The 66194-nt window shown below is 42.5% G+C and overlaps 1 protein-coding gene and 1 pseudogene across 1 annotated transcript; one reads left to right on the top strand and one right to left on the bottom strand.

The window, feature by feature from the left end:
* LOC124045318 overlaps positions 1 to 2386 on the top strand; it is a 20027-nt pseudogene extending 17641 nt beyond the window's left edge.
* Positions 2387 to 5692: 3306 nt separating this feature from the next.
* On the bottom strand, positions 5693 to 18139 carry ccdc175 (coiled-coil domain containing 175). The gene is made up of 19 exons (XM_046367703.1): positions 17998 to 18139; positions 17607 to 17692; positions 17045 to 17156; positions 15974 to 16109; positions 15622 to 15850; positions 15235 to 15357; positions 14369 to 14478; positions 14150 to 14231; positions 11843 to 11979; positions 10734 to 10844; positions 10392 to 10463; positions 10153 to 10288; positions 9925 to 10053; positions 9659 to 9797; positions 7633 to 7712; positions 7367 to 7519; positions 7168 to 7270; positions 7010 to 7053; positions 5693 to 6759 (listed from the first exon to the last, which is right to left on the bottom strand). The coding sequence occupies exons 1-19, from the start codon at positions 18062 to 18064 to the stop codon at positions 6580 to 6582; spliced, it is 2229 nt and encodes a 742-aa protein (XP_046223659.1). The 5' UTR covers positions 18065 to 18139; the 3' UTR covers positions 5693 to 6579.
* Positions 18140 to 66194: the final 48055 nt, after the last annotated feature.

The following is a 66194-nucleotide window of genomic DNA, read 5'->3' as shown; positions in this document are numbered from 1 at the left end:
AAACACAAGATTTTGAATTTAGTTAGTCTACCATCAAGCTACTGCAAAATTGAGTTGAATTACTGGTTGAACTACATGCAGTTCACTACTCCCCAACACTGCTGTAGAGTTTTTTTATGAAAGGAGTTTAACATGGTCCTGTAGTAGCCTACTTGGTAACTCATGTTAATGTTACTGATATTATGTATATCTTTCTGAAGCTCCAGTGCCCTCTTCCAACACATCACAGCCCTGTTTGAGTGCAGCACTGCGGCTATGGTGACTCTGCTGGTCAACGACCCAGTGGGTCTGCTGTCTATCAGGTCTTGCAGAGTCCAGATGCTTTCAGACTGGTACACCATGCTGTACAACCCCAGCCCAGACTACATCACCACTCTACACTGCACACAGGAAGCTTTCTTTCCCCTGTGAGTAGCCGATGGCTCGTCCACGTCATGAATGGGATCTATGCACTTTTAGGGCTTGTTTCTCAGTTAGTCCTGGACTCAAAGCATGCTGAAATAGCTTTTTAGTCCAAGATTAATTTCAGTCTCTATCTGGAAACAGTCTCATCATCAACTGATATGAGCTGAACATATGGAATTGGTTGGCATGTTCAGCTTCAGAGCAGTGTGCGCACCATCAAGCACAGTGTGATGTGAGATGTTTTGTTCATTGAATAACATGACTTATTCTGTATCCGCAGGTACACTATAGTGTTGATCTACTAAGCCTTCTGCCTAGTGTTTATTATGCTGCTTCGGCCATTCCTGGTCAAGAAGATCGCCTGTGGTCTGGGGAAATCTGACCGCTTCAAGAGCATCTATGCTGCTCTCTACTTCTTCCCCATCCTGACAGTCCTGCAAGCTGTGGGAGGCGGCCTGCTCTGTGAGTATGCTTTCAATTAAGGGTCCGGTCTGGTTTGGGCCAGCCCGGGTCAGTTTCCATTTATATAGTATTTATGGTTACATAATTGATTTATGTGAAATGCATTATTTTTAGGCCATAGGTCTTGTTGCCTCGGAAGCCTAGGCATCTCACGTTCTGTTCCAATGCCTGGGGAAGTTCTCCTCAGGAAGACCAAAAATAAAATGTCCACCAGAAGTTGAGGTATGCAATTAGCATGCTGAATGCAGGAATTTCCACCAGAACTATTGCCAGAGATCACACAAGCCACAATATTTGATGGGTTTGATAAGTACAAATGTGTCACTAGTTTCCATGTAGACTCCATGACATTCCTGCAGTCAGCATGCTAATTGCATACCTCAACTTGAGACATCTGTGTTTTACCAAATAGGGCTATCTTCTGTATACCAACCCTACTTTGTCACAACACAACTGATTGGCTCAAATGCATTGAGAAGGAAATAAATGATATAGAATGGGCCAAAATACCAGCAAACATTGTGTGAAAACCTTGTGAAGACTTACAGAAAACGTTTGACCTCTGTCATTGCCAACAAAGGGTATATAACAAAGTATTGAGAAACTTTTGTTATTGACCAAATACTTATTTTTCACCATAATTTGCAAATAAATTCACTAAAAATCCTACAACGTGATTTTTCTGGATTTTTTTTTCTCATTTTGTCTGTCACAGTTGAAGTGTACCTATGATGAAAATTACAGGCCTCATCTTTTTAAGTGGGAGAACTTGCACAATTGGTGGCTGACTAAATACTTTTTAGCCCCACTGTATATATATGCACACCTACTCATTCAAGGGTTTTTATTGACCGCATATATATATTTATAAATCGATACTTGGTGTCAAGGTAGCTATATAATATTGTACTAAATAATAGCATGTTATCTGACTGTATTGTTTCAACCCCCATCACTAGTTAACAGCCACCCTAAAAACTAAATCCAATACTGAAGACTTCCAGTAGTCGATGCAACGAGACAAGATTTGGCCTGGCGAGACTAAAGGTCTTGCCATGTGACTGTGGTATAAGCGTGATGCTTTCTGTTTTTCAGATTATGCTTTTCCATACATTATTTTGGTGTTGTCCCTGGTTACCCTGGCAGTGTACATGTCAGCCTCAGAAATACAGGCAAGATACTGCTTATTTTATATTTTCCTAACCAACATTTTTTAACTTTGATATCAGCTCAGTCAATATAATTGTTTGAGCACATATCCCATTTCCTAAGTGTTTTCTCCCTTTACTCCTACCCATAGTCTTTCAAGAATCTCGCTGCCAAGAAGAAGAGGTTGGTGGTGCTCTTCAGCCATTGGCTACTTCACGCGTATGGCATCATCTCCATCTCCCGATTGGATAAACTTGGAGCAGGACCTACCTCTATTGGCCCTGGTACCTGGACCCGCCCTTTTCTACCTGCTCACTGCCAGGTTCACTGAACCTAGCCGATTCTGTCAGAAGGCGGCAACGGCCACTAGAACTGTTATAGATGGATGTGGTTATTAAAGTTAGACTCAGGGAATTCATGTTGCCACGAGCAGCACCGCGGATATCCACCTGTCTCAATTCAGGAGGTGCTGTCCATGGAGATATATGGACGCTAGCCTTTACTGCCTTCTCTGAGTATGGTAGGAGGATGACTGCTGCATGCAGTGTTGATATTCCTTTCACAGTGAAAAGATTTTAGGATATTCCTAGACCTAAGCTGGGAATACAAACAACGTGTACATACTGTATGTCTATAAACTACAAAGCTGCATATATTTCAAGTGTTAATTATTGAATGGTATCGTTTGTGTCCACATGAATGTTGTCTTTACAACCTAAGGCCTAAGATGTACTGTTCCTCATTGAGGCTGTTTTGAGACATGTTTTGTCATTAGATATTCACTCTGTGTGTAACGTCGTTCGTCTGTTGTAAGAAGAGAGTCAGACCGAAATGCAGCGTGTAGGTTACTCATGACTTTAATGAAGAATATCGCGGTACATGAAATAACTGAATAAAATACAAAAACAACAAACGGAACGTGAAACCTATTACAGCCTATCTGGTGACTACAACACTAAGACAGGAACAAACACCCACAAATTACAACGCGAAAGTCAGGCTGTCTAAATACGGTTCTCAATCAGAGACAACGACAAGCACCTGACTCTGATTGAGAATCGCCCCAGGCAGCCAAGCCTAACTAGACACACCCCTAATCATACACAATCCCAAATACTACAAACCCCAATACGAAACACAACATATAAACCCATGTCACACCTTGGCCTACCCAAACATATGCCAAAAACACAAAATACAATGACCAAGGCGTGACAGAACCCCCCCCCCCCCCAAGGTGCGGACTCCCGGACGCACCTCAAGAGCATAGGGAGGGTCCGGGTGGGTGTCTGTCCATGGTGGCGGTTCTGGCTCGGGACGTGGACCCCACTCCATTAATGTCCTATTTCCTCTCCTTCGCGTCCTGGGATAATCCACTTTCTCCGCCGACCATGGCCTAATAGTCCTCACCCTGATCCCCACATAACCGAGGGGCAGCTCGGGACCGAGGGGCAGCTCGGGACAGAGGGGCAGCTCGGGACAGAGGGGTATCTCGGGACAGAGGGGCAGTTCGGGACAGAGGGGCAGCCCGGGACAGAGGGGCATCTCGGGACAGAGGGGCAGCCTGTGACAGAGGGGCAGCCCGGGACAGAGGGGCAACTCGGGACAGAGGGGCAGCTCGGGACAGAGGGGCATCTCGGGACAGAGGGGCATCTCGGGACAGAGGGGCAGCCCGGGACATAGGGGCAGCCCGGGACATAGGGGCAGCTCGGAAAAGAGGGGCAGCTCGGGACAGAGGGGCATCTCGGGACAGAGGGGCAGCTCGGGACAGAGGGGCAGCCCGGGACAGAGGGGCAGCCCGGGACCGAAACAGCCCGGTACTGAGGGGAAGCCCGGTACTGAGAGGCAGCCCGGTACTGAGAGGAAGCTCAGTACTGAGAGGAAGCTCAGTACTGAGAGGAAGCTCAGTACTGAGAGGAAGCTCAGTACTGAGAGGAAGCTCAGTACTGAGAGGAAGCTCAGTACTGAGAGGAAGCTCCGGTAAATCCTGGCTTGCTGGTGGAACTGGATGATTCAGGTTGTCTGGCCGATCTAGAAGATCTTGGCAGACTGGCACTTCTGGCAGACTGGCACTTCTGGCGGATCCTGGCCGACTGGCGACGCTGGGCCGACTGGCGGCGCTGGGCAGACTGGGAGCACTGGGCAGACTGGGAGCACTGGGCAGACTGGGAGCACTGGCGGCGCTGGACAGACAGGAGACTCCGGCAGCGCAGGAGAAGAGAAAGGCTCTGGCTGCGCTAAACAGGCGGGAGACTCCAACAGCGGAGGAGAGGAGAAAAGCGCTGGCTGCGCTGAACAGGCGAGGCGCACCGGAGGCCTGGTGCGTGGTGCTGGAACTGGTGGTACTGGATCTAGGACACGCACAGGAAGCCTGGTGCGGGGAGCTGCCACCGGAGGACCGGTGTGTGGAGGTGACGCAGGATGGGCTAGACCGTGAAGGCGTACTGGAGATCTTGAGAGCAGTGTAGGCACAGGACGTGCAAGGCTAGGGATGTGCACAGGAGGCCTAGTGCGTGAGGCTGGCACCAACTTCACCAGCTGACTAACACGCACCTCAGGTTGAGTATAGAGCGCTAACTCAGGTGCTATCAAATCCCCGACACGATCCGTCGGACGAATATTATATCTATAGCACCAAGCTAGCAACTCCCTCATTACTCTCCACTCCACTTTCCCCATTAACTCCTTCACAGTCTCTGCTTCGCTCACCTCTAACACTGGCTCTGGTTCTGGTCTCCTCCTTGGCTCCTCACGATGAACAAGGAGAGTTGGCTCAGGTCTATCTCCTGACTCAGCCATACTCTCCCTAAGCCCCCCAATACATTTTTTGGGGTGACTTTCCGGTTTCCAACCGCGTCTCCGTGCTGCCTCCTCATACCTGCGCCTCTCCGCTTTATCTGCTTCTATTTCCTCCTTGGGACGCGATATTCTCCCGGCTAGGCCCAGGGTCCTTTACCGTCTAATTCCTCCTCCCATGTCCAAATCTCCAAATGGTGCAGTCTCTCCCACTGCAACTGCTCTTCACGATTAACAGGGAGAGTAGGCTCAGGTCTGACTCCTGACTCAGCCACTCTCTCTCTGCGCTTTCCCCCGTCACCTTCAGCCTTCGCTCTGTATAGCCGTGCTTTCCTTTTCGACTCCATACGTTTATAGCCCTCTTCGCATTGCTGTAGGGAATCCCAGGCGGGCTCCTGCACTCGCTCTGGGTCGGCCGCCCACCTGTCGATTTCTTCCCAAGTCGTATACTCCATGCTTCTGCTGTCCATAACGTCCTCCTTCAGATCCTGCCAGTTCACACGCTGCTCGGTCTGTGAGTGGTGGGTGTTTCTGTAACGTCGTTCGTCTGTTGTAAGAAGAGAGTCAGACCGAAATGCAGCGTGTAGGTTACTCATGACTTTAATGAAGAATATCGCGGTACATGAAATAACTGAATAAAATACAAAAACAACAAACGGAACGTGAAACCTATTACAGCCTATCTGGTGACTACAACACTAAGACAGGAACAAACACCCACAAATTACAACGCGAAAGTCAGGCTGTCTAAATACGGTTCTTAATCAGAGACAACGACAAGCACCTGACTCTGATTGAGAATCGCCCCAGGCAGCCAAGCCTAACTAGACACACCCCTAATCATACACAATCCCAAATACTACAAACCCCAATACGAAACACAACATATAAACCCATGTCACACCCTGGCCTACCCAAACATATGCCAAAAACACAAAATACAATGACCAAGGCGTGACACCGTGTCATATTATTTTGGGCTCCTGAGTGGCTCAGCGATCTACGTCACTGCATCTCCGTACTAGAGGCATCACTACAGACCCTGGTTCGATCCTGGGCTGTATCACAACCGGCCATGATTGAGAGTCCCATAGGGCGGCACAGCGTCGTTAGGGTTTGGCCGTCATTGTAAATAAGAATTTCTTCTAAACTGACTTAGTTAAATAAACAAATCATATAAGCTCAGATATCCTTGATTGTTGCAGTGAAATCAAAGATGGTCTCTGGATTGTCCAATATTAAGTTGTTAGATGTTCTTAAACTAAATCTAATGTGCCAAAAACTCTGAACACATGCATACATCCAGTGGCAGATAAAATAGTTTATTATAACCTAATATTATGTTACAAGCCAAGTGGGATATAGTTAAATTATTTTGCTTGATCAAAAATGGAATGAAAATTATCCTGCTGTTTCCCCGTAAATTATGTTGGGGAAATACGCTTGTTGGATAGTAAGGAAATTAAATTGTGAATGTATTTTATGCATGCTCATTGAATGCTTGTAAATAGATGTGTTTATTAGAAATATATATTTTTATTGCAATGTAAAACATACAGAACGAGGACTTGACTAGCTACAATTTTGACTTGTAAAATGTATTGTTCAAAAAAACTTGTGAAATGCAGTGTTATAAAGTATGAATTTTCTGAAATAAAAATCAGAAGTGTGAGTACTCATCTACTTTCATCTCATATGACTAATTTGTGCTGAGTTTATTTTATAACAAAACAATTGTGTTGATATAATCCTTCTTGATGTCTCACTTTAGTTGCCCTGTTCTTTAAGTGCAATGTTTGATTTATTACTGGCTAACAGGGAACTCATGCCCTTCAGTTCCTCCTCTAGTCTACTGTTGATATCCCCCAGTTGGAACTTCCTGTCGTGGATCTTGGTCATGAGTCTGTAGATAGCCTCCAGAATCTTGTGGTCTCTCTCTGAAGATTCCTGAAGTGTTGAATGAGTCATGGATGGTTTAGTGTGGTCTCTTCATGACAGTTTACTATATACTTACAAATCACTCAAGTGCTGCACTGTGGATTTGTCAAAATACGTTAACCAGAGAAATCTGGTCATGTACACGGTTGTCTGTCAGCATGTGGTCAGGCTATAAGTTAACATCACAGGTTGTAAAAAATGAAATGGCGTATGTATAGTAAGCTGCTGGACTGACCAGCCATGTTTTAAGAATCCTTACCTCAGTCACCACAGTGTCCTCTGCCCAAGCATCAAGCAGGCTCTCTAGCGGAAGATGCATTTATAAGTTATGATGATATTGAAACCTGATAGACTGAACTAAATGTTATGCACAACGGTTTACAATAGTTGGAGTCATTGAGCTCGGCTGATGCTCACCAAATAGAGAATGAACCTCCTCTTTCAGCCACCCAATCTCCTTTGTGTGTCTTTCCTGGTCTTTCCTGGTGTTCCATATGTCCTCCTTCATTTGTTCAATACGCTGAAAAACAATGTTTACATTGAGTTTTTGCTTGGTAGGTAAGTGAGTGGTGTAGTTCAGTATGGAGGGCCATTGTGAGTGACTCATATCTCTTACCACATGCAGTCTACTGTTCTCCATATTGACCTGCTCCAACATCATCCCGTTGTCATAGATGCTCTTCTCCGTGGCGATGATGTCTGCAGTGTGAGACGTCAGCAGTTCCATGTGTTTCTCACGCAAACCCTCTAGACTCCTCTTCATGTCCTCCTGTCAGTCAGTTACAAGCATACTGTTTCAATGCTATTACACTTCACATCTTTCCTTTTAGAGTGTGTAGTAACCAAGATGTACATACTACGTGTTTTTGTTATGAAACTCACCTTTGGTTTGAGAAGAGTACTAGTGCTCTCTTTCATATCCTGGATGAAGAGCTCTAGATGATTGTTCTTACTCTTTAACTCTGGTGGGGAAAATCATTTAAGTAATTCTAAAATGCTGCACTACATGATTTTTAAAGTTATAGTGAGCACATTCTTTGAGAAATCTGTATATTTGTGTATGTCTACTTGATATTGTCTACTAAATCGAATCAAATTGTATTTGTCAAGTGCGCCGAATACAACAGAGAAATGTTTACTTACAAGCACTTTATCACCAATGCAGTTTTAAGAAAAATAATATTTACAAAATAAACTAAAGTAAAAAATAAAAGCGCAACAATTTAATAACAATAAAGAGGCTACTGTATATACAGGGTATATACAGGGGTTACTGAGTCAATGTGCGGGGGTACAGCTTAGTCGAGGTAATTGAGGTAATATGTACAGCACCAGTCAAACGTTTGGACACACCTACTCATTCAAGGGTTTTTCTTTATTTAAAAAAAATATTGTCTATATTGTAGAATAATAGTGAAGACATCAAAACTATGAAATAACTTATTTGGAATCATGTACTGTAGTAACCAAAAAAGTGTTAAACAAATCAAAATATATTTTATATTTGAGATTCTTCAAAGTAGCCACCCTTTGCCTAGATGACAGCTTTGCACACTCAGGGACTATGGTGGTCTGCTTGAAACATGTAGGTATTACAGACTCAGCCAAAGACAGGTTGAAAATATCAGTGACACTTGCCAGTTGGTCAGCACATGTTCGCAGTACACGTCCTGGTAATCCGTTTAAAGGTCTTACTCACATCAGCTACGGTGATCCAGAACAGCTGGTGCTCTCATGCATGCATCAGTGTTGCTTGCCTCGAAGCGCGCACAGAAGTAATTTAACTTGTCTGATAGGCTTGTGTCACTGGGCAGCTCACGTCTGGACTTCCCTTTGTAGTCCGTAATAGTTTGCAAGCCCTGCCACATCCGACGAGCGTTGGAGCAGGTATAGTATGATTCAATATTAGTCCTGTATTCACTCTTTGCCTGTTTGATGGTTTCTCTGAGGGCATAGAGGGATTTCTTATAAGCGTCCGGGTTATAGTCCTGCTCCTTGAAAGCAGCAGCTCTACCCTTTAGCTCAGTGTGGATGTTGCCTGTAATCCATGGCTTCTGGTTGGTGCACATACGATCACTGTGGGGACAACGTCATCTATGCACTTATTGATGAAGCCGGTGACTGATGTGGTATACTCCTCAATGCCATCCGATGAGTTACGGAACATATTCCAGTCTAAACAGGTCAACATTCACAACAACCACCCGAGCCACTGCCTGTTCACCCAGCTACCATCTAGAAGCCGAAGTCAGTACAGGGGCATCAAAGCTTGGACCGAGATACTGAAAAACAGCTTCTATCTCAATACCATCAGACTGTTAAACAACCATCACTAACACAGGGAGGCTGCTGCCTACAATACAGACTTGAAATCATTGGCCACTTTAATAAATGGATCACTAGTCACTTTAATAATGGCACTTTAATAATGTTTACATATCTTGCATTACTCATCTCATATGTATATAATGTATTTTATACCATCTATTGCATCTTGCCTATGCTGCTCGGTCATCGCGCATCCATATATTTACATGTATATTCTTATTCCATTCCTTTACTTAGATTTGTGTGTATTAGGTAGCTGCACTGTCGGAACTAGAAGCACAAGCATTTCACTACAGTACACTCGCAATAACATCTGCATGTGTATGTGACCAATACAATTTGATTTGATCTGTGCTAGCAAAACAGTCCTGTAGCTTAGCATCTGTGTCATCTGACCACTTCCGTATTGAGCGAGTCACTGTTAATTCCTGCTTTAGTTTTTGATTGTAAGAAGGAATCAGGAGGATAGAATTATGGTCAGATTTGCCAAATGGAGGGCGAGGGAGAGCTTTGTACGCGTGCATCTCTGTGTTATTATAGTTGTTATTATAGATATATTAGCAGATTATTGGGTCAGTACCTGAAGTATAGTTTTTTAGTTTTTGGTGCCTGGACTGGTCAATATCAAACTGGGCCTCCGCCTCCTCCAAGATAGACTCTTTACCCTTCAGGTCCTCCTCCTTCTCCAGTCGGCTCTGTATCACTGACTCCGCTTCAGTCTAATTTCACAGAAGAAGAAGAAATTAAATACATACATGTTTTCTCAACAGCTTGTATTCGTGATGAGTCTTACTAATGTCCGCTAACTGAGTTAGTTGTAAAATGTAAATATATATATATACTTACGATGAACTGTTGGATCTCGGCATTGTAGTAAATGGTCATCTGTTCATTCCCCTCCTCTGCCTTAACAATCTTGTTACTGAGACGTTCAATCAACGCGCCCATGAATACATGCTCTCTGAGTTTCTTCTCCTGATTTAAATGTTTATGAAATATAAATGAATAAAACAAATATAAAGTGCATGTGCTATGCCAATAGATTCCTGAAGAATTAAGGAAAAATAAGCAAACCTCTTCAAGCAGTTCCTCATATCTCCTCCTGGTTAAACTGATATTAGAGTGGACCTCTTTCACATGCTGTACTTGATCTTTTTTTAGATTCTCCAGAGACTGGCACAGTACTTCTTTTTCAACTTCAAAGATTGCTCTGAAAAGAAAAGGTAAAAACCGTAGGCCGCATCAAATCACCCAATTTATGAAGAGAAAGTCAAAGTCTATAATGAAATGAAGAGATACTATTTGTTGCTTACATGTTCTTCTTTTCTTTATTGAGCTGTCCATGCAGTTCATCCACATTTCTTTCAAACAGGTCTGCATTAACTCTATGAGAAACAAAATGCTAACTAGGTAAGCAACTATTCTGACAATTCTGCATGACAATTACTTTATTTTTTGTGCATAACTAAACAAGGAGATAAAAGCTCTATAGTTTGCAAGATAATTATTTAGAATTTTTATACATTATATTTCAAACTTGGTCAGATGGTTAATGCTGTCCTTAGTGAAATAGGTTACTTTGATACTACACAAAAGTGTCAAAACTCGTAGGGGAGATTATAGACTAATATTATAAAATGGACCATATTACTTACATATTGGTTTCATGGAGTTGTTTGATCTCTTCATCCATTTCTCTGATCTCAATTTTATGTTTAGCGATCGATGCAATGCGCTCCTCAAGTCTAAGTCTGGACTTTTCTAAGCTGAAAATCAATCAATCAATCAATCAAACAAACAAACAAACAGATGATAAAATGCAGTGATGTAAAGTACTTAAGTGAACAAGTAGTTTTTTGGGGTATCTGTACTTTACTATTTATATTTTTGACTACTTTTACTTTTACTTCACTACATTCCTTAAGAAAATATTGTACTTTTTACTCCATACATTTTCCTTGACATCCAAAAGTACTCGTTACATTTTGAATGCTTAGCAGGACAGGAAAAAAGTCAACTTCACCCACTTATCAACCGAACATCCCTGATCATCCCTACTGCCTCTGATCTGGTGGACTCACTAAACCAACATGCTTTGTTTGTAAATGATGTCTCAGTGTTGGAGTGTGCCCCTGGCTGTTTGTAAATGATGTCTCAGTGTTGGAGTGTGCCCCTGGCTGTTTGTAAATGATGTCTCAGTGTTGGGAGTGTGCCCCTGGCTGTTTGTAAATGATGTCTGAGTGTTGGAGTGTGCCCCTGGCTGTTTGTAAATGATATCTGAGTGTTGGAGTGTGCCCCTGGCTGTTTGTAAATGATGTCTGAGTGTTGGAGTGTGCCCCTGGCTGTTTGTAAATTATGTCTGAGTGTTGGAGTGTGCCCCTGGCTGTTTGGAAATGATGTCTGAGTGTTGGAGTGTGCCCCTGGCCTTCCATAAATAAATAAAAAACAAGAAAATGGTGTCATCTGGTTTGCTTAAAATAAAGAATTTGAAGTTATTTATACTTTTACTTTTGATCCTTAAGTATATTTTAAACCAAATCGTTTTTGACATTTACTCAAGTAGAAATTTACTGGGTGACTTTTACTTGAGTCATTTTCTATTCAATTATCTTTACTTTTACTCAAGTATGACAGTTGGGTACTTTTTACACCACTGATAAAATGTAAGTAAAAATGACTGACAGCCAAAGTAAAGGGAATTCAGTGTTGCAGGTTGACTTGATCCTTCGTAGGTGCAGGATGCAAAGAGGTATAGATGGAATACCGTCTTGAGACATTGAGGTGTTCAGCCATGACGTCGTCCTCCTCTTTCCTTTGAGCTTTAAATCTGTCAGACATCTTAGCAATAGACTCCAGGCGGATGGCATTCACTATCTGGCCCTCCTCCATCTCACCATCCACCTGCACACATAACAGAACAGAGCCCATCTACACAGCGCCGATCTATAATGCATGAGAATCCTCTACAACAGAGATCATCAACTAGGGGGCCGGAGCATAATTACAAATCATTTGTAGACTGCAAATTGACCGCAAGTAGCCCAAACAGATATATTTGACTAAAACACAACTTTGAACCTTGCTTACATTTGTATACAATCACATATATCTCTCTATTATGTGTAGGAATAGTTTCAAACCAATTTACAAAATGAAAATCCCTTGGAGCTGATTTGCTGGTGATTTTTACAGTCTTTTATGTTCAACAATAAAAATATTTTTTTGTTGTGTTTTTTTGTTTTGTTGCTCAGAACACTTGCTGCTCTACAATCACCCAATACTGCCTCCCCCAGACCACACGAGCCCCGCATATCATCCCAGGGGGGTGTTCAGTAGCGAGTAAACATTTTGAAATGGGGAGGTACTACCTGAAGTCAAAGCCAACCTTCAGCATCATAAATTTGTTTCACATACACTACATGGCCAAAAGTATGTGGACACCTGATCGTCCAACATATCATTCCAAAATCATGCTCATTAATATGGAGTTGGTCCCCCCTTTGCTACTATAACAGCCTCCACTCCTCTGGGAAGGCTTTCCACTCAATATTAGAACATTGCTGCGGGGACTTGCTTCCATATATAGCCACAAGCATTAGTGAGGTTGGCGTTTCAATTCATCCCAAAGGTGTTCAATGGGGTTGAGATCAGGGCTCTGTGCAGGCCAGTCATGTTCTTCCACACCGATCTCGAAAAAAAAAACATTTGTGTATGGACCTCAATTGCGCACGAGGGCACTGTCATGCTGAAACAGGAAAGGGCTTTCCCAAACTGTTACCACAAAGTTGGAAGCACAGAATCGTCTAGAATGTCATTGTATACTGTAAAGTTAAGATTTCCCTTCACTGGAACTAAGGGGCCTAGCCCGAACCATGAAAAACAGCCCTAGACCATTATTCCTCCTCCACCAAACTTTACAGTTGGCACTATGAATAGGGGACGGTAGTGTTCTCCTGGCATCCGCTAAACCCAGATTGGTCCGTCGGACTGCCAGATGGTGACGTGTGATTCATCACTACAGAGAACGCATTTCCACATTTCCACTACAGTCCAATGGTGGCAAGCTTTACACCACTCCAGCCGACGCTTGGCACTGCGCATGGTGATCTTAGGCTTATGTGCAGCTGCTTGGCCATGGGCAGCGTACAAACAGTTATTGTACTGACATTGCTTCCAGAGGCAGTTTGAAACTAGGTAGTGAGTGTTACAACCGAGGAAAGATGATTTTTTACGTGCTACGCACTTCAGCACTTGTCGTCCCATTCTGTGAGCTTGCATGGCCTACCACTTCGTCGCTGAGCCGTTGTTGCTCTTAGACGTTTCCACTTCACAATAACAGCACTTACAGTTGATCGGGGCACCTCTAGCAGGGCATAAATTTGACAAACTGACTTGTTGGCAAGGCGGCATTTAATGACGGTACCACGTTGAAAGTCACTGAGCTCTTCAGTAAGGCCATTCTATTGCCAATGTTTGTTTATGGAGATTGCATGACTGTGTGTTCGATTTTGTTCACCTGTTAGAAACGGGTGTGGCTGAAATAGCCGAATCCACTCATTTGAAGGAATGTCCACATACTTTTGTATATATAGTGTATGATTCTGACTTTTGCCAGACACATACAAACATCCCAACTCCTCTACAAGGGGATACCAGGAGAGTAATTCTATTCAAAGGGCATTTTCTTCACGTTCAGTCAGCCTGTCATCGGATCATATGGCCACACACAGCTGCTATGCCCTTTGATGGACTGTGTGAACTCTAGCACATCAGAGGACACTCCAGTGAACTGTCTCTCTTAAAGGTCAGACTTAGCACAAAGTGCCTTTGAAGGAATACTTTCTAAAAATATCAATTTGACTACAGAACAGTAAGGCTGAGGCCTCTGGCAATGGCAGGAAATCGATGTCTCACATCTGACATCATGCAGGTGTTTATAATCCATTCCACCATAGCAACACCAACAGAGAGAAGAAAAGAGTGAGAGGGAAGAGGAGAATGAAGCATCATGTTGCCCTGGAGCTGTACTGTAGCAGTAGTATCGCTTTGGAAGAATCTAACCATCTCTTACCTCTACAATCTTTTCCTGTAGTGCCTGAACTTTCAGTTCAAATACAATTCTCACTTCAGCCAACTCCTTTACATGAAATTCCCTGTGGAAACAATGGTTAATGAGTCGAAAAATATGGAATGATGGAAGCAGACATGATGTAACATACAGTATCCCTTGCATTCCATGTATGCTCCATGCTTACGCAACATACAGTACCTGGATGAATGTAAATCTTACTTCTGAAGAACAAGTTCCTCAAATGTGTTGATCTCGTCTGCCAGCTGCTCTTTGTATTGGATTTCAGACGCTGTCAGTTTGGCTATACTTTGCTCCAACTGGACAATGTGCTGCAACGAAGGAAGAGTGTTGGGTGAAATAACACAATTTATAAATATGTATTTAAATCCAGTGGTGGAGATAGTACCAATTGTCAAGATACCTTAATATAAAATGACTGAAGAAAAAGTGAAAGTAACCCAGTAAAGTACTACTTGAGTAAAATTCTTAAACTATTTGGTTTTAAATATACTTAAGTATCAAAAGTAAATGTAAATAATTACTCAAATATACTTAAGAATCAAAAGTAAAAGTAAATGCTATAAATAATTTCAAATTCCTTATATTAAGCAAACAAGACAGTATGATTTTCTTGTTTTTTTCTATTAACGGAGAGCCAGGGACACACTCCAACACTTAGATATCATTTAAAAACGAAGCATTTGTGTTTAGTGAGTGCCAGATCAGAGGCAGTAGGGATGACCACGTGTCCTCTTGATAATGGCATGAATTGGACCATTTTCCTGTCCTGCTAAGCATTCAAAATGTCACAAGTACTTTTGGGTGCCAGGGAAAATTTATGGGAGTGAAAAGTACACATTTTCTTTAGTTATGTAGTGGAGTAAAAGTAGTCAAAAATATATATCGTTAAGTAAAGTACAGATTCACCAAAAACTACTTAAGTAGTACAATTTTTACTTAGTTACTTTACACCACTGTTTATATCATACTATAAATGAATAAAAAAGGCAGTTATAGCAAGTGAAGAGCATTAGTCGAAAATGTAATTAATTTACTACTTCACTGAACTACTTCAGTTCACTTGCTTTTTTTTGCTCTGTGACTTTGTCCTCCTTATCCAGCAGTTCTGCTAAAAAAATGTCCAGCTCCCTGCGTTTCTTCTCATTGTTCTTCTTCTGGTCCTGTATGTTATTGATGACTTCCTCACACTAGACCAGCAAGGAGGATAAGATTAAGACGGTGCCTCACAGCAGGGTATAGTATCTCAGATACTGTAAGCAGGTAGCGGTTAAGAGCATTGGGCCAGTAACCAAAACGTTTCTGGTTTGAATCCAACAGCCGATTAGGTTAAACATCTGCTGATGTGCCCTTGAGCAAGGGACTTTTAAACCTAATTGCTCCTGTGCATCTGCTAAATAACAAACATTTAAGCATTTAAAATGTAGCTATAATAAGAGGTGACTGTGATGTACCTCTCTCTGAAGATTCTCATTTGTTTCAACAAACATCTTCCTCTCTTGAATCATGTCTTCCTCTAGCTCCACTTTAGTGTTCTCCACATCTGTGATCTTGGCTTTCCCTTCTTTGATCTCATTCATTGTTTCATTGAGCAGAATCTGTTTATTGGCCTTCTCTGACAGCTGGTAGTTTAATTGGTTGATGACATTTTCATGGTCACCTTTTACCAACTCTCTCTCAGGACTGAAAAAGATTCCAAAACAAGTAACAACAAGTTATAACATCATGGATGTTATGTGAAATGTTGCCAATTTTGTTATGATCTGTTACACCTATACATTGCTCAACATTACTTATATTACTTACTAAAGAATAGTATTTTGCTTTTCAAGGACTTCCTGTTTTTTCTCCATTAATTCTATTTCTTGCACTATACTGTTCAGTTCATCTTGGAGTTGAGTAATTTGACCCGCATTTATATTTCTTGCAGCCGCAACACCAGCTGAAAGGGACAATGACACATATCTGTGAGCAAAACATGACTGGATTTTTCACAAGCAACAAGGCCTCTCTAGGCATAAGTGACATAAGCAGTCGCTTAGGAACTCAGTCGGGGTCTTAACTTACAGTTGAGAATAGTAGAACACACAAGGTGCAAGTTTGACATTATTCTCTTGTTATGTCAGTCACTGACAGTCACTCAGTTAGCCATGTCAGCTAACCATTTTTTATATTGGTAAGTTAGTCTAGCCGGCTATCTAAACTTGTAGTAATCATGTCCAAATTCCGACAGGTCACGCAGTGCACATGCCCAGGGACCCTGGCCTCCAGGGGGCCCCCACTGATTTTGTAAGTCACTCTCACTCAGATATCATTAACATGGCATAAGTCATGGCAAAATGTTAGAATGGCAGGAAATTAGCTGTAAAACTGCAAATCTTTTCTCGCTTACATGATATATTTTTATAAAATTGCAACATTTTCTCTCAGCACAATGGAAAAATGTGTAGAATTGCAGGAAATGTACTTTAGAACTGCAACATTTTTCAAGATTGGGGCCACTAAAAAACAAATCTCGCTTAGGGCCCCCAAAGGGCTAGAGCCGGGCAATATTAATTTCTTTCCACTGGGCAGACATCAGTTCAATGTTTAGTTTTGATTTACATTTAGTTGTCAACTAAAGTGAATTAATAGTGAAATCCACAAAACATTTCCACCATGTCATTGGATATAGTTTAAAAGTTGGGTGAAAAAAATATAAAATATCCCTTACGTTGATGACTTCCTTCCAATTCCAGTCAGGTTTCCACGTTGATTCAACATCATCACACTTCTATTTTTGGTTGAAATGATGTGGAAACAACATTGATCCAACCAGGTTTTGCCCAGTGGGTTGTATTCTATGAAATCACATCATTGGGGTATATAAATTATTACCTGATATCTCATTCTGAACATCATCATGGATATTCTGGCATTGATGTCGGAGTTTGCTTGTTTCAATAGTTTCTACCTCCAGTTGTTCATGGACTACTCTTCTGGAAGTCTCCTGATTCATAGAAAATAGGGGTCTCAAAAGAGTGTGTAAAGCAAGTGTTCTGGCCTCTATGGCCATTGTCTCTATGGACTTATTTCATTTCAATGTTTTATTAGTTTGTATGTACAGGATACACATGGTATACACAGTCCAACGAAATGCTTACTTGCAGGTTCATTCTCGACAATGCAACAACAATAAGAAATAAGAATAGATATGAATACGAACATAAAGTAAATGGCTCAGGATAATATACTTTATATTTACCTACCCACTGGGCACAGACGTAAATTCAACGTCTATTCCTCGTTGGTTCGGTGTGTGCCCAGTGGATAGGTTTACATTCCACTTTAGACAATCGATTAGTTTATTAGTCTATTTATTAAACCAATCATATTGGTCGCTACAATATTTAGACTACCCGATGTTCGATCTTCTCTTTCCCTATTGGCATATGCCTACCAGTTCAGTGATGGCAGCAGCTATTTCTTTCAGGTGATGACTGGCCTCAGGACTGAATGGAACTCCCTCATCCCTCAGCTGCTTGTCTATGTCAAGGCAAACGTTCAAACAGACAAGTTGTGCTATTTAGCGATGCAAATTTAGATCTGATACAGTACTTATTTGAAACATTACAATTATTCAACTTGGCAACTACAAATCAAAGTAATCGGTTGGGTTGCATCACGTCTGCGCTCATTCACAAGTGTAGGAGTTGTCAACACTGAAAAGTAGCAGTTTATCGGATGCTTCTCTATACGTTTCGTTGACGATAGGTCGGGGCTAGCTAGCTATAGTCACTCATGACATGTGTAACAGTAGCAAGAGAGAGAGGCGCATTTTGTTTTCTTACCTAATTCGCCCAAATGCTCCAAAGCAACTAGAACAGCTGGAAAGTCAGGCACTAAGCAAGATGCCATGTCGAATGTAAAATATATGCAAATAGCTAGCTTCGTTGACTTGTATCAGTGTTTGTCGTTTGCTTCCAAGTTTGAGCAGCGCGAACCGAATATGGGTTGGCATGGTAACCAACATGCAAGACACGAAAGTGAGAGTAGGCCTAGATCTTGCACTCAAAAAGATGAAGTACATGTGGAATGGGATTGGAATAACAATGTTAATGAGTATCACTCTAGCATCTTGAAGATATTACATTTGGTATGTTATTACTAAAATGTTTTCTAAATAAAAATAACATTATCCTATCTTTATTTGGGGGTAATATATAGCCTACCTCTCATTATATGTATTTTTGCCAGTATTAATCAACGTCGTTAAAGACAATGTCAGGGAAAGACGTCAATCAAATCATTCTCATTTACATGAAATTCCTTTGGAGAACTTGTGATGATGTACACTAGATGGCAGTGTAGGACCAGAGATAGACCAATTCCCAGAACAATACTTTCCAGTGTCCATCCAAAGGGATACTCATTGCAGTCTGCAATGCAGGGGTATTTCTTCTTGGATAAATTATTATCTGTCTTCTATGGACATGACATGGTCGTTGTATAGGCCTATATGTGACATGCATGGACCAAGACAGATTATATATGTGTCAGTAGTCCTCAAGTGTGGCTGTTCCTTCTTTCCATTGTGCTTACTGATCTCAAAGTGTCTGACATGTGTGGAATACCCCTAGACAAACCCTAGTCCATGCATGGGCTTTCACCTAGATGTGAAGTATACATGAACAACACAGTCCAGCTGATGACACAAAAGTACTAGGCCTGGTCACCAACAACGATGAGACACCCTATAGGGAGGAGGTCAGAGACAACAACCTCTCTCTCAACGTGAGCAAGACAAAGGTGAATATCGTGCACTAAAGGAAAAGTAGGGCCGAACACACCCACATTCACTGAGAAGGAGCTGTAGTGGAGCGGGTCGAGAGTTTCAAGTTCTTTGGGGTCCACATCACCAACAAAGTATCATGGTCCAAACACACCAAGAAAGTTGTGAAGAGGGCACGACAACACCTTTTCCCCCTCAGGAGACTGGAAAGATTTGGCTTGGGTCCCCAGATCCTCAAAAAGTTCTACACCATCGCGAGCATCCTGACCGGTTGCATCACCGCCTGGTATGGCAACTGCTCGGTCTCCGACTGTAAGGCGCTACAGAGGGTAGTGCGTACGGTTCAGTACATCACTGGGGCCAAGCTTCCTTCCATCCAGGACCTCTATACTAGGCGGTGTCAGAGGAAGGCCCAAAACATTGTCAGGACTCCAGTCACCCAAGTCAGAGACTGTTCTCTCTGCTACTGCATGGCAAGCGGTATCGGAGTGCCAAGTCTAGGTCCAAAAGGCTCATTAACAGCTTCTACCCCCAAGCCATAAAACAGCTGAACAATTAATCAAATGGCCACCCGGACAATTTATACAGCTGCTACTCGCTGTTTATTATCTATGCATAGTCACTTTACCCCTACCTACATGTACAAATTTCCTCGACTAACCTGTACCCCCGCACATTAACTCGGTACCGGTGCACCCTGTATATTATTTTGTTATTTTATTGTGTTAATTTGTATTTTATTTGACATTTTATTTGGTAAATATTTTCTTAACTCTATTTCTTGAACTGCATTGTTGGTTAAGCGCTTGTAAGGAAGCATTTCATGGTAAGGTTGTATTCGGTGCATGTGAGAGAAAAAAGTGATTTGATTATAGAACTTGATGTCTAGCAGCAGCAACACCCCTATTCAATTTCCATACGTATATTTACAAGCAGGGGGCACTGTTGATCTCTCTGCACCACTATGACCAATGACTCAGATCCAAAACGCTGGAGAGGAAATTAGATGGATTTGAGCTGCATTACATTGTTGGTATTGATTTCCTTACCACAGAGCCTAGGAGGAAATATTTGTTATAGTTAGCTCCGCCCCTCCTAAATCCTACAACTGCAGACACGACGGCTTATAGCCAATGAGAGTGGAGAGCAGCGTCTTCTCAGTGTCAGTCTCTCAGTGCAAATTCCCACTCAAGTTAAAAGTGTCTCATGTGTGGACTTCAAACCATCTTTGTGGTACCATTTAAAAGTTTCCATATTCTCATTTGAGTATATTTGAGTAAATATGACACCCACCTTGCATTCTAGAGTATGCTGGTTCTCTCAACCGATGGTGTGTACAACATAAACACCTCAGATTAAGTCAAATAGGGTGTAAGCTTTTACGGGAGTTTACAGCTTTTCAGTTCAATTATCTTAAGGATACATAGAACAACTTCTTGTCAAAACGACATACAGTTCCTTCAGAAAGTATTCCTACCCTTATTCCACACCAGACAAAATGTTGGACACACCTACTCATTCAAGGGTTTTTCTTTATTTGGACTATTTTCTACTTTGTAGAATAATACTGAAGACATCAACACTATTAAATAACACATATGGACTCATGTAGTAAACAAAAAAGTGTTAAACAAAACCACATTTGATTTATATTTGAGATTATACAAATTAATCACCCTTTGCCTTGATGACATGATTCCAAATGTGTTATTTCATAGTTTTGATTCTAAAATGTAGAAAATAGTAAAAATAAAGACAAACCCCGGAATGAGTAGGTGTGTCCAAACTTTTGACTGGTACTGTATGCCTCATCACGATTCTCTCTCGGAGATCAACGGACAGTTCCTTCGACTTCATGGTATAGTTTCTGCTCTGACATGCACTGTCAACTGTGGGACCTTATATGGACAGGTGTGTTGCTTTCTAAATCATGTCCAAACAATTTAATTGGCCACAGGTGGACTCCAATCAAGTTGTAGTGACATCTCAAGGATCATCAAAGTGCATTGGATGCACCAGAGCTCAATTTGGATTGTCATAAGAATGGCGTGTGAATACTTACATATGTAAATGAGATATTTCTGTATTTCATTTTCAATACATTTGCTAAGCATTTTAAAAACATATTTTCACTTCATCATTATGGGGTATTGTGTGTAGATGGGTCAAGGGGTATGAATACTTTCTGAATGCACTGTAGCAAGCTAGAGTACAGACAACACTGGAGCTGTTTGACATTGAGGCGTCGCTGAATTGGAATCTCATACTTAACCTCCGGTCCTGTTGTACTTGACCTTGAATTAGGGATAAATTATGCACATGAGCCGTAACAGAACACAAGAGTGATCCTACGACCTGCCTGCCATGTGCTTAAACCTCCTTCCACCTGGCTGTTTCATTATGCACAATGATCAAGCCCCATAATGAACCTGTCTGACCTGTACTGCAAACAACACGCACGCGGCACATACACACACCGCAAATGACACAGGATACCTGCTACAGCCATGCCATGCTTGACACCGGACACCCCCGGTCCTCCAGACCTAAGTGGTGGGTTGTATCCAGGTTCCTGTAAACAAAGGAGGACAATACTGCCTGTCTTTTCATGACAGTGAGGGGTCAGAGGAACACAGGGCCGGTGACGGAGAGGCATCTGCTCTACTAGTGCTAAACACCTACTGTAATTTCAGACGGTCAGGGAGTCAGTGAGAGCTGCAGGGCCAGGTGAAGAACACACACACACAGACATACACATCAACGCACGCACACACGCACGCACGCACGCACGCACGCACGCACGCACGCACGCACGCACGCACACACACACACACACACACACACACACACACACACACACACACACACACACACACACACACACACGCACACGCACACGCACACGCACACGCACACGCACACAGTCTGCATGTCAATGATTCACTCGCTCCAACAGAATTAAACCCCTCAAATTACACACAGACATACACATCAACACACGCATACACACACACACACACACACACACACACACACACACACACACACACACACGCACGCACGCACGCACGCACACACGCACGCACACACACACACACACACACACACACACACACACACACACACACACACACACACACACACACACACACACACACACACACACACACACACACACACACACACACACACACACACACACACAGTCTGCATGTCAATGATTCACTCGCTCCAAAATAATTAAACCCCTCAAATTACACACACAGTGAGACCATGATTGTAGTTGTTCTGTGTGAAATCATGGGTTTGAGACATCATCCTGACATCTATTTCTCAGGTGTATCGCTCAGGTCTCCATCTCTCCATCTCTAAATAAGAGCTATGATTTGGGGTCTTGGCCTGTTTTTGTGAGTTGTGCTTAACCTTCAGTGATCCCAGAGAAAATATGTCTGTGAGAAAGTCTTTGCCCTCAGAGAGAACTGTGAGTATAAGGTGCCAGGAAATAATAGCTTCTTCACAACCTCAACTAGAATACAACCACCCCTCTCTTTCTCTCCACTGTGCTGGTGCCTGGTGCTTAGCCCAGATCTCTAGTGGGGAGTGGCTACTGGCCTATTTGATCACTGCTTTAAAAGGCTAACTACCCTCTGTAGACAAATAAATAGTCTTCTGAAGGTCAGCTCCAGTGGTATGGATTCAGAGCAATATCCAACAGAACTTTTATGCTGTTACGTTGTACTATAAATGTGATTTCAACAGGGAAGTCATATTAAGACTAAAGTTTCTTGCAAATGAGCGCTGCACAATACAAAAATTAACCCATCAATAGGGAGGTATAGATACACATTAAATACACATTAAGATTCAGAACACTGTCAATTAAAACAAACACATTCTTCACTAGAAAATTCCGTCTCAGCTGTCAGAATTGCGCTATGGACACCAAAGCATCCAATTGAATCGTCTTTTGGAGATGATCCCAAACGTACGGTGCAAGGAAGTTAAAGGCTGATTTACCTAACTCTGTAGACACCAAGGAGTGTAAACCAAATATAACATTTGCTCTGTAAGAAAGCGGAACTCACAACAGCAATAAGATGTAAATGTGCTTCTCAATATGTGTGTCTGGTACTGTAGGCTGTTAGGGGTTGCAAGAAGAGATCAAAGGGGGTGAGCTTACCTGATGTGAACTAGCTTCACTAGCTAGTGAACGCAAGTAGTCATCGTACAGTGTCAGACCTGAAGTAGTGTCCCCCTCTCACAGTCATGAGTACATCAGCCCAGGAGTCTGAAGTATATTAACTATGAAGTGAATGTGAGATGGAATTCTGGATTGGCCGTACAGGAATGATCTCTGTTAAAAATGCATCATGTGCTTGGGTCATTCCAAGGCGCTACAGAGGGTAGTGCGTACGGCACAGCACATCACTAGAGCCAAGTTTCCTGCCATCCAGGACCTCTATACCAGGCAGTGTCAGAGGAAGGCCCTAAAAATCGTCAAAGACTCCAGCCACTCTAGTCATAGACTGTTCTCTCTGCTACCGCACGGCAAGCGATACCGGAGTGCCAAATCTAGATCCAAGAGGCTTCTAAACAGCTTGTACCCCAAGCCATAAGACTGCTGAACAGCTAATCAAATGGCTACCTGGACATTTTGGGTTGCCCCCCCCTCCCCCTTTTTATACATTGCTGCTACTCACTGTTTATTATCTATTATCTACGCAGTCACTTTACCCCTACCTACATGTACAATATTACCTCAATTACCTCGACTAACCTTAACCCCCGCACATTGACTCTGTACCGGTACCCACTGTATATAGCCTCGTTATTGTTATTTGATTGAATGCTCTTGTATTTTTTTATTTTTTTATTTATTCAATATTTTCTTAACTGCATTGTTGGGCTTGTAAGTAAGAATTTCACGGTAAGGTCTACCTACACCTGTTGTATTCGGCGCATGTGACACATTTTTGGGGGATTTGATTTGAAACAGGGTTGTCAAACTATTTCATAATTTCTTGAAAAACATGATAAATCACCACTTTTTTTAACCTTTAAATATCACTTAGGAGACTGATGTGTTACAGTATATAAACCTTTTTTGTTGTTGTAGAGTATGCGTCAGAATTGTAAGGTTGAAAGCCTCACTGGTTGGTGTTGACAACATTGTAGCTTTAAAACGGCCATGCTGTTACTTTTACGCAACTGACTTTGAATAAAGGACGAAAGTTGGCATTGTACATTTTATAACTTTGTGATAGGTTCCTGCAGCCTTGTGTTTGACTTCAACAGCTTATCTGAGGGAACATAAGCTGTTACTATGCTGCTATCAATGCCCAAGTCATGAATATATGGTCCACTGGAGAGGAACCTTTTGAAATAAACTCACAGAAGATAATAGATTCTGTATTCCAACATTTAGCACCTGTACTTCCTGTCTGTATGTCTAACAGCCCCGTTTGATGTACTCTACTGTGTTGTGAATGTGCACGGTGTCGCACCATCGACCCCTCTAGTCATTCATTTCCAGTGTGCATTGCAGCTGACATTCTATGGGTTTCTGTGTGATCGACCTGGGATCAGTGTACTATTTGAAATCTTTCAGACATTTTAAGCATTTGGCTTCAGCCTGTCTGGAGTGCCAGGTGAGCGAGGTTTGGGCTTGGGGGACTTTTGTGTTAGTTCCTTGCAGCAGGCAAGGTTAATAATCAATGACATCTAAAATATTTGAAATGATTCCAAATAGCATTTGAACCCAGGTCGCTAGGTCTGAAGATTTTTTTTTTTAAAGGACCATCTGTGAGGCAGGCAGTGGCAACCAGTTTGACAGTACAGCGGAGCCACAGTCAGTGTGACGTGTCTGGAGCCCAACATGTACTGTTCCCCATCTGCTTTCGTACGCAATAAAATAAGCTCTAGACTAGCGACTACACCACACCACCACCACAGTCAACAATCATATTTGGAAATTCAAGCCTCTCTCCCTGTATATAGATCTTTCTCTCTCTCTCTCTCTCTCTCTCTCTCTCTCTCTCTCTCTCTCTCTCTCTCTCTGTCTCTCTCTCTCTCTCTCTCTCTCTCTCTCTCTCTCTCTCTCTCTCTCTCTCTCTCTCTCTCTCTCTCTCTCTCTCTCTCTCTCTCTCTCTCTCTCTCTCTCTCTCTCTCTCTCTCTCTCTCTCTCTCTCTCTCTCTCTCTCTCTCTCTCTCTCTCTCTCTCTCTCTCTCTCTCTCTCTGTCTCTCTCTCTCTCTCTCTCTCTCTCTCTCTCTCTCTCTCTCTCTCTCTCTCTCTCTCTCTCTCTCTCTCTCTGTAACTATACTGATCACTTGAGCGACTGAAACCTTTAAGTCTTTCTCCTCGTCACAGAGCTCCTAGTTAATGAGATCAATTGAAGCAAGGCTGAGCTGGAAACATTGATTATGAAAACATTAAGAATGAGCTAATGAGCATGGTTGCGAGGATTTAGATTATCATAACGCCATGAAGGAAAAGGTCAGTTTAGGAAGAAAAAATATTAAACCGGTAATATCATCTCTTATTGTAATATTTGCCTTTTGCCTGATCCTTTACAATTCTGATTTTTTTTCTTCAGCAATGATAAATACCTATAGAACAATGAATGTTATTATCATATAGCTTTCTCAGAAAGAAACCATTACTTCTGGCTTTTAAATGTCCACAATCATTTCTAAAAAGTTAAGGGTGCTGGAGCATGAGTCTGTTGTTTGTTGCCACAAAATGTGTTTATTGGTATCTCACCTTAAACACATTTAATTGAAGGGTGTGGAGGTGCTTGATTGCTTATCATCTAGCAATAAACACAACAGGCAGTCTGATGCCGCCACATTCTTGATGAACAATAGTGACAGGATGCTCTATTTTAAGGATATTACAACTTTTCTATTTAATCTTATTGGCTATGTTGATCCAAGCTAGGTAATAGAATATCAGAGTGATGCATGTTTTAAATCAAGCAAGATAAGACGAGGAAGAGGCAGCAACCAAACTACAGTGATGTTTATTTTATATCCTGTTATGACATCTAATTCTGTGTGTAATAGTTATACCTCTGGTGATTGATATTATGGTTCTCATGGTTGTGTGTAGTTTAGTGGGTTGATACATCCAGAGGTGGATTAAAAACAACCGTATAATGTTAGAAGATGTTACATCCAATTGGAGTTGGAGTTGGTCCCTTCAAAAGCTGCCCCCCTCTCTTCCTATTGGATTGAGTTCCACTTCCGCACAGTATAGAGAGAATGAATAAATGCTAACACATCACAACATTCTCCTCTCCTTTCCTCCCCTCTCATTAAATGAATACGTGTACTGTATATGGAGACCTTTCTTCTGTTTTGTGTGAGCGCCGGTCCAGATAACTGTATGGCTTTCCTTCCCCTGCTCCTAGCCACCACAGTGCTCTGCTCATAAAGTGATCCAACTTAAGCCTGGTCACTGGATATGGGCCCTGTGCTTAACATCAGATATCCTGTACATCTGATACATTATTGAACCTCTTACCAGGAGTGGACCTTGAATAATACATGACAGGGGGTGATAAATACTGCAGAACAGATAAATGACCGTTTCCTTGCTAGGGAATCACTGTGTTTGTGTGTGTACTGTATGTACGTACATATGTGCCTGTTTGCAAACTTTGAGGCATTTCAATTACCTGTAATATTGAGGTAGTAAACGACAGCCCTCCCGCTGGAGCCATCTAAGAACTATATCTAAGCTGTACTGTAATAGGTGGTGGAGGTGGTGTGTGAGTGTGTGTGGAGAGAGGCTTTAGATGGCTTCAGCCAATGAACTCCAGGCGAGAAGCTGTGGTACTGTATCAAAATGTCTCCTGCTTGGCCAGAGCGGCAGAGCTTATGTGGGTAAGGGCTCTCATCCGACAGCTCCTCTGACCAGTAACACAATGATACCGGCCGCTTCCCCCCAGTTGACTCAGCTATAATACACATCTAAGTACTGTCTCACTGTCTCCCCCCCAGAGGGTTGTGATATATACCACCAAATCACAACTCAGTTCCCTGTTTAACGAGTTTGTTTGAAGGCACTTTTCAGGGTTGAGAGAGAGAACAGGGCTGAGATTTATGGAGCAGCTTTCGTTGGGTAGGAGTGCTGACACAGAGGTTTGGGGGTCCCCCCTGTACTCTGGCAGGCAGCAGGGGCCTACATTTCTCAGTGTTTAAGAGCTTTTTTTCTATCACGACATCCTGTCATAATTCTTGGCATTATAAATGACTGGCTCTAAGTTCTTGGGCGCTCTCGCCCCCTCCTCCTCGTTCTCCTTCTCCCTTTTGAACCTTGTGTGCAGGTGCCTCTGATCATGCCATCTCTCCTGCCTGCCAGGCTGCCTGTCTGTCTGAGTGTCTGCCTTTCCTTGACCGCTCACAGTTCCCAAACTGATTCGCTGACTCAGAGGGTACGGTTGTCTAGTGAGAGATTCATCACAACGAGGATCGACTTTGCACCCTGTCTGCCATCTCCATTACTCATGTCCATTCAGATCCATCTCTCAGGCTCTGGCATCCTTAGGAGGCTTGTCTGCATGGCTGGCAGGCTCAGTGATCTACAAACCTCTACAAACCCTCTGATGTTCTTTAGATAACCTGCACCTTTGTTTATTTCTTTCATTAAATTCCCTTGTTATGGCCTTGGGTGTTGGTGGATGTAGAGCAGCACTTAAACACATCCGAAATGGAACAGTTCATGTCTGTTGACCGATGACCTTTTAGAAAAGACCCACTCTAATTACTCATAAAAAAGGATGGCACAAAATCAGATCGCATCGATTTTTCTGAGAGATAGTAGACAGAGAGAATAAGGCAGCTTGTCAGCTGTGAACTGACAATGGGTGAATGATTGGAGAGAGAGGGCTCACAGGCCATAATGGATGTCTTACCAGCAGGACTGAAAGCCTGTTAAAAGCAAACAAAAGCACTCTCCAACCGAGAGGCTGGCCTGTCAGAAGTGAACTGTCAGAATGCCCTGCCCTCAGGAGGATAGGAGGCCTCAGCAGCCGTGTCATCCATCTTTAATCCTGTTTGGGTTTACCTGCATACAGTGGGGAGAACAAGTATTTGATACACTGCCGATTTGGCAGGTTTTCCTACTTACAAAGCATGTAGAGGTCTGTAATTTTTAAAATCATGAGTAACTTCAACTGTGAGAGACGGAATCTAAAACACAAATCCAGAAAATCACATTGTATGACTTTTCAGTAATTAATTAGCATTTTATTGCGCGACATAAGTATTTGATCACCTACCAACCAGTAAGAATTCCGGCTCTCACAGACCTGTTAGTTTTTCTTTAAGAAGCCCTCCTGTTCTCAACTCATTACCTGTATTAACTAAACCTGTTTGAACTCTTTACCTGTATAAAAGACACCTGTCCACACCCTCAATCAAACAGACTCCAACCTCTCCACAATGGCCAAAACCAGGGAGCTGTGTAAAGGATATCATGGATGAAATTGTAGACCTGCACAAGGCTGGGATGGGCTACAGGACAATAGGCATGCAACTTGGTGAGAAGGAAACAACTGTTGGCGCAATTATTTGAAAAAGGAAGGAGTTCAAGATGACGGTCAATCACCCTCGGTCTGGGGCTCCATGCAGTATCTCACCTCGTGGGGGCATCAATGATCATGAGGAAGGTGAGGGATCAGCCCAGAACTACACGGCAGGACCTGGTCAATGACATGAAGAGTGCTGGGACCACAGTCTCAAAGAAAACCATTAGTAACACACACTGTCATGGATTAAAATCCTGCAGCGCACGCAAGGTCCCCCTGCTCAAGCCAACGCATGTCCAGGGCCGTCTGAAGTTTGCCATTGACCATCTGGATGATCCAGAGGAGAAATGCGAGAAGGTCATGTGGTCTGATGAGACAAAAATATAGCTTTTTGGTCTAAAATCCAGAGGAAGAAGATGGATGAGTACAACCCCAAGAACACCATCCCAACCGTGAAGCATGGAGGTGGAAACATCATTCTTTGGGGATGCTTTTCTGCAAAGGGGACAGGACGACTGCACCGTATTGATTGGAGGATGGATGGGGCCATGTACCGCGAGATCTTGGCCAACAACCTCCTTCCCTCAGTAAGAGCATTGAAGAGGGGTCATGGCTGGTTCTTCCAGCATGACGACGACCCGAAACACACAGCTAGGGCAACTAAGGAGTGGCTCCGTAAGAAGCATCTCAAGATCCTGGAGTGGCCTAGCCAGTCTCCAGACCTGAACCCAATAGAAAATCTTTGGAGGGAGCTGAAAGTCCGTATTGCCCAGCGACAGCCCCGAATGTGAAGGATCTGGAGAAGGTCTGTATGGAGGAGTGGGCCAAAATCCCTGCTGCAGTGTGTGCAAACCTGGTCAAGAACTACAGGAAAGGTATGATCTCTGTAATCTGCAAACAAAGGTTTCTGTACCAAATATTAAGTTCTGCTTTTCTGATGTATGAAATACTTACGTCATGCAATAAAATGCAAATTAACTATTTAAAAATCATACAATGTGATTTTCTGAATTTTTGTTTTAGATTCCGTCTCTCACAGTTGAAGTGTACCTATGATAAAAATGACATACCTCTACATGCTTTGTAAGTAGGAAAACCTGAGAAATCGGCAGTGTATCAAATACTTGTTCTCCCCACTGTACATTAATAGTACAATCTGTAATGTTTACGGCTGTTCATGGTCAATTCAATTAATGACACATAACATACCAATTGATACTTTAATAATATAACTTGCAAATAAATGCAAATTAGAAAACAAATGACCGATTGTGTCTTTCATGTAAACCTAGACTCTGCTTCCTGATTGCAATATACTAGCTTATAGCCTGGGTACAGACTATGTTGTGGACCATCAACTAGATTCAGCCAAGGGCCAATTGTTTCTTGAGCGGATGGTCACGGGGCTGGAACAATGAAAAAAATATTTTTAGACTGCAAATTGACAGCAAGAAGCCTAAACAGAAAGAATATTTGACAAAAAAATTATAATTTCAAATCTTGATTACATTTGGGAACATTGTCCTGCGTAGGGTGCAGTCTATCGGATGAGATGTTAAAACGGTGTCCTGACTCTCTGTGGTCATTCAAATCCCATGGAGCTTATTGTAGGAGTGTTCACCCCAGTGTCATGGCTAAATTCCCAACATGGCCACATTCCATCATGGACACCTAATCATCCCCCTCATTCCCAATTGGCAAATATCACTCCTCACCTCTCCACCTGATAGCTGATGTGTGGTGAGCGTTCTGGCACATAAATGGTCGCCGTTCTTCACCGAGGTGGGTGCTACACATTTCCCCCTACTATTTAAAGTGCTTTGAGTACCTCAGTTGGTAGAAAAGTGCTTTATAAATCCAATAGATTATTATTCATTATTATTATTATTTGAATACGATCACGTCTCTCTATGATGTGTGGGAATACTTCCAAAATTAAAATAATTTGGAGCTGATTTCAATTGAGACATGGATTGTGTATATGTGCCATTCAGAGGGTGAATGGGAAAGACAAAATATTTAAGTGCCTTTGAACAGGGTATGGTAGTAGGTGCCAGGTGCACCGGTTTGTGTCAAGAACTGCAACGTTGCTGGGTAATTCACGCTCAACAGTTTCCTGTGTGTATCAAGAATGGTCCACCACCCAAAAGACATCCAGCCAACTTGACACAACTGTGGAAAGCATTGGAGTCAACATGGCCCAGCATCCCTGTGGAACGCTTTTGAAACATTGTAGAGTCCATGCCCCGACAAATTGAGGCTGTTCTTAATGTTTGGTATTCTCAGTGTACATTGATATTGGCTACTGTTTGTTAAAAAAATTATAAAGGATTGTGGCTTTAATGCAAACCTGGACACTGCTTATTGGTTGTACTAGCTAACTAATAGCCTCTGAACGTCACAGTTGGCTGAGAGAGGACGTGAGAGAGACAACAGAACAGGAGTCGGTAGAACAGCAGGGTGTATGAAGTGTCCTTCCTGTAGCATGTTGCCTGATGTCTCGGTTCTGACGCGAGCCTCCACACGCTATTCATTATCATTGAAAACAGTCTATAGTCTCCACACTATGTTATTTATCATTCCCTGCTCTCTAAAAAATGGTCTGAATACAGAACAACAGTAGATGAAATGTTTCCACTAGGCTGTGTTTCTGAAATACTAGGCATTGTATGTTTCTGAAATACTACACTTCCTTGTACATTCTTTGCATAATACTTTGGAGTTGGCCTGTTTTTGTTTTAAAAACATTTGGGTCACTTTTATCTTAAACAATTTATATTCAGGGATTGATTGGTTAGGAATCCCAATCAAGAAACACCATAGATATTGAATGGACATGTTTACATTGAAGGATATGGAGAATGTATATAACATTTTGGGTTTGACCATAAAAATGAATATATCATTTACCCATCACTCATCACAACACCACCTTTGATAGCAACGATACCTGAAATATTATTTGGAAACAAAAAGTAAATGGGAATATTACTGTTTAGAGAACAACCTCTTAGTCTGAATCCTATCAGACAGATCACATTGAGCATAGATACTGTTGTCCAGAACACATCCCTTAGCATAGGTTGGAGCACATCTCTAGTTAAACATCTTACATCAATGGAATTCGTTGAGGTTGAGTATAAATATGTTTCGACACATGGAATTCTTGAAGCTATTGTTCCATTTTGTTCCAAAATATTGATTTTTACTGCTCTAATTACATTGGTAACCAGTTTATAATAGCAGTAAGGCACCTCGGGGGTTTGTGGTATATGGCCAATATAACACGGCTAAGGGCAGTGTCAATGCGCTCCGCTATGCATTGTGCCTAGGAACAGCCCTTAGCGGTGGTATATTGGCCATATACCACACCCCCTCAGGTCTTATTTCTTAAATATACTGATTATATAATAAGACTTTTTGAGATTTCCACTCACAAATCCCATGCAGTGCACTTCAAGAAAGATGAGTCTCTGGTGAGCAATGGATACGTCCCAAATGACACCGTATTCTCTATAGTCCACTACTTTTGACCAGAGCCATATGTTGCACTATAATGGGAATAGGGCGCCATTTGAGAAACATCCAATGTATTCTGTGTTCACTGGATTCATCTAAATTATTCATATTTTCGTACATGTTATATACCTGTGATAAATATAATCTCTTCGTGCATTCAGGACACGTAGTGTTTGCAGTTGTGTCATCATTTTGTTGTTACCGTTTGTATTACATTGCCTTTTATGTAAACCATTCACTGACAGATGTCTGTCAGGCTGTAGATCTTGTTAGGTCTGACAGATTGTATGACTTTCTGGCTGTGCCAGCTAGTGACTACCCTGAAGAGCTGCCTCTAGTACATGACTCAACCCAATAAATCCCAACCTGCACTTGATGTGGTCCTTGACAGAGATAACAACATAGCAGACAGAATGCTACCAGGAATATAGACCAGGAAACATACCTATTACGTTTCAACTGAATTAAATAGAACACACATCTTTATGAGTTACCATTTCTCACATGATACCATTAGTGCCATGGTATTTTTGTTGTCGATGCTGTGGGCAGCGTGTGTGTGTACCCACACACATGCTTGTGTGACAGTAATAAGTACTGAGGGTCGGGACATGCTCTCTTTAAATGAACCAAAACATCCTTTCTACTTACTGCCTATCTGCTGAAGTAATCTGAAGTCTGAGTCCATTTCTTTCCACGTACATTTGTGACACGTCCTGACATTGTCTCTGATAGACATTGAGGACTACTGATCAGAGGCCTGGCTGCAGCTTCTAGCTTTTACATCTTTTCAGACAAATCTAAGGTAGTTGAGAACCAAAGTGCTTCTAGTCTCTATGCCACAGGGCCTTAATTTGTTTCAAGCTACCCTGGTCGGTGGCACCATCTTGCGCTAACAAAAAAGTCAGGCGCTCTACAGAGATCCATTTCTCCCAGAAAAATATGCGCTCCTCTGTTTACCCAGAGATAACAATCTTATTTACAATGGTGCCCTGGGTACTAACTGGCAAGCTAACGCTCCACGTTCTCAATTGGATTTAAAACACTTAAATGAAAATAGTTTTTCATCTCAGTGCCGAAAAACGAGAGAATACTCCTGCTGTTTTGAAAATGCCTTAAATTTCACTGCGAACTGATAAATGCCACTCAGAAACCAAGCCGGGAATGAAAATGGTCTAATTTACGATAAGAAAAGTCTGTCTTGGAAAATAGTCTCCTTTGACTGTATTTCTTATGTATTGTTGCAGTAAGGCGGAAGCATTTGCATTTTGCAGAAAGGCACATACAAACAGTATTTTTGTGATCGCTGTCTAATGTGTCCAGACTTAACAGGAGTCACAAATCCATGTGCTTCTCCCCCACCTGTAATAAAGCCAAAAGAACAATCATCAGCATCAATACACATGGCATTTATAGCTATAGTGTAAGTAGCTATAGTGTAAGAATAGCAATGATGTCAAAGAAGCCATATACATATACCTTCCCATTTCAGGATGTTTAGGGGGAAAAACATTCTGATTTATACCACCAGGTGGCAGAAAAAGATTGGAAGAATAGTCTGGTCAATGCATGGGGCAGAAAGGACCATGCTAGTAGAGATAGAGGTGATGGAGACCATTCAGGACTAGCTTGATACTGGAAGAACAGGTGGTGTTGGCTTATATTATATGAAAAGCATCTCTCTGTCATGGTATTCTCCTTGGAATGTGGATGATTCAAGTTTCAAAGTTGATTTATCTTACCTTGAGAGCTCTTTCTCAACAATGTAGATAATAATAGAACATTGAATTGAAAGAATACCACACAAGGACTACGATGTGAATGAAAGAAACACAAGAACACAAGTTGTGCCTATATACAGAACCTGGCATGGTTCTGCCGGAACCTTATTCAATGTGCAGGGGTACTGGAGTGGTTGAGGTGGGGTTATAATTAAAAAGTGATAGTAGGATATACATGTAAACAGGGCTGAAATGTATAAATATTTATGGTAATATACTAATGGTAATATAGACATGACAACAGGAGCAATAGTGACCAGTAGCAGGATAAATACTAATGGTAATGGCAATCAATAATCAATGGACAGCAGCGTAATGGAGTAAAACATCTAATCAATAATATGTTTTGCAAAGGTTTGCGTAGGTTGTGCCTGAAAGGGTAGAGACCTGTGGATGGTCATCGTCTGTGGATAGTCTGTGGGAGAGGGAGAGCAGTAGTTGTTAGCCATTTAAGAGTCTTATGGCCAGGGGATAGAAGCTGTTTAGGAGTCTGTTGGTCTGAGCCTTGATGCACCGGTACCGCCTGCCGGACAGGAGCATGGAAAGAGTCTGTGTCTGTTTCTTTTGGGGTTCCTTTGTGGGATGTGTAGTTGGTTGATTGAAGCTGCACTGCATCTGTTCTGCTCCTGAGCAGAACATATTTTCCAAATATACTTTTGTGGAGAAACAATGTGTTCTTTCCAACTTAAGCCTGTGTAGAGTTTGATATATTTATGTTTAATTTTCACATACATTGGATAGGTAGAGGGAAATGTGTTATTTTACAGGGTCAGCTTTAGTAGTATGGCAAATTAGGGTTAAGTGCCGCTCAAGGGCACATCAACAGATTTTTTTACCTTGTGGGCTTGGGTATTCGAACCAAAAACCTTTTGGTTACCTACTGGCCAAACACTCTAGTGCTGCGTTTAGACAAGGGATGCAAAAAACGTCATACCTGTCGGCATAGCGGGATAAGAAAGCAAGACAGAAGGTGATGGCAAAAGCAAGCCAGCACGATGTTATGGGTTGCTATGGAGATTTTAGTTTAGAAGCAGTGCAAATCAACATCTGGTAGAAGCAACACTACAGCAGATGGCAAAAGTTAAAAATATTGGAACTTTGGAGGCAAGACCCGTCTACCTTGGCATCTGTCGGCACTCACCGCCAGCCTCAATAGCATTTACCTTCATGCTCAAAGACATCCGGTTTACCGTCTACCGTCTACCTCGTACCATGCAAACGCATTATAAATGCATTATAACGCATTATAAATGATAAATACCATGTAAACAAATGATAAATGATAAATGCTAGGCTACCTGCCGCCACAGTGAGTCTGACTATCACAAAATGGAGTTCAAACTATAATTGCTATTGGAATGGATCCTCATGCTAGCAAGTGGATTCAGACTTTGACACATGCAAAGATTCCTTGACCCATGAAATTACAACCCAGTGGTATTAGCATGTTGCATTCGGTGTAATGTACATACAGCATCGGATCACCACAACAAACAAGTCCTTGCTTAATTCAGATTAATGTTTTGTAAATATGTATTATTCCACAAATAATACTAATTAAAAAACATTATCCCATAGTACTTTACCCTAATGCATAATGCATCCATTTTGTACACAATGCTGTTTGCATGCATACATTAAGTCATTACAAGCTCAACTGAACCCTAAATTACTTGAATGAATAGTCTGATTTCTGTTGTAATATACTGTATGTGAGACAAAGAGGAACTTGCTCTTTTGTACTTGCTGCCACATCTTCTCTCCATGCTCCATTTAGCAAACACCCCTTGTCTGAAAAATAGGCTTCAGAAGAAGCTGCCTGCAAACTCGGAAATAGAAGTGCCTACCTTGCAAGGTGTCTATAACTCAGACAAGACCTCTCCACAGAGAGACAAACATTTTCCAAATACTAAAACTGTTCACTTTCCCGCTGAATGGGAAAGAGGTAAACAAACATATTACATAACGCTAGAGACATAGCACAGCCAGGCATTATCCTAACCATAATAGTTTGATTATGTTCAACAATGTACCATAACGGATGATGTCCCGATGTGAACAGAGTATGAATACAATCGTTAAGACATAGGAGCCAGCAGCAGAGCTGTCGTCGTAATGTCTGCACTACTTTGCCGTGGCATCATTTCTTTTACAACTACTGTAAACAAAGTGGCTTTCTCTGCCCATCAAGTTGGCAGTTTTTACACTTTATATTTATTTATCATAGAGCGATATTCTAGCTGTTGTTTCATTGCTGCCCAATGAAAGTGCAGATCTGTATCATCATATTGCCTTATTCATTCATATCAGTGGTCCGTGGTATAATTATTGTGTTAGTATGTGTCTGTATGTTCATTGTTGTGTATGTATTTCCCCATTGCAAATGAATGAAGTACTATCTTATCCGATCTTATCTTATTCTCTGCATTTCGACGTGTATAGCTGGAGGGTTTGTGGTTTGTGCCGACACCATTTGGGAGAGGTTGGTTGTTAGATTATACAATCTATCAGAAACCATTCAGTGACCCTGTTCTTCCTCCTCCTCCTCCTCCTCCTCCTCCTCCTCCTCCTCCTCCTCCTCCTCCTCCTCCTCCTCCTCCTCCTCCTCCTCCTCCTCCTCCTCCTCCTCCTCCTCCTCCTCCTCCTCCTCCTCCTCCTCCTCCTCCTCCTCCTCCTTCTCACCTGGCAGGGTTCTCCAGCTGTGTCTTGTGTTGTTGGCCACGTCACCTTGGATGAAAGCATCAGCCGGCTAAGATGAATAATGAATGGTAGATCAGCTGTGCTCCCTGTCACTGAACACCTGTGTGCTGTCTGTGTTCTGTGATGGCACTGTCACTCTGAGAGAGATAGATACTGGCTCCCTCTCTGATCAGCTCTTACTGTGGTCAGGAGGGGGTAAAAGAGGCATCCGATGGGTCTGGCTGGGTGGCGGGATGTGTGTGTGCCTGCATTGCATGCATACGTGTGTGTTGGTGTGTGTGTGTGTGTGTGCAGCAAGTCTGTCACTACTCAGTAGAATGAAGAGACAACAGTAATCTTTAGTCAGGCTTTGACAGCTTTTTAGTCCTGCCAACACTGTATTTTGCATTCTGATTGTAATACATTTGAATTAACATAGAAATCATTTGTATTTGATGCACTGTTCTGTACTTGCACAATGGATAAATAGTAAGCTATTGTGCAGTCTTTTTGTTGGTGTTTTAATTGTTGCATTCCTCCATCCACGCCCAGAGAAACAAACAACTAAGTTATATAGTAATAGAGAAGCAGTGTGCGAGGACTATGGTGTCTCTAGACAACATGGTGAGCCAGTTAGCTGGATTTCTCCTGACCAACCATGTCTCAAATTACCACTCTTTTAAAGTGGAAGGGTTCCTCTCCTGCAGCGGTTTGAGTTTTTAACAATGCAGCCTGCTGACCAAATGGCACTAATTTCTGCGCTGCTCCCCATGATGAATTAAGATGTTCAGAAATTATTAAAGGGATACAGTTTTTTTATTGTCTAATATGTATGAAGTTAGAGGTAGTTTCGCCAGCCAATGCTAACTAGCGTTAGCGCAATGACTCAAAGTCTATGGTAGATTTCCAGTTATTGTGCTAACGCCAGTTAGCAACTTGCTTCAAACTGCACGCAGAGACATAAAAATGGTATCCATGAGTTCATCTGCCTCTGGGGAAGTAGATAAAGAGCTGACCCTTTATTGTCAAAATCATGAAGCATCCATTTAAGGGCTTGCTAATGTCCTCTCTGAATAATATCACATATTTGAGTATTCAGTCTGTTGCCTCACAATGGTCTGCTTTTCTCGAGAAACACAGACAGACAGATGCTTATAGCATCCCAGATGTCATCACAAACAATTTTACAATCATTATGACATGATTGTAACCACTGGGAACAAACATGAGCTTATGGTAATACCTATGAATTGATTACAATCCAAATGGGCCTGATAGAAGTTGTCTGCTGACTGTTTTTGTCTTACTGTTTATGACCAGTGCATTTAGGTGATGACAAGAAGCATAGATTCACACTCCTCGCTGGATATTTACTGTCTCTAATAAAATGTAACATATATTTTCATCTGAAAGTAAACGCCCACAATGAATGGGGTTTATGTGTTCCCGTACGATGGTAGCGCCTCTCTACTTAAGGAGATTTTATAACCACTTAAAGGCTGAGTCTGTGGAAGAGAGCGGTGTAGTATTTTTTGATATTTTGGGGATTTTATTAGGATCCCATTAGCTCTTGAGAAAGCAGCAGCTACTCTTCCTGGGGTCCACACAAAACATGAAACATGACATAATACAGGACATGTCACACCCTGGCCATAGAGAGGCTTTTATTCTCTATTTTGGTTAGGCCAGGGTGCGACTAGGGTGGGCATTCTATGTTCATTTTCTATGTTTTGGATTTCTGTGTTGTTTGACCGGGTGTGGTTCTCAATCAGAGGCAGCTGTCTATCGTTGTCTCTGATTGAGAACCATACTTAGGTAGCCTTTTCCCACCTGTGTGCTGTGGGTAGTTATTTTCTGTTTAGTGTGTTTTGCACCTGACGGAGCTGTTTCGGTTGTTCTTTTGTTACTTGTTGTATTTAGTGTTCAGATGAATAAATAACATGAACACGTACCACGCTGCGCTTTGGTCCTCACCTTCTTCCACCAACAGCCGTTACAGGACATTAATAGACAAGAACAACTCAAGGACAGAACTGCATCAATTTAAAAAAGGCACACGTAGCCTACATATCAATACATACACAAAAAATATCTATGTCAAATAGGGGAGAGGCGTTATCTATGTCAAATAGGGGAGAGGTTTGCTGTTCATTTGAGCAATATGAGATGGATAGGACTTCTATACATGCCTCTATACAATACTGTATGCTGTCTTGAATTTGTTCTGTATTTGGCGACTGTGAAATTATTATTATTAGCCCTGTGATGACAATGAATAGCAAGATGTATCGCTCTCTTCTGGGCCAGCTGCAGCTTAGGTGTTTCCTTGCAGCACTCGACTACACGACTGGACAATAATCAAGATAAGCCAAAACTAGAGCCTCCAGGACTTGCTTTTTGGTGTGGTGTCAAAAAAGCAGAGCATATGTTTATTACGGAGAGTGCTCTCCCCATCTTTACAACCATTGAATCTATATGTTTTGACCGAGACAGTTTACATTCTAAGGTAATTTAGTTTCCTCAACTTGTTTAACAGCCACACCATTCATTATCAGATTCAGCTGAGATCTAGAACTTAAAGAATGATTTGTATCAACCAAAATGCTCTTAGTTTTAGAGATGTTCAGGACCAGTTTATTACTGGCCACCCATTCCGAAACAGACTGCAACTCTTTGTTAAGGGTTTCAGTGACTTCATTAGCTGTGGTTGCTGATGCGTCTATGTGACCGACCGCCTTGATTCGGTCTTATATGTAGCAATATTTAAAAAAAAAAAATTTTTTACATTGGATAAAAGCAGAGACAAAGGTATACCATACACTGCATTTGAGGAACAAATGGGAAAGTAATTCCTTGTTCGGGCAGCGTTCGGCGGTCAACGTCACCGTCTTTGTATATTAGTCACCTCAGATCCACTTTTCATTTTCCATTTGTTTTGTCTTACACACCTGGCTTCACTCAACCAATTACTTTTTTATTATTTAACCATCTGTTCCCCATGTTGTGTTTGTGAGTGATTGTTTATTGTAATTTGATCCGTCTTTGTGGGATCGTGATGTTACTTTGTATATTTGTCTTTTTGTGTGAAATACGTTGATTACTCATATCTGCTGTCCTGCGCCTGACTCTCTACACTAGCTACACACGGGACCTTTACACTTTTGAGAAAATGGTCTTTGAATAGTTTTGGCACCTATTGGAGAGCTCTTCTTTGTCTACACCCATTCAGCATTGTTCACACCCTCTTAAACTTTTGCCCCACCCATTTCTTTAAGGGTTGATCCGAGGGTTATACACTAACAACAGCAGTCAAGCACCCAGGCTAACTGGCTAAAGTTGGCTAGCTTGCTAGCTACTTCCAGACACAAATGAGAGAACAGCTCACTGACCATTTTCCTCGCCCTAGCCGAGCTGGTTAGGCTGTTTTTAAGTTATTCTGAGCGTTGGTGACTGCATCTGTGCTGCTGGCAACAATTTGCGCTTTTTTGCCAACGTTTACCGACAAATACCATATTCAATGGGTGTTAAGCGTTTGTAAATTAATTCTGAGCGAATTTACCAGCTATGTAAGCCACCATGACTCTCAAAAGCCGTGACAGCCTCTGTTTACTTCCGAAGATAACTTTAGCGCCGCCCTAAAAACCTGACTCAAATTCGACCCAATCCTTAAAATAGGTATGTAATAACACATGATATAAATTCTTTATTGTGTTTTATTTACATTTCAGAGGTGATAAGTTGGACAGATCAGGTGAAAAAAATATGTTTTCCCACACGGCTTATCTCCCCTTTTCACTATCACGCAGTAGGTTTCACTTCCCCACCTGCCATTTAAAAAAAAAACCCTGACGGAGCTCATTGCCATCTTCAGTCATGCAGAAACAGGCAGCATGAAGGTCTCGTCATTGATTTTGCTGGAAAGGGGAGAAGTTATGCTTTATAATAGTATTCATATTACAGTTGACCTGGAAGTATTACGTTTGTGGTGTTGCTGTTTGTTGAGAAGGGTACTTGAAGCAATGTTGAGGCAATTATGTGGATGCCAACAGCTAGGACAAGGGGTTAAAAGGGAGGAGGGGAGGGATGCAGAGAAGGATGAAAACCCGCCTCACAGTGAGGAGGAAGAAACTTTAGTCAACTCACAGGGAGAAGAGGGGTGACCTTTAAAAAATGCCAACACTTTTGGATTCAGTGCTGAAATCATATCCTCCTCTTCTCGAAGTGCCCTCTTCCTCCCGAATCCCCAACTTTCGTACCATAATCTCTGTCCAACAGCTTCAGTTGGTTTTCAAAATAATGCTTCCTTAGACTTTAGAACTCCCAACATTTCCTTTAGTTTCCCTGATAGCCCTACTTCCCTAAAGGGAGAAAACTGTCCTCATAGTAAAGTGCACTGGGCTGCTAGTTAATTAAATAACGAGTTCTCTGGAGACCAAGTCAGAAGAAAGGCTAACTATTGTTTTTCATCTGGAGGTACAATGGGAGAATGTCTCGGGCTCCCCAGCCATACAGTAATTGATAACCTTATCTGATTGCCTTTTGATGGATGTCTTTTTCAAGGGAAACCTCCTGGGGACATATAGCACAATATAGATCCAGGATGGCTCATTGTGTAAGGGGCTGTGCCATGTCGTTCTGCCCCTGCTGTTCCCAGAGTCTAATCCCCTCAGTGCCATTACAGTACAGTACTCCTGGACAACACAGCACAGAGCCAACTCAGAATCAAAGCCTTTTAGCCCTCCAGGCATCTCAGCACAGGGAACAGGAAACTCATACTTCATGCCCCAAAATGTCTTCCTTCTCCTAACATTAACCACTTTGTCAAGAGACTGAAGCAGTAGTGTTGAGTGTTCCTTTAACACCCCTAGTTATATATGTGTGTTAAACTTGTACGTTTTTTAACGGCTGACTAATTGTAGATTTAGGGTGGGTTTCACCAATATGGTTTAAATTAATCTAGGATTAGAGCAAATCTAGGTTTTGTAAATCTAGGTTTATAATTAATCAGAGATGTGCTGCACCACTTAATTTGAAATCTGGATCAGTAAATCAATGATTAACGGTTTTAAACTATGATTAGTGACATTTTTGTGAGTTGAAACAGTAGTTAGCCTACTTGACAAATTAGGCCACAAAGTTGCTGTTCCTTGCTAAAATAATAACAATGTAACCTCAGAACTACTTCAACTCCATCGTAAACGGTTCTCATGGGTTGGCTGATTTTTTGTTGTTGTTATTTTCCAGTACTTGTCACGTCTGCTCCCGCTCTTCCCCCCTGGCGCTCGATGGCGCCAGGCTGCCCTGCATCACACACTCCTACCATCATCAATTACGCACACCTGCCTTCCCTCGTCACGCACATCAGCGATATCGGATTCACCTGGACTCACTCATCACCTGTTTATTACCTCCCCTATATTTGTCAGTTCCCCTGCTCTGTACACTGCTGATGCATTAATTGTTTTTGTCTTTGTTACTTGTGCTGACGCTGTTCCTGTCTCGTACCTGCTTCGTCTCTCCAGCGTCAATTCATGTGACAGTACAAATCATGTGACAGAAAACTAATTTGTTAGCTAACGTTAGCTTCCGTATCTAGCTAGTTTATAAGCAAAGCTAGCTCGGATATAATATTATTTACTATTGTCATTACTTAACATTACTTAGCCATTTTATTATTTGTCCGCTAGCCAACTGATCATGGCACGTCAAAGAAGTTCACATTTCTCTGCTCATGAAAAAGAACTATTGTCAGAGTTGATGGAGGAATTTAGTAACGTACTGAAGGATAAAATGACAGACAACACGACTGTCAAAAAGAAGGAAGACACCTGGGCCATTTATGCGACAAATGTAATGGATCGACACAGATTAAAGAGAAGAGGGATGAATGGATGAAAGCTTGCTGGAATAAAAAAAGAAGCGAAAGCCAAAAAGGATGCGGCTGTCATGTCCTGACCTTAGTTCCTTTTTTATGTCTCTGTTTTAGTTTGGTCAGGGTGTGAGTTGGGGTGGGCATTCTACGTTGTGTCTTCTAGGTTTTGTATTTCTATGTTTCTGTGTATGGTTCCCAATCAGAGGCAGCTGTCAATCGTTGTCTCTGATTGAGAACCATACTTAGGCAGCCTGTTTTCCCACTATGGGTTGTGGGTAGTTGTTTTCTGTGTCTGTGTTTTACCATACAGAACTGTTTCGGATTTCATTTATTTCTCTTTTTCTTTTGTATTCTGTGTTCAGTTATACAGTATTTCATTAAAATATGGACACTTACCACGCTGTGCATTGGTCCGATTTTTCCTATTCCTCCTCAGAAGAGGAGGAAAAGGGGGGCTCCATCCAAGGGAATAGATCCTGTCACCCAGAAGATATGCGAGACTATTCCCCAGCAGTTTTCCCCTCTCCATAACTCCTATGATGACGACAGACAACTTGACCCACCAATATTTAGTAAGCATAAGTAACTGGTAAATATCAATGCCTATAATGCACGTTAAAACTAACGTTAATGCTTCTTCACTACAATGTTACCAGTTATCAGGCCCGTTACAGCATGTTGCATAACATCATCATTCATACCAAGGCTGGGCATATCATAAGCCCCAATTCAATTGTTGTACAACATGGGCACGTAAATTGCCTACTAATAATGAGTTAAGTATTATAAAACTCAACAGGATTCAACCTGTCTCTAATTATTCTCGGAGAAACACCTTTTGGTCTATCAACAGTAGATATGCTGCCATTTGATCAGTTGAACCACCTCAAGTGGCAGTTTAGAATTAATCTCCAGTCTAAATGTATTTATATATTTTTTTATTCATTGAGCAACAGGCTTAAAATTAATCTATTTAAATATATTTAATTTAAGTAGGATGAATTTAAAACTAGGTTTAACATTTGGTGCAACAAGATGAATAGATAAACCATTTAATCCATGTTGGTGCAACTCACCGTTAATAATGCGGAATTTATTCGTTAGTGCAACTTCCTGCTCCCTTCCTTTCTGGCTGATTAATGATTGATACGTTACTCATGCGTAAACATAACTATATAAACACTTTACACCCACACACCTTACGTACTTTATGGCTTTACAGTAAAAGCTGTATACCTAGGTTCTGGAATGAAGTGCTTTGTAATTCTTCTGAGTAATCACTCTCTCTATTAATTTGTTTTCTTTAATGGAAGATTCTCTAATGTCAAACATGTGAAGTATGGTTTACCTCAGGGCAGCTCTCTATGCCCTCTACTCTTTTCTATTTTTACCAATGAATTGCCACTGGCAAAAAACAAAGCATGTGTGTCCATGTATGCTGATGATTCAACCATATACGCATCAGCAACCACAGCTAATGAAGTCACTGAAACCCTTAACAAAGAGTTGCAGTCTGTTTCGGAATGGGTGGCCAGTAATAAACTGGTCCTGAACATCACTAAAACTAAGAGCATTGTATTTGGTACAAATCATTCCCTAAGTTCTAGACCTCACATAAATCTGGTAATGAATTGTTGTTGAACAAGTTGAGGAGACTAAATTACTTGGTGTTAACTTAGATTTAAGCTGTTGTGGTCAAAATAAATTGACCATGACAGTTTAGATTCAATGGTTGTAAAGATGGGGAGATATCTGTTCGTAATAAAGAGATGCTCTGCACCACACTGCACAAAGCAAGTCCCACAGGCTCTAGTTTTATCTTATCTGGATTATTTTCCAGTTATATGGTCAAATGCTGCAAAGAAAGACCTAGTTCAGCTGCAGCTGGTCCAGAACAAAGCGACGCGTCTTAGTCTTCATTGTAATCAGAGGGCTAATAATAATACTATGCTTGCCAGTCTCTCTTGGCTAATAGTTGAGGGAAAACTGACTGCGTCACCTCTTGTTTTTATAAGAAACATTAATGTTTTGGAAATTCCAAATGGTTTGCATAGTCAACTTACACACAGCACTGGCACACACTTACCCCTTGAGACATGCCAAAAGGGGTCTTTTCACTGTTCCCAGGTACAGATCAAATTCAAGGAAACGTACAGTATTATACAGAGCCATGAGTGCATGGAACACACTTCCATCTCATATAGCGCAAGTGAACTGCAAACCTGGTTTCAAAAACAAATAAAACAACACCTCTACCCCATGTGGCCTACTTGTTGTGTGCATGTACTGACATGTATGTGTAACTGATAGATGCATACACACACAAGATGTTAATGTTTTTAAATGTGTGTAAATTGTAAAATCTTTTGTCTGTGATGTCTTTTTCGTTAAATGTCGGACCCCAGTAAGACTAGCTGTCACCATAGACATTTAAATTCCCGCTTAGCATTGAACCAGAGTTTTCAGTAATCAGCAGAAATATACTAATATATATCCTATGTACTATTATATAGACAGAGGTGATCTTGAGGGAAGCTTGTGATATTGTGATCTTGTGGGAAGCTTGTGGAAGGCTACCCGAAATGTTTGACCCAAATTAAACACTGTAAAGGCAATGCTACCAAACACTAATTGAGTGTATGTAAACTTCTGACCCACTGGGAATGTGATGAAATAATTAAAAGCTTAAATAAATAATTATCTCTACTATTATTCTGACATTTCACGTTCATCAAATAAAGTGGTGATCCTAACTGACCCAAGACAGGGAATTTTTACTAGGATTAAATGTCAGGAGTTTTGAAAAACTGAGTTTAAATGTATTTGGCTAAGGTGTATGTAAACTTCTGACTTCAACTGTATATCCTACGAATAGAACTTTAAAAACTGTAATATCTTATGTATCACCGAGTCGTGGCTGAAAGACGATGTTAAGAACATACAACTGGTGGGTTATACACTCTATTGGCAGGACAGAACATTAGCCTCTGGTAAGACACAGGGTGAGGGGCCTTTGCATATTTTTAAACCATAGCTGGTGCACGATATCTAAGGAAGTCTCAAGGTTTTGCTCGCCGGAGGTACAGTATCTCATGATAAGCTGTATACCACCCTATCTACATAGGGAGTTTTCATTTGTATTTTTCATACCTGTCTACATACCACAACAGACCGGGCCCGGCACTAAATCCAAACTCAATGAGCTGTATTCTGCCATAAGCAAACAGGAAAACGCTAATCCAGAGGCGGCGCTCCTAGTGTCCGAGAACTTTAATGCAGGGAAACTTAAATCAGCTTTACCTAAGTTCTATCAGCAAGGAAGAAGCCAATGTGCAACCAAAGGAAAAAAATTATAGACCACCTTTACTCCACACACGGAGATGTGAACAAAGCTCTCCCTCACCCTCCATTTGACAAATCTGACTGTAGCTCTATCCTCCTGATTCCTGCTTAAAAGCCTATAAAAAAGTCTAGAAAAAAGTGGTCAGATAAAGCAGATGCTAAACTACAGGACTGTTTTGCTAGCACAGACTGGAACATGTTCCGGGATTCTTCTGATGGCATTGAGGAGTACACCACATCAGTCACTGGCTTTATCAATGAGTGCGTCGAGGACGTCATCCCCACAGTGACTGCACGTACATACCCAAACCAGAAGCCATGGATTGCAGACAACATTCACACTGAGCTAAAGGGTAGAACTGCCGCTTTCAAGAAGCGGGACTCTAACCTGGAAGCTTATAATAAATCCTATGACCCCTGACGAACTATCAAACAGGCAAAGCATCAATACAGGACTAAGATTGAATCATACTACACCGGCTCCGACACTCGTTGGAAGTGGCAGGGCTTGCAAACTATTATAGACTACAAAGGGAAGCACATCCGAGAGCTGACACGAGCCTACCAGATGAGCTAAATAACTTCTAAGTTCACTTCAAGGCAAGTAAAACTGAAACGTGCATGAGAGCATCAGCTGTTCCGGATGACTGTGTGATCACGCTCTCCACTGCCGATGTGAGTAAGACCTTTAAACAGGTCAACATTCACAAGGCCGCTGGGCCAGACGGATCACCAGAACCTGTACTCCGAGCATGAGCTGACCAACTTGCAGGTGTCGTCACTGACATTTACAACCTTTCTGACAGGCCACCCCCAGGTGGTAAGGGTACGTAACAACACATCCTCCACGCTGATCCTCAACACGGGGGACCCTCAGGGGTGCGTGCTCAGTCCCCTCCTGTACTCCATGTTCACTCATGACTGGATGCCCAACGGCAAGACCATCATTAAGTTTGCTGCTGACACAACAGTAGGAGGCCTGATCACCCACGATGATGAGACAGCCTATAGGGAGGAGGTCAGAGACTTGACTGTGTGGTGCAAGGACAACAACCTCTTGCTCAACGTGGTCAAGACAAAGGAGATCATTGTGGACTACAGGAAAAGGAGGACCGAGCACTCCCCCATTCTCATTGACGGGGCTGAAGTGGAGCAGGTTGATTGCTTCAAGTTCCTTGGCATCCACATCAACAATAAACTAACATGGTCCAAGCACACCAAGACAGTCGACAAAACCTATTCCCCCTCAGGAGACTGAAAGGATTTGGCATGGGTCCTCAGATCCTCAAAAGGTTTTTACCAACTGCTCGACCTCCGACCGCAAGGCACTACAGAGGGTAGTGCGTACGGCCCAGTACATCACTGGGCCAAGCTTCCTGCCATCCAGGACCTCTATACCAGGCGGTGTCAAAGACTCTAGCATGCTGCTACTCTCTGTTATTGTCTATGCATTGTCACTTTAATAACTCTATCTACATGTACATATTACCTCAATTACCTCGACACCGGTGCCCCCGCACATTGACTCTGTACCGGTACCCCCTGTATATAGCCTCCACATTGACTCTGTACCGGTACCCCCTGTATATAGTCTCCACATTGACTCTGTACCGGTACCCCCTGTATATAGCCTCCACATTGACTCTGTACCGGTACCCCCTGTATATAGCCTCCACATTGACTCTGTACCGGTACCCCCTGTATATAGCCTCCACATTGACTCTGTACCAGTACCCCCTGTATATAGCCTCCACATTGACTCTGTACCGGTACCCCCTGTTTATAGCCTCCACATTGACTCTGTACCAGTACCCCCTGTATATAGTCTCCACATTGACTCTGTACCGGTACCCCCTGTATATAGCCTCCACATTGACTCTGTACCGGTACCCCCTCTTTATAGCCTCCACATTGACTCTGTACCGGTACCCCTGTATATAGCCTCCACATTGACTCTGTACCGGTACCCCCTGTATATAGTCTCCACATTGACTCTGTACCAGTACCCCTGTATATAGTCTCCACATTGACTCTGTATCAGTACCCCCTGTTTATAGCCTCCACATTGACTCTGTACCAGTACCCCCTGTATATAGTCTCCACATTGACTCTGTACCGGTATCCCCTGTATATCGCCTCCACATTGACTCTGTACCAGTACCCCTGTATATAGCCTCCACATTGACTCTGTACCTGTACCCCCTGTATATAGCCTCCACATTGACTCTGTACCGGTACCCCTGTATATAGCCTCCACATTGACTCTGTATCAGTACCCCTGTATATAGCCTCCACATTGACTCTGTATCAGTACCCCCTGTATATAGCCTCCACATTGACTCTGTACCGGTACCCCCTGTATATAGCCTCCACATTGACTCTGTACCAGTACCCCTGTATATAGCCTCCACATTGACTCTGTACTAGTACCCCTGTTTATAGCCTCCACATTGACTCTGTACCAGTACCCCCTGTTTATAGTCTCCACATTGACTCTGTACCAGTACCCCCTGTATATAGCCTCCACATTGACTCTGTACCGGTACCCCCTCTTATAGCCTCCACATTGACTCTGTACCGGTACCCTGTATATAGCCTTCACGTTGACTCTGTACCAGTACCCCTGTATATAGTCTCCACATTGACTCTGTACCGGTACCCCCTGTATATAGCCTCCACATTGACTCTGTACCGGTACCCCTGTATATAGCCTCCACATTGACTCTGTACCGGTACCCCCTGTATATAGTCTCCACATTGACTCTGTACCAGTACCCCCTGTATATAGCCTCCACATTGACTCTGTACCGGTACCCCTGTATATAGCCTCCACATTGACTCTGTACCGGTACCCCTGTATATAGCCTCCACATTGACTCTGTATCTGTACCCCCTGTATATAGCCTCCACATTGACTCTGTATCGGTACCCCCTGTATATAGCCTCCACATTGACTCTGTACCGGTACCCCCTGTTTATAGCCTCCACATTGACTCTGTACCAGTACCCCTGTATATAGCCTCCACATTGACTCTGTACCGGTACCCCCTGTATATAGTCTCCACATTGACTCTGTATCAGTACCCCCTGTATATAGCCTCCACATTGACTCTGTATCAGTACCCCTGTATATAGCCTCCACATTGACTCTGTACCGGTACCCCTGTATATAGCCTCCACATTGACTCTGTACCAGTACCCCTGTATATAGCCTCCACATTGACTCTGTACCGGTACCCCCTGTATATAGCCTCCACATTGACTCTGTACCGGTACCCCTGTTTATAGCCTCCACATTGACTCTGTACCGGTACCCCCTCTTATAGTCTCCACATTGACTCTGTACCAGTACCCCTGTATATAGCCTCCACATTGACTCTGTACCGGTACCCCCTCTTTATAGCCTCCACATTGACTCTGTACCGGTACCCCCTGTATATAGCCTCCACATTGACTCTGTACCAGTACCCCCTGTATATAGCCTCCACATTGACTCTGTACCAGTACCCCTGTATATAGCCTCCACATTGACTCTGTACCAGTACCCCCTGTATATAGCCTCCACATTGACTCTGTACCAGTACCCCCTGTATATAGCCTCCACATTGACTCTGTACCGGTACCCCTGTATATAGCCTCCACATTGACTCTGTATCAGTACCCCCTGTATATAGCCTCCACATTGACTCTGTACCGGTACCCCCTGTATATAGCCTCCACATTGACTCTGTACCGGTACCCCCTGTATATAGCCTCCACATTGACTCTGTACCAGTACCCCCTGTATATAGCCTCCACATTGACTCTGTACCAGTACCCCCTGTATATAGCCTCCACATTGACTCTGTACCGGTACCCCCTGTTTATAGCCTCCACATTGACTCTGTACCAGTACCCCTGTATATAGCCTCCACATTGACTCTGTACCAGTACCCCCTGTATATAGTCTCCACATTGACTCTGTACCAGTACCCCCTGTATATAGTCTCCACATTGACTCTGTACCGGTACCCCCTGTTTATAGCCTCCACATTGACTCTGTACCAGTACCCCCTGTATATAGTCTCCACATTGACTCTGTACCGGTACCCCCTGTATATAGCCTCCACATTGACTCTGTACCGGTACCCCCTGTTTATAGCCTCCACATTGACTCTGTACCCGTACCCCCTGTATATATTGCCCCGCTATTGTTATTTACTGCTGCTCTTTAATTTTTTGTTATTCTTCTCTTACTTTATTTTTTAGGTATTTTAGGTATTAAGCATTTCACTGTGAGGTTTACACTTGTTGTATTTAGAGCTGTAATGCGATGCTACTGGCGGCAGAGAAGTCAGGCACAGGAGAGCGGAAACTGATTTACAACGATTGTGTTTAATAACCATAAACCACCGTCAACAGAATAATATAATAAATGGGTCAAACAAAACCTGGTAAATACCAGCATACCGTGCACAAGCACTACAACAAATAATTAAGGACAAGGACATGGGGGGGAACAGAGGGTTAAATACACATGTAATTGATGGAATTGGAACCAGGTGTGATGGAAGACAAGAAAAAACAATGGAAAATGAAAAGTGGATCGGCGATGGCTAGAATGTTGGTGATGTCGACCGCCGAACTCCGCCCGAACAAGGAGAGGGACCAACTTCGGCGGAAGTCGTGACAGGAGCATGTGACAAATAAGATCAGATTTGATTTATTATGAGCCCTCCTCCCCTCAGCAGCCTCCACTGATTCTTAGTCTACTCTACAGTATGTGTAGTGCTATGCTGTTAAGGTAAAACATGTTTCTCCCATAGCCTTCCAGGTCTTTTGAGCCACGATATACAATGACTGATATTTGTCAATGTGGGTTTCGGTACAGCACCAATGCCAAAACCACATAGAACAATCTTATGGCACATACTATGTGGAACAAAACCCATTGTCCACACGCCATAGTGAACAAAGCTGAGATGAGATTCACGCTGGGCTGGGACTGGCTCTACTTAGTGCTTTGAGAAACACCTCTGCAACGTCTTGTGAAGAAGACTGTGAGAGAGACGATGGGAGCAGAACAGCATCCATCCACTCCTCCTGAGAGAGACATTTACAAACAACAACAGTACCCTTCAATATAAATAGCAAGCCACGCTTTGTCCCTATTGCCAATTGTGTTTCAACAATGAATAAAATCCTCAAATTACCTTGGCATCTATACAGTAAATTTCACAATACAGTATGTATATGTTATTGTGGCAGTGTATATGTTAACATTTTCACCTCTAAGAAGGGTCATAAAGACTTGTCTGTTTAGTATGCAGCCGCACATACCTATTAGGGCAACCTCTATCACTTTGCTCATCTACATAGCCCTTTATCCGTTGATTGACAAAGCTGCTCATCACCATTATTGGAGCTATAATTATGGGAGCTATAAGAGAGAGAAATTGAGTCAAGGGTTTCGTCCCAAATGACACACTATTCCCTATATAGTGCACTGCTTTTCACCAGAGCCATGTAGGTACTGGTCAAAAGTAGTAGATAATAGGCATTCTGTCACGAATCCCGTTTCCTGAGTCTGTTTTTTGCCTGTGTTCTGTCCTGGAGTGTTTTTTCCGGCGTCCTGGAACGCAACCTGTCTGGTTGCCGGGCAATGTAGCCAGTTGGGAGTTCTGATTACCCGCACCTGTATCCCATCAGCTATCTGCACACCTGGTCCTGATCATCATCTCTCCTCTTCATAAGCCCGGACCTGACATCCATTCCCTGCCGGATTGTTAGCCATGAACATTACTCATCCGGATCATTTACCCCATTCCCGCCTGGTCGTCGGAGGATTCCGCTACCCCATTGGATCCACCTATTTACTCCCATCAACTCACCACCGCTGCCCGCTACGCCACCTGGATATATCTACCCATTCACATTCACTTGTAAATAAATACTCACCTTCTTCCTACTATCCTCGTCCTGGTCTGCTTCTGGGTTCGATTTTGAAAGAACGTGACACATTCACAGTGCCAATCTACTGCTACATTACCTAGCTACTGCCTGCCAGATCCCCCTGTATTCATTTGCAAATCAAGTCAACAGAAAGAGGAGAAAGAGCAAAACATGATTTAAAATTTTACCTGGAGGCCGAACCCATTTGACTGATGTGGGTGTTGGGGGAGGGGAAAGGAGGAAAGGAGAGAAGGGGGAGGAGAAGAGAGGAGGAAAAGAGAGGAGAAGGGGAGGGGAGGAGAGGAGGAAAGGAGAGGAGGAAAGGAGAGGAGGGGAGGGGTGGAGGAAAGGAGAAGGGGAAGATTGGATGAAAGGAGAGGAGAAAGGGAGGGGAGGAGAGGAGGAAAGGGGAGGGGGAGGAGAGGAGGAGAGGAGGAGGAGAGGAGGAAAGGGGAGGGGGAGGAGAGGAGGAGGGGAGGAGAGGCGGAAAGGAGAAGGGGGAGGGGAGGAGAGGAGGAGGAGAGGAGGAAAGGTAAAGGGCAGGGGAGGTGAGGAGGAAAGGAGAGGAGAAGGGGAGGGCGAAAGCAGCATCTGATGCATATAGATGATGAATAAGCAAATGCATAAATGGATTAAATTATCCTCTCATTCCCTTTATGAAGTCTGTCGTAAAGCCATCATTTAGGATTTGTGTCGGCATAAACAATCTGTCTCTGCTTTTTTACTGCGGGCCAGGGTAACTGAGATGGAGAGTTAGAGCAAGAGCGAGTGAGAGAGAGAGAAAGAAAAAGAGAGAGCAGAAGCAGCGTTATGCAGAGGGTCCTCAGCCTGTCGTATCCCTCTCAGTGATCCTACACAACAGGACCAGGACTTACATCCAAACACAGACACTGTGGGGATAAGTGCACTGACTGAGAGAGGGAGAGAACCGTATTGCAGAGAGAGACGGAGGCGGTTTTGTGGGTGACCTTTAGTTTAGTGGCTGCCAATTTATCCCGAGGAGGAGAAAAAAAGTTAGTGCAAATGTACACTGACATGGGCCGTTCTCAGAGCAGCTCAGAATGTGTTTAGGTCATTTAGTTGAAGTAGCTGTTTCAGGCTATTACTGATAGACTGACCCCTTTCCACCTCCCCACGTCAAACTGCTGCTCTTCAGTACCACATCACGACTCGACATCAGGTTGGCCAGGCTAAAACACTGAGGGTAGCTTGCAGCCAGACTGGAGGCGAAAAGACAGAAGGAAAATAATAGAACAACCCTGCAATGTTAAAGTTTTCTCCTCCAGTCTGGCTGTAAAGTCAAATATGTTTTTTAGCTGACGGATGGAGGCGCCAGAAAATATTGGTTTTACAAGATCTGGCTTCAACAGCTCCAAAAGCCGCACATCTCATAGGATACCTCCCAAATGGCACTATATTCTCTATACAGTGCAGTAATTTTTATGGGTAGAATGTATGCACACATGACTGTAAGTCGCTTTGGATAAAAGCGTCTGCTAAATGGCATATATTACTACATTACTATTACTATGGGCCCTGGTAAAGAGTAATGAACTAAATAGGGAATAGGGTGCTATTTGCGACACAGTCATAGTTGTGTGAGAGCACTGGACTGGTGGTGCATTAACTATATAGTTTATAAAAGTTAAACCAGGAAGGCTGGTCTGATGCTCGTTTAACTTAATCCATTAAGCATACCATAATTCACTTTTGTTTCCTATTGTACGGGCATAGTGGGAATGAATATAAACGTATCCTCATCAGCAGTGTCTAGTTTCTTCTCCTCTTTCCATGTGCGGAATGTCACCTATTACCTTATAGCCTATAACCACCGCACAATAATGCACATTCCTCAGTCTTGCTGTTTAACCTATGGGCTCACTTTTCCAACTGACAACCATCCACCTCCCCGCCACCACCAGCTGTAACAACCTTAAAGTGGCAAGGGAGCGGTAGGAACAACAACAAAGCATTTCCCCGGTTCTGTTTCAGTATAAAGGCTGAGATAGGGCTTTAGAAATATGACCACTCTCAAATTCATAGACAGAGCTATGGATGCAAGGACTGACCATCCATGATAACAAAATTATAATTTGAACCATGTTTTGAGGCTATATAGCGTTTCTTTACATTTGCTTTGTTTACAAACAATTAGAGTAAAATAAGCTTATATTTTGAGTTCTGATGGGGGTGCGACAGTTGAACTAAGCTCATGAGGTGTTTAGAAGTTATATTTTTCCGGAATCAATGGGTAAATATCATTAATTTATGAAAATGGATGCTGCAGCTGCTGATTGCCCCTTTAAGACCTGTCATTGGAACTCCTTTCCCCAGCCGGTTTTGATGCCTGCAGCTGCTGATTGCCCCTTTAAGTCCTGTCATTGGAACTCCTTTCCCCAGCCGGTTTTGATGCCTGCAGCTGCTGATTGCCCCTTTAAGACCTGTCATTGGAACTCCTTTCCCCAGCCGGTTTTGATGCCTGCAGCTGCTGATTGCCCCTTTAAGACCTGTCATTGGAACTCCTTTCCCCAGCCGGTTTTGATGCCTGCAGCTGCTGATTGCCCCTTTAAGACCTATCATTGGAACTCCTTTCCCCAGCCGGTTTTGATGCCTGCAGCCCCGCATAGGGCTGCCATCACATCATCTGGCTCTGAGGATCTTCCCTCTGAGACAAGGCCATTCCACAAACTATTTAATAATATTTCATATTGCATTCTGTCTGTGTTTTTTTATTCAGTTAAGCCTGTCCTCGATTGAAGTATGATTGGCTGCTTGTCCTGATAAAGCCTCCCTCCTCCATGGCTGACATTATGACTAGACAGACAGTTATAGAACCCTAGGTGGGTCACGGGGAGGATCTGGAGTTATGAAGGGCATAAAACAGGTCTTGTCAGAAGCAGGCGGAGCCAGACAGACCAAATGAACACTGGGTCCCTGAGGCTGAGAAATGACCAAGCAGAGTTGAAGAAATGTCAGGCCAGACTTATGACATGATCAAAGGGGGCTTTGCTTGTGTAACCAAGGTGTCCTTAGAACTTTAAGACTCAGCAGTGTTGTTGTTTACTGATGGCTTAGATTACAATGTCCTGTACACCTATGGATTGAAGACACCTTAGACCAGTGTTATTCAAACTTTTTCAGCAGAACACTCTAACCGCTAGGCTACCTGCCGCCCTTACACAGTAACTATCTGTAGTAACTATCTGTAGTATGCGACTGTAATATAGCAATGATATCTGGTGATACCTTTTTCACGTCATTTCCGGTGACAACTGGTAGACTTGTTTACATGCTGCTGTGCGTTTTGTTGCTAACCTTATTTTGCTACCTGACAACTTGACAGTTTTTACATTTGAATTACGTTTATATTTTTTGTTTTTCCCTCGCTCAATTTTTTTTCATTCAACTTTTTCACTCCAGACGCTTTATCTGGACGTGGTTCGTCAGGACCTCGGCCAGCCGAAGCTAAGTAGTAACATTAACATGATGCCTTCTAATTGCAGTTGCTGTACTCATAATATACAGGAGAATGATCGCATTACAGCGAGGATAGCTGTGCTGCAGGCCCAGCTTCAGACGCAATCGTTAGGCAAGTGTAATTTCAGTGTAGGAAAGGATGAAACAGCGTCTGTGCCACAAGTAAGTACACATAGTGATATAAATCCCCTCGCACAGTCCCCGCAGCCGGACAACTTTCTCATGGCTTCTGGAGGGAACTCAGTAGGAATGCTGTTAGCCAGCCTGCCAGCTTAGTGGAGTCTGCCACTAGCACATTTACATGTACATTTAAGTCATTTAGCAGACGCTCTTATCCAGAGCGACTTACAAATTGGTGCATTCACCTTATGACATCGAGTGGAACAGTCACTTTAAAATAGTGCATCTAAATCTTAAAGGGGGGGGGGTGAGAGGGATTACTTATCCTATCCTAGGTATTCCTTAAAGAGGTGGGGTTTCAGGTGTCTCCGGAAGGTGGTGATTGACTCCGCTGTCCTGGCGTCGTGAGGGAGTTTGTTCCACCATTGGGGGGCCAGAGCAGCGAACAGTTTTGACTGGGCTGAGCGGGAGCTGTACTTCCTCAGTGGTAGGGAGGCGAGCAGGCCAGAGGTGGATGAACGCAGTGCCCTTGTTTGGGTGTAGGGCCTGATCAGAGCCTGGAGGTACTGAGGTGCCGTTCCCCTCACAGCTCCGTAGGCAAGCACCATGGTCTTGTAGCGGATGCGAGCTTCAACTGGAAGCCAGTGGAGAGAACGGAGGAGCGGGGTGACGTGAGAGAACTTGGGAAGGTTGAACATCAGACGGGCTGCGGCGTTCTGGATGAGTTGAAGGGGTTTAATGGCACAGGCAGGGAGCCCAGCCAACAGCGAGTTGCAGTAATCCAGACGGGAGATGACAAGTGCCTGGATTAGGACCTGCGCCGCTTCCTGTGTGAGGCAGGGTCGTACTCTGCGGATGTTGTAGAGCATGAACCTACAGGAACGGGCCACCGCCTTGATGCTGGTTGAGAACGACAGGGTGTTGTCCAGGATCACGCCAAGATTCTTAGCGCTCTGGGAGGAGGACACAATGGAGTTGTCAACCGTGATGGCGAGATCATGGAATGGGCAGTCCTTCCCCGGGAGGAAGAGCAGCTCCGTCTTGCCGAGGTTCAGCTTGAGGTGGTGATCCGTCATCCACACTGATATGTCTGCCAGACATGCAGAGATGCGATTCGCCACCTGATCATCAGAAGGGGGAAAGGAGAAGATTAATTGTGTGTCGTCTGCATAGCAATGATAGGAGAGACCATGTGAGGTTATGACAGAGCCAAGTGACTTGGTGTATAGCGAGAATAGGAGAGGGCCTAGAACAGAGCCCTGGGGGACACCAGTGGTGAGAGCGCGTGGTGAGGAGACAGATTCTCGCCACGCCACCTGGTAGGAGCGACCTGTCAGGTAGGACGCAATCCAAGCGTGGGCCGCGCCGGAGATGCCCAACTCGGAGAGGGTGGAGAGGAGGATCTGATGGTTCACAGTATCGAAGGCAGCCGATAGATCTAGAAGGATGAGAGCAGAGGAGAGAGAGTTAGCTTTAGCAGTGCGGAGCGCCTCCGTGATACAGAGGAGAGCAGTCTCAGTTGAATGACTAGTCTTGAAACCTGACTGATTTGGATCAAGAAGGTCATTCAGAGAGAGATAGCGGGAGAGCTGGCCAAGGACGGCACGTTCAAGAGTTTTGGAGAGAAAAGAAAGAAGGGATACTGGTCAGTGTAGTCAGCTCAACTATCCCCATTGAGACCATGTCTGTGCCTCAACCTAGGTTGGACAAAACTAAACATAGCGGTGTTTGCCCTTGCAATCTCACCGGAATAAAGACCTCCTCAATTCCTGCCATTATTGAAAGAGATTGTGATACCTCACATCTCAAAATAGGGCTACCTAATGTTAGATCCCTCACTTCCAAGGCAGTTATAGTCAATGAACTAATCACTGATCATAATGTTGACGTGATTGGCCTGACTGAAACATGGCTTAAGCCTGATTCATTTACCGTGTTAAACTAGTTCTCACCTCCTGGTTACACAAGTGACCATATCCCCCGCGCATCCCGCAAAGGCGGAGGTGTTGCTAACATTTATGAATGCAAATTTCAATTTACAAAAAACCCCCAGATGTTTTCGTCTTTTGAGCTTCTCATCTTGAAATCTATGCAGCCTACTCAATCACTTTTGGCCTCCTGGGCCACATACAGCATTTCTCACTGAGTTCCCTGAATTCCTATCGGACCTTGTAGTCATGGTGACTTTCACATTTTTGGTGACTTTAATATTCACATGGAAAAGTCCACAGACCCACTCCAAAAGGATTTCGGAGCCATGAACTTCTTTGAGGAAAATGTCATGATCATTAGAAAGCAAATTACGGACTCTTCTTTAAATCTGCGTATTCCTCCAAAGCTCAGTTGTCCTGAGACTGCACAACTCTGCCAGGACCTAGGATCAAGAGAGACACTCAAGTGTTTTAGTACTATGTCTCTTGACACAATGATGAAAATAATCATGGCCTCCAAACCTTCAAGCTGCATACTGGACCCTATTCCAACTAAACTACTGAAAGAGCTGCTTCCTGTGCTTGGCCCTCCTATGTTGAACATAATAAACAGCTCTTTACCCACCGGATGTGTACCAAACTCACTAAAAGTTGCAGTAATAAAGCCTATCTTGAAAAAGCCAAACCTTGAACCAAAAAATATAAAAAACTATCGGCCTATATCAAATCTTCCATTCCTCTCAAACATTTTAGAAAAAGCTGTTGCGCAGCAACTCACTGCCTTGCTGAAGACAAACAATGTATACGATATGCTTCAGTCTGGTTTTAGACCCCATTATAGCACTGAGACTGCACTTGTTAAATAAGGTGGTAAATGACCTTTTAATGGCATCAGACCGAGGCTCTGTATCTGTCCTCGTGCTCCTAGACCTTAGTGCTGCTTTTGATACAATCGATCACCACATTCTTTTGGAGGGATTAGAAACACAAATTGGTCTACACGGACAAGTTGTGGCCAGGTTTAGATGTTATCTGTCAGAAAGATATCAGTTTGTCTCTGTGGATGGTTTGTCCTCTGACAAATCAACTGTAAATTTCGGTGTTCCTCAAGGTTCTGTTTTAGGAACACTATTGTTTTCACTATATATTTTACCTCTTGGTGAAGTCATTCATAAAAATAATGTTAACTTTCACTGCTATGTGGATGACACACAGCTGTACATTTCGATGAAACATGGTGAAGCCCCAAGGCCTCCCGGGTGGAGCTTTGGTCTAAGACACTGCATCGTAGTGCTAGCTGTACCACCAGAGACTCTGGGTTTGAGCCCAGGCTCTGTCGCAGCTGGCCGCGACCGGGAGGTCCATGGGGCGACGCACATTTGGACTAGCGTCGTCGTTCCGGTTTAGGGAGGGTTTGGCCGGTGTTGATATCCTTGTCTCATTGTGCACTAGTGACTACTGTGGCGGGCCGGGTGCAGTGCACGCTGACCAGGTCGCTAGGTGTACGGCTGGCTTCCGGGTTGGATGCGCGCTGTGTTAACCTGTTTGGGGTAGGGGGCAGCATATTAGGATAAATAGCGTGCCCAAACTGAACTGCCTTCTACTCTGTCCCAGATCCTAATATATGCATATTATTAGTAGTATTCGATAGAAAATACTCTGAAGTTTCTAAAACTGTTTGAATCATGTCTGTGAGTATAACATAACTTATTTAGCATGCAAAACCCTGAGGACAAACCATTCAGATTTCTTTTTTTTTTAAACTCACTGTCTTTTCAATATGTTTTCATGGGGAATCCAGAATTCTAATCGATTTTCCGGCAGTTCCTACTGCTTCCACTGGATGTCACCAGTTTGTAGACATTGGTTGAGGTTTTTCCTTTGTGTAATGAAGAAGTACCATAGCTCAGAACGAACGTCACTTCATGTGTACCTTTTGATAGAGGCGCGTAACTAGAAAATTAGAGTCAGTTTGTTTTGCTCCTGTATTGAACACAGATCATCCCGTCTTCAATTTGTTCGATTATATACGTTTAGAAATACCTAAAGTTGTATTACAAAAGTATTTGAATTGTTTTGGCAAAGTTTACAGGTAACTTCTGAGATATTTTGTAGCGACGTTGCGTGAGTTGGAAGCGGTGTTTTTCTGGATCAAACGAGCCAAATAAATGGACATTTTGGATATATATTGACAGAATTAATTGAACAAAAGGACAATTTGTGATGTTTATGTGACATATAGGAGTGCCAACAAAAGAAGCTTGTCAAAGGTAAGGGATGATGTATATTTTATTTCTGCGTTTTGTGTCGCGCCTGCAGAGTTGAAATATGCTACTCTCTCATTGTTTACTGTTGTGCTATCATAAGATGATAGCAACTTATGCTTTCGCCGAAAAGTCTTTTTGAAATCTGACATGTTGGCAGGATTCACAACGAGTGTTGCTATCTTGCATGTGTAATTTAATGAAAGTTAGATTTTTATAGAAATGTATTTGAATTTGACGCTCTGCATTTTCCCTGGCTATTGGTCATGTAGGACGCAAGCATCCTGCCTACCCAAGAGAGGTTAAGAAGTAGTGCGGCATGGTTGGGTTGTGTTTCAGATGAGGCATGGCTCCATAAAAAAAACAAAAAAAACATGGTGAAGCCCCAAAGGAAGTGGATGGCTGCAAATGTTCTACTTTTAAACTCAGACAAAACAGAGAAGCTTGTTCTAGGTCCCAAGAATCAAAGAGATCTTCTGTTGAATCTGACAATTAATCTTGATGTACACATTGTACACAATTAATCTTGTTGTACAGTCGTCTTAAATAAAACTGTGAAGGACATCGGTGTTACCCTGGACCCTGATCTCTCTTTTGACGAACATATCAAGACTGTTTCAAGGACAGATTTTTTACATCTACGTAACATTGTAAAAATCTGAATCTTTCTGTCTATAAATGATGCAGAAAAATTAGTCCATGCTTTTGTCACTTCTAGTTTAGACTACTGCAATGCTCTACTTTCCGGGTATCTGGATAAAGCACTAAATAAACTTGACTAGAACCAAAAACAATTATCATATTACTCCAGTGCAAGCCTCTCTACACTGGCTTCCTGTTAAGGCAAGGGCTGATTTCAAGGTTTTACTGATAACCTACAAAGCATTACATGGGCTTGCTACTACATAACTTTCAGTGCTATGGTCACAAGACGCAGGCCTCCTAACTGTCCCTAGAGTTGCTAAGCAAACAGCTGGAAGCAGGGCTTTCTCCGGTAGAGCTCCATTTTTATGGAATGGTCTGCCTACGCATGTGAGAGACGCGGACTCGGTCTCAACCTTTAAGTTTTTATTGAAGACTCATCTCTTCACTAGGTCCTATGATTGAGTGTAGTCTGGCCCAGGAGTGTGAAGGTGAACAGAAAGGCATTGGTGCAACAAACCGCCCTTGCTGTCTCTATCTGGCCGGTTCCCCTCTCTCCACTGGGATTCTCTGCCTCTAACCCTATTACAGGGCCTGAGTCACTGGCTTACTGGTGCTCTTCCATGCCGTCCCTCTTGAGTGGGTTTGAGTCACTGACGTGATCTTCGTGTCTGGGTTAGCACCCCCCCCTTGGGTTGTGCCGTGGCGGAGACCTTTGTGGGCTATACTCAACCCTGTCTCAGGATGGTAATTTGGTGGTTGAAGATATTCCTCTAGTGGTGAGGGGGCTGTGCTTTGGCAAAGTGGGTGGGGTTATATCCTGCCTGTTTGGCCCTGCCCGGGGGGTATTGTTGGATGGGGCCACAGTGTTTCCGATCCCTCCTATCTCAGCCTCCAGTTTATATGCTGCAGTAGTTTGTGTTGGGGGCTAGGGTCAGTCTGTTATATCTGAGGTATTTATCCTGTCTTATCCGGTGTCCTGTGTGAATTTAAGTATTCTTTCTATCTTTCTTTCTGTCTTTTTTTCTTTCTCTCAGAGGACCTGATCCCTAGGACCATGCCTCAGGACTACCTGGCCTGATGATTCCTTGCTGTCCCCAGTCCACCTGGCCATGCTGCTGCTCCAGTTTCAACTGTTCTGCTTGCAGCTATGGAACCCTGAACCATTATTATGAATAATGACTAAATGATTTAATGTAGAACTATAACTAACAGAATTCTACCCTGTCTCTGTATAATGATGAAGAATGTTTGTCCATAAGTGAAGAGGAACTGTGGCAGACAATTTGTGACCTCTGTGAAACTGATAACAGGGAAGGAAGTCTCCCCACACAAAGAGGGGAGAAACTGTTGGGCTTGCAGTATATAGTGCCACATGTTGTAGGATGTGATAAGCAATGTATGCGTAGGAGAACTTGTAGACTATATTGTCATTGTCTGAGAAGAGGAGGGACATTTATGACGAAATGGGAGATAATTAAACCAATCTACCTGATATGATGGGGAGAGCTCTCGTAAATAAACGTTGCTGACTATTGTAGACTGGCCTCTGTCTGTTTCATTTCAATAGGAATCTTACAAATGATTGGTAACAGACCGAGTAGTTTAATTGAAGTTCAGTTTATGAACATTGATAACATAATTCTCTTAACACCTGTTCACCGGACGTGCTATCTGTCCCAGACCTGCTGCTTTCAACTCTCTAGAGACAGCAGGAGCGGTAGAGACACTCTGAAAGATTGGCTGAGATTTACTCCTGAGGTCATGACCTGTTGCACCCTCGACAACCACTGTGATTATTATTATTTGACCCTGCTGTTCATCTATGAACATTTGAACATCTTGGCCATGTTCTGTTATAATCTCCACACGGCCCAGCCAGAAGAGGACTGGCCACCCCTCATAGCCTGGTTCCTCTCTAGGTTTCTTCCCAGGTTCTGGTCTTTCTAGGGAGTTTTTCCTAGCCACTGTGCTTCTACACGTGCATTACTTGCTCTTTGGGGTTTTAGGCTGGGTTTATGTACAGCACTTTGAGATATCAGCTGATGTAAGAAGAGCTTTATAAATACATTTGATTTGATGTGATTTGATTTCTGGGGAACCCATTATTTTTGCATTCATTTCTCATGACTCCACCCCACTCCAAATATAGTGACACAACCTTAAAATCGTTTCATTTCGATTTATATCAATAAATCACTTTAAATTCAGTACATTTCATCTCTTATCAAACTGAAAATAAACCAATAAATACATTTACTCAATGAAATTGTATTTTTTAAATTATCTTTCTCAAACATTTGTCCCATACAATAATCTGTACTCCCCCTCAAATGTGTATATATATTTATTTTAAACATATTTTGGTGACCCCACTCCTGTTCCCTGGGGTTGTGACACCGACTTCGAAAACCACTGCCTTAGACTGTACAGTAGATATTCCTCACACTCTTTCAGTACATGAACAGTTGTCTTTAAAGGTCCAATGCAACCGTTTTCATGTCAATATCAAATAATTTCTGCATAACAAATATGTACCTTATTGTGATGGCTTTCAATTAAAATATAAAAACAGATACAAAAAATTGCTTCTGAGCAAAGAGCAATTTCTCAAGAAGTGTTTTTGCTAGGACAGTCTGGGAGTGATATGAGTGATGAGCCTAACTGGACTAGCCTAATAGCATACATTTGCAACCTGAAAACTAACTGTTATTGGCAGAGGTTTGAAATGCTCTTTGTTATTGGTTAATAAACTTATACCACCTAGTGTTATCACCAAGCAGGCCAAAACTCCATCACACCAAAACAGGCAGAAATTTTGGGCAGTCTTTTCAAACATCACTTAAATAAAAAACACAGGAAATCACATTTTTGACTGCACTGGGCCTTTAAAGAATTGTATTTCTAGGGAAAAAATGGTGTAAGTCAAGCTGTGTCAAGCTGTGCATTGTTGAGATGAGAAGAAGGGTGTATTGTGTTTCTACAGTTGCTAGTTGGGGCCAAAAAGGCATTCATCTTTAACATTGCCCTTAGGAACATGACCATCAGGAAGCCCAATCATGCAGTTGGTGACTGTTTGACAGAGATAGTAGAAGCTTAGGGGCTAAACCTTGGGCAGAGTGTGTGTGTGTGATTGTGTGTGTATCGATAGTGAGTTAAATATACTTTTTTAACTACTGGTTGGAAGGCACTGAAGTCTTGGAGGAAAGGATGGGTTGTAAAAATGCTGCTTGGGGACATGATAGAACTTTAGAGTTATGATTCTAACAGAAACAACATTGCACTGATTGTGGCACTAACTGCAGTAGAATCAGACTGCTTGTTGATGAGAAATGTAGCGGACATTGCAATAGCTTGCCTCAGAGGTGATGCTTAACAAGATTAGAGGTTTTCGTGATCTGATTGGGAACAGAAAATACATTTCACCCTTTCATGTCCCTGATGGCGATGGTCATGATGATGGATAAAGGGGGTTCCATTGAAGTAGGGAAAAGGCCCGGTTTTCTGCGTAATTGAAGTTTTAATCGTGGGCTTGTGAACTTTCACAAATACAGTAGATCAAGGTAAACTCAGTAGAGAGAGGAAACTGTAAGAGCTGGGTGATATCTCCAATACTAAGAGAGAGATAGAGAGAGAGAGATAGAGAGAGATAGAGAGAGAGAGACAGAGAGAGAGAACAGAAGGAATCATTAAACCATGCGTCTGTTGAGGGAAGAAACAACCTGTGTAAAAACATTTAACATTTACCTTTAATTTCTAAGAGAGAACATGAACTACAAAGGCAATTGAGCCTTAGGTTATTTATTTTATTTGGTCATATCTTTATTGATTTTCATTCTATTCATAGGGCATATTAGCCTGAAACCTCCATCCTGGCACGTTTTTGCAAAAAGGTAAAATGTCACAGTACAGCCCGTTCTCTGGTTTAGAAAATCTATACTAATTTGTTGCCATTCAATAAATCTTATGGATATTTTGTTTCCCTATCCTATTGCACTCCATGCTCAGATTTATCGAGTTAAGTTACAATCTATGGTTTGTCCCTATGAACTTGTCAGATATAAATCAGCAACGTCACTTACACTGTAAAACTGCCCAGTTGTATGTGTCACTATATCAGTATTCAAGTATTATACACAGCATGAAAAATCTGATCATGGAATTAAAATATAAAGTCCTGGGATTTCAACGACTCACACAGGTAGGAGCATTGCAATTAAAAAATAAGGAAAACATCTCAAAGTGAAGCACAGATAGAGAAAGTTTCATGTTTTTGTTTTATGCTTTTATTCCCTTTGGAAAGTAAAACGGTAGACAACAACTTTGGCAACATTTTGTAGTGCAAGAAAAGCTTTAATAGCTGAGAATATGTCTGAGCAGAGGAGCATCCTTTGTGAGAGTAGAATAACATCACAACATTTATTGGTATGACAGAACTGAAGGAGACAATCCTAAATGCCACAGATTCACAAGATTTTTTCACCGCAGGGATACTGTTGTATGAAAGCTTTCCAGTCTTAAAAAGTTTGTATAGCAGCACTCCCAGTTCACTAGCTGTTTTTTCTTATATTACAGTTAGGCTAATCAGTGGTGGAAAAAGTACTCAATTGTCATACGTAAAGGCCCAGTGCAGTCAAAATGTTGATTTTCCGGTGTTTTATATACAGTACATTTCCACACTATGAAGTTGGAATGATACTGTGATACTGAAAATGATGATAATGGCCTTTAACTGTATGAGCTCTTTGAAAAGAACGCCTGTAATTTCAGCCTGTTTTGGTTGGTGACATTAGTTAATAGACCAGTAAGAAAAACAGTTTGAAAACTCTGCTAATAACAGCTAATTTTCCCCACTCAGACCACTCCCAGACAATCCTAGCAAAATTATTGCTTGAGAAATTGCTCTTTGCTAAGAAGCAATTTTTGTTTCTTTTTGACCATTTTTACTGAAAACAATCACAGTAAGGTACTTAAATTGTTACTCAGAAATTATTCAGATAATTACGGCTGCATTGGACCTTTACTTAAAAATAAAGATACTTTAATATACTTTAAAAACACTGCATCCTTAGAGATTGACCCAGAAAGACTCACAGCTGTAATCGCTGCCAAAGGTGATTCTAACATTTATTGACTTAAGGGTGTGAATACTTATGTAAATGAGATACTTCTGTATTTCTTTTTAAATAAATGTGCAACATTTTCTAAAAGCATGTTTTCCCTTTGTCATTGTGGGGTATTGTGTGTAGATGGGTGAGAAAATGTTTTTTTTATGCATTTTATTTTGAATATAGGCAGTAACACAAAATGTGGAATAAGTATGAATACTTTCTGAAGGCACTGTAAATACTTAAGTGAAGTACAGATAACCCCCCAAAACACTTGAAAGTATTTTACTTATTTACTTTACACCACTGCTGTTACTGGTTACAGTTCAACTGATTGTGATCATATTGTGTCTCTTTAAGATTGCAGTTGGTGGCTGGCAGTAGAGGATGATGATCTTTTGCTTTCTTCCTGTCTGTTGTTTTGTATTCTGACAGGCCAACCATTATGAGTCTGGAGCTATAGTGGTGTTTCTCCACTACTCAGTAGGAATGTGTTGTCCCCTGACTTCTGACGAGGCCCATTTGGTCTCTCCTCAGCTCCTCAGCTATTTCAGGACTCTCTGAACTGCTTATTAATTCAGCACCTGGAGCCATAGGAGAGAGAGCTGCCGGTCAGGGTTAGAGCACCCTTTCTTTCATCCATTTTGTGGATTGTCCCGATTTCAAAGGGAGGTTCATGGGCTTTAAAAATGTATACCATTCTTGTATTAGAAGAGAAGTGCATCCATCTTTCCACGAAATAAAAAATAACAACAACAAAGCAGAAAGGGAAATGGCCCTATGTTTCTAAAAACGGCATTCAAGAATTAAGGTAATCTCGCCCACTTTACCAGAAGGTTACACAATCAAGTAGAATGATCTGGTGCATACAATAAGACTGTGTCCCAAATGGCACCCTATTCCCTACGTTGTGCACTACTTTTAAACTATGATCAATGTTTCCCAACTCCTGGACAAAAACAGCTGATTCAACTTGTCAAGGGCTCAATGATTAGTTGACAAGTAGAATAAGGTGTCCTTGTCTGGGGCCACAACAAAATTATGTACTCTGTTGGGAGT

The sequence above is a fragment of the Oncorhynchus gorbuscha genome, linkage group LG10 (genome assembly GCF_021184085.1).
Source record: "Oncorhynchus gorbuscha isolate QuinsamMale2020 ecotype Even-year linkage group LG10, OgorEven_v1.0, whole genome shotgun sequence".
NCBI classification, from domain to species: Eukaryota; Metazoa; Chordata; class Actinopteri; order Salmoniformes; family Salmonidae; genus Oncorhynchus; species Oncorhynchus gorbuscha.
This window is presented reverse-complemented; position numbering and strand designations above follow the sequence as displayed.

What these genes read in the sequence shown, in the direction of transcription:
- ccdc175 (XM_046367703.1), bottom strand. Translation starts at nt 18,064, where the DNA reads ATGGCATCTTGCTTAGTGCCTGACTTTCCAGCTGTTCTAGTTGCTTTG. An exon ending in GAGGAACTTGTTCTTCAGAA is followed by an intron (nt 14,232 to 14,368) that starts GTAAGATTTACA and finishes TTGTTTCCACAG; the next exon opens with GGAATTTCATGTAAAGGAGT. An exon ending in GTACTCTTCTCAAACCAAAG is followed by an intron (nt 7,520 to 7,632) that starts GTGAGTTTCATA and finishes ACTGACTGACAG; the next exon opens with GAGGACATGAAGAGGAGTCT.